Here is a 72089-nt window from a genome sequence, read left to right on the forward strand (position 1 = left end):
AATACTATACTGAGAGCTCGAATTTAAGTGAAATTTTTTCTCGATAATTAAATATAATTTTTAAATAAATAAATATTACCATTTTCTAAATCTTCTCGAAGAGCTAAACACGATTTTGCATTCATTTTTATAAATAGTGTATATTTACCGAGAGCGCGAAGTAGCGTATATTTTAGTCTAAAATTTTTTTTAAAAAGAATTAATACTACCAATTTCTGAATCTAAAAATAGGGTAAATTTACCGACAGCACATAATTTAGTCTAAAAAAATTTTTCAAAAGCCAATTAAGTTAGAAAATATTTTAAAATTTAATATTAACATTTTCTGATCCTTTTAATGAGCTATATAGTTGTTAAAGCTCCTTTTTAAAAGTGGCTAGCTCCTGCTCCTATTTTCTCAAAAAGAGCTAGCTTCCGCTAAAAGTAATGAAGGGCACATCCATACCTGCTCCTTTGAATTTTTTTAAGAAAGTACACTAAACAAAATCATATTCTTTATCAAAAAAGTTTTATTTATATAAAATGATATAGATATATCAAATCATTTATAATCTCTATAGTTGCTTTTAAAAGCAATAAGTTTTCTAAATTTGAATCTAACAAATATCCACGTTCCCCTAAAATCTGTTAAACAGGAACACTAGAGGGAAGCGGGGTATTGTATTTTATAAAAATATTTTCAATTTATCAAAAATACTAATTTTTTCATTATTTAAAAATATTTGTCAATATATTATCTTCCTGATGATCAATTACGTTTGAATCCAAAAAAATATTCCAAATAATTATAGGGTTTCTGGGGTTTTCTTAGAAAATCAATTAATTTGTATTTTAGTTCCATATTTTGTGCATTTTTACCCATTCCCAATTTAATTTGAATGCAGGATGGATAATAGCCGCAATAATATTTTCATTTTTAGAAACATTTGAAAATCTATAGATAATTTATTTTTTATTTCAATTTATTCTTCTATCAGGTCTGGACCCATAATTTCAAAAACTATTTTTTATCATATATCTATAAAATGAATATTAATATGATGTACAAGATTTTCCAATTTTAACTGATTAGATGAAAAGCCAATATAAAACTCGGCTCAACATTTAAAATTGCATAAATTTAAATAAAATTTCATTTTTATAATTTTAATTAACAAATAAAGATTTATTAATATTTTAAAAATAATTTTATTTATACATTAAATTTAAGAGCGGTGATCCCCCAATCCGGCCTTAAAAGGAGCTAGTATCCGCTCGCGATTTTTAAAAGTATGGGCGCTCCAGAAGCGCCGCTCCTTAACAACGCTGGTTATATCTGATTCTGCGTTCATGTAAAAATTTAAATATCATTGTCACCATTTTTTTTTTAAATTAAAAAAAAACATTTTCTAAATCATCTTAATACGTATATTAACATTATTTTACGCTTTGATAGAGGGGTAAGTCATGCCCGGCAAAAACCTCACAAATTACCGAATAAAAGGAAAGATAATTTTTATCAAAAATTTGATAAATCTTTATCGAAACATCTAAAAATAAATTCTGTAATAATTTAAAAAAATAGCTACGTTTTAATTTTTTTTAAAATTTTTTCAAAAAGAAATAAATATGATATATAAATTTTTAAACAATGTTTGGAAATGATGCAAAAAGTTATATTACTGCGCACGCGTATGAAGATCTTTTGTATGAAAGAATTAAGTAACCCAATGATTAAAATTTAAACAAGCAAAAAAAAATATATTTGTGTAAATGCAAATTAGTTTATTATATACATTTTTTGTATTTAAGAGTTCCAATATGGCGTCAGATGAAAGATTTTTTAGATATTATTTGATCGATTTTGTTTCTATTTCTAAAATTTATTGTTACTTGGTGAACATGATGATCAAAAGTTGATTCTTTTACAATAAGAAATTAATTTATAGATTTGATTTGTCTTGAGGTCATAATCTTGATTATCTACAATTGATAAAAGCATTAAAAATAATGCTGTAAATGATTTGTGGATATATCTTTAAAAAATTTAACTCCTTATATTTTGCGCGTAATCAAATTAATCTGTAAAAAAATTAGTTTAATATTTTAAAAAATTAACAAAATAAACTATCATATGAAAAAATGTAAATAAATATAAAAATTTCAAATTTTAGTCAATATTTTTATTTATTTTTTCTATAATTTGTCACGTGATAATATTGAGCCAATCAAAACATTTTACTTTTTATTTATTAATTTTTATACATTATACAAATAAATAAACAAACAATATGCTTATATGCGTAAAAAAGTTTAACAAAAAAATGAAAAATAAAATATTTTTTTAACTTCGTTCCCTCTCAAAATGATAATATTATTATTTATACAGTTTTGATATCAATATTCCGATGATTAGATATGGATGAATTTAATTGATGTTAACTATGGAGATTTATATTATTCAAAATATATTTACTAGATTTTAAAGTCTTCATTCTACTAAGAAATATCATTCTCCCTAAAAAAGTATTATAAATTTATTTTCTGTTTTATTTAAATAAATTGCTTTGCATCTCTAAATATCATTTTATCTTATACTTTCTCATTTTTATACAATATATTTAGTCTTAAACATAAATCGCCATTTTACTAAATATTGTTTATAAACCTTATCAAATTTATTTTTAACAGATTCAATTTATGATTGTTACACATGCAACCATCCTCATTAATTTCTCAGGATGATGAATGTTCGCCAGTGCATAATGATTGTAAAAATTTAGAAAATACAATTATTCAAAATGGTCAAAATTTTCCCATAAATTATTCATTATGTAATGGACACACTCAAAATAATGATGAAGAATCTAATTATAAGCAATATAATCCTGACTGCAATAAAGATATTAAATCTTGTATTGCGGCCATAACACATAATTATATTTTGCTACCTGGTCAAGATTCCCACCAATTACCATTATTTAATTTATCTGATTTTATAGCAAACAAAATCGAAAAATCATTGCTCCAGAATAATCATACAAATGAACAGGTAACATATAATGATAGTAAAAAATTAGCTCTGGAAAACAATTTTGAGAGTTGCAACTTAAAGAATTTAAATAACACAGAATCTCATACTATAAAGAGTAAGTGTAAACCTAAACATTACAATACATTTTTTTTTAAATTAATAGATAGGACAAGAATTGAAGAAATAAATGTAATGAACTCCAAAATTGTTGAGGTTTTACCAATTAAAAGACAATTACTAAATAATACAAATATTAACAACACCAAATTACCCATTGCTAAGTAATATAAATGATATAAATTAGTAACATAAAATAAAATATAGGTCAACTCCTTTAAATATATTTAATCAAAATTTAAGGCCACCTACAAAAGTAATTGCAAAAACTATTTTCCCATCCATATCAAAAAATATAGGAGATGTAATTGAGCATCAGATTCTTAAGACTGAATCATTAGGATCAAATGTCATATCCTCACACTTGGAACATAAAGAAAATCAAATATATAAGACATCATCTCTCAAGTAAATGCCTATTTTTATTATTTTTTTTAAAAAAACTTAAATAGTTTACATTGTTCAGAAAAATTAGATGAATCAATTATTTTGTCAAAAGATAACGAAACAACAAAAAACTTATTGAAATATCAAAACTTATTTTCCCCAATTTCATATCAAAATGAGTGTAAAATTTCAAATAATGATTCTTTTATTAATCACACGAATGATGCAACATCTCAACTATTGTCTCCACAAAGCAACACAATTCACAATAACATGAATAATAGTATTTCTAACAACTTTACTACAGTCCCTATAAATAATTATACCAATAACAAGTTTAATGTTCTCTCTTTTACTCGGAAAAACCTTATGACTTCAACACCAATGCTTCAACCAATATCTCAATTGCAAAATGAACTTAGTCAAAGTTACATGGGTGCAAATTATGTAAATAATGGTGCACGAATACCTTCACCTGGTATCATAGGCTTGAATGCGAAAGAATTTCAACAATTAATACTGCTTAATAGTCACCATCAATTTCAGAGGCACCAACCTGTGCCTCCCACTCATTTTATTAACAATATCATCAACAATAACATTAATAACAATAATTCTACTTCATCGAATATTCATAAAAATAATTTAATAAATTTTGTTAATTTAAATCCTATTCAAACTAACACCATCTCTCCTAACTACTGTCCACTATCACAATTTAGTTCCTTCTTCCCATACAATAATGTTCCTGTTAGCAACAAATGTCAAATAGCCAAAAACAAAACAATAAAAACTACAGCACAATTGAAAAATTTTAACTCAGCGTTTTTAATGCCAGCTGGCAATATAAATATCAATTCTACAAATCGAAACATATCCATGTGGAATACACCCAGCAACACCCAGAATGGGCCTGTTATGATAGGTGCTTCATCAACTATTCTACAACCAAATTTTATATCAAATAAGGCTCAATCTCATATTGAATCATCCCTCACGAATGGTAATAACTGTTCAGTAAAATCAGATGCCAATCACCCATATTTTGACTCCTCAAAATTTTCTTTTATATCAGAGAGTTCAGTACATTCACTGAATAATTCTTCTGGGCAAAATCTACATTTTACTCCTTTAGACAAATGTAAGAAAATTATATATTCTATTATATAAATGTCAGGATTAGGATGATATAGTAAAAATTTAAATTATAATAAAAAATTTCTTACTTAACTATTTTTATCCATTAAATAATTAAAAATATTAACTTTCTTATTCAAAGCCTATTAATTATTGTTGCCATTTTCTTAAAATGGTTTAATTTAGTAAATTTTATATTAAGATTTTTAGCCTAAATAAATATTGCATAATCTCGAGATTTTGCTTATTAATGTCCATATATTTCTGCCATCTATATATAAAATCTCTAGGCTTGTGTAATATTTTTTACTAAAATCTTGGTTACCTTTTTTAAAAAATTGAGCTGTTAATCTTTTATAATTATTTTTTCTTTATTTCCAAAAACTTTGAATGCAGTAAACCCAATTCCATTAATTAAGCCTGTATCCCAAACTTCTACATTATCGTGCATGCATTCATCTCACAAGGCCCTCTCTTTCCACAATAACCAAATGGGGAACAATCCTACAAATTTTGCCTTTTCTCCTTTAGCCCCACGTTTATTACCTTTTGTACCAAATTCTCAAGGATATTCCACTGCTTCTCAAAATTATTCTACTTTACCACATCTCAACTACTCGCATGGCAACAATTTAAATCTGACATCCCATTTGATATTATCTCCCTTGGGGCGGAAAAAGCAACCCAGAAAACAGAATCTAAACTTAGCTGCCTTAAATAAAAGGTCTGGATCTGTTGTCGAAATACATGATTCAGAGGAGAGCCCTCTCATTTTTGACAGGTTTTTTAAAATAAATATATAGTGTACACATATACATTTATATTCTTTTAATAACTAACCGAAGAAGGTTCATCTGTCTTTATTTTTGGGTTAAGGGAGGCACACGCTAAACACTATGAAAAAGAGATTTGTCAACAGGGATTTTTTTTAAAATTTGAAAGTTCAAGGTATCCCCCAAAAAGAAAAAAGATTTAGAAATCCTTGAAATTTAATAATTATTTTCTATAAACTTAGAACCTGAGAGTTGTGTAATTCAATACTGTCATTGTTTTTTGTATTGATTTAAGTATTCTAACAAAGGTTTACAACTGCCCAAGCTGTATCAATAATAGTTTTAACATCATTATTTTACAAGGCATTGTTAACATTAGCAACCTACTGGATAAAACAGAAAATTTTAGAAAATGAATAAACAAAAAATTTTTTTTTAAATAAATCATTATTTTAAAGAATTTTTAAATCTTTTTTTAAATAAATCATAATTATAAAGAATTTAGTACACATATTATCCTATTGAAATAAAGACATTAGATATTTAATAAGTCATATTACTAGTATTAGCTATTTGAAAACAACAACACTGAGACTGTGATCCAAACAAATATGCCTTTCCAATACATAGGTTAAATTGATAGGAAAAAAAGTTATATTTTGTATGAAATATTGATGAAACATAATAATTAAGGACAGCTCTTTACAAATTAATGCACTATATTCTTCTTTTATATGTCAAGTTTTGTGTAATTAACAAAGATTGAATTTTAAACAATTTTTTTTATAAAAAGGACGTTAAATTTGGCAGACATTTTTTTTAGAATTTTTGTAAATATTATATTTAAAAGAGATCAAAATTTTTTATGAAATCTGATTAAAATGTTAGATGTTTGGGAATCTTTTTTAAAAAAATAGCAAATTAACTAAGAATTATTTTTTTTACAATAGACATTTAAAAAAAAACAATTATTGGGAAAAAATTTTGGAAATTTATTTGTCATTTGATTACTGACTATCTCGATTTTGATTTTACTGGTCTGATGTTGCAAAAAATATGAATATCTCTTAATATGTTTAGCTTTTTTAGTGATTAATATTTTTATTCTTCCTCTGAAAGATGACTATTTTGGGTGGGATGCTTCCTCTCCAGGACAAAAACGCGTCCTCTCTTAGGATAGACGTTTCATCGAATTTTCAGTTATACATAAAAGATTCAATTAATACAAATGTATTCTCTCACTTCAATTTTATTTTATATATTTTTTCCCCTCTTGGGAACTTTAGCAACAAAAATTGCTTTGATACCTTATACATTGACGATAACACTGATCACATCGGTAAAAAATCTTTGGCTCGCAACAACTCACAACATAGCGGCAAGTACAATCCGTCTGCTTTCCCCAAAATCGATGATTCGAGGTATAAAAGATTTAAATCTTCTTACGGGGCAGTGAATAGTTCTTTCAACGAGATAACCATGTCCGCAGACTCTAAAGTTATCAAAATGACGGGCAAAAAATATCGTAAAAACTTACTTTCAATGACCTCTTCCGAATCGATCGATAGTTTTAACCTCAAACGTGCCAAGGCCGGTCTTAAATGTTCGGTACATGAAAATATGGATAATTTTATGATGGGCAAAGGAATGAGTGCCCCACCACTAGATTACAAACGCCCCAAGGCCACTAAAAAGATTAAATCGGAATTGTTTAAAATCGAGCCTACATCCCCTGGTATCAAGGCATCGACTCCCGTCGGGAAGGAACGCGTTAAAACAATCAAAAACTCTTATTACAACAGGGTGGTTAAACCCCGTCTGTTGGGAGTAAACGGTAAGGAAAAGGATATGTCAAATGAATCCCCCATCAATCAAAAAAAGAAAAAACGAGGTGAGCTTATCTACCACGAGGGAAAACCACCTCCACCACTAGCTAAAGAAGGTATTTGTTATAAATTATACATTGTGCTTTCCAAATTGGTTAATAATTTTAGTAATATATCTTGGCCACGTAACATTTGATAAAATTAAGTACGAATTCGGCGAGAAGATTGGTTGGTTAAATTTCATTAAGCTAGAGCGAGTCATCACTATAGTATGATTATTTATTACTATATTTTTAGCCGTTTAACTTAATTTTTGGCTGGCTAAAAAATCGGCTAAGCCAAGTTTTTAGCCGAAAACCATCACGTTGGCTTTGGGGTTTTTCTTAAAAAGATAACAGCTCAAATTAATATAAATTAAAATGCCTTAATTTTAACGGATTTTTTCTAGCAACGGCTTTAGATTGAGCCGAATTACTCGACACGTCAATACCTAAATATAGTCATTACATCAAATATCTCTTATGTGAAATAATTGCGAATTTTAATTATTGTTTAATATTATAGAGAAACCTTTGCCCATCCCCGGCATCATGGACTCTTGTTCTTATTACGACAATTATAGATCGGCAAATTTCAACTCTATTCCTTTCAGCCATTATAACAAGAAGGACGATGTACGTTGTAAAGAATCCATCAACGTTAATCTCGGAGCAAATTCAATCGGAACCAATGATATTGCCAACTCGCTTAATGGTCCTGTTAACGTCAGTGACATGAGCGCTCTCGACAAAGCTTTAGTCAACTATTTAGCAACTACAAACAACACATCTTCTGCCTCAATCGGTTTTTTAAAATTTATTTAATCAATTTTATTTTAAATCAAAGCCTCTAACTCCATTAAACAGCTCTATTTAGTCGATTTCAAATTAAGTTTAGCCAAAATAATATTGCACTAAGCTTTTAAATTTCGCTGCTAGATGTCCAAACCTTTTTCTATCTATAATAGAAATCTAGAGACTTGCATAATATTTGTTGGCTAAAATACTTTTAAATCTCGCCGTTTAACTAGCACTAAAAGTATCTAAAATAAAAGATAGTCAATTTTTATAAGAATATTTTTTTTAATACTTTTTTTTGTAAAATTCTTTTTAAAATTAAAATATTTTAGAAAAAAATGAAAAGGAAACTTGTAAAGATGATCCGATTAATTCTCCTTACCCAAATTTCTCATGGAAAATACTGTATCTCGTTTCTCAATTGGACAAAATAGTAAAAACCCATTTTTTTAAAATTTTTTAAAATTAATTTTTCCTAAATTGCAGCTTACCGCCAGCATAAATCATCTCAATTTTTTGAGAACATACAAAGAAGATTTGTACTCCCAAAAAATATCACTCAAAGTATCCTCCTCTTACAACATTTCCAAACCTCGATCAAATTGTACACATAAAAATTCCTCGCCGCTGACTCTAAAAGTCTTCGAAGGAACCAAAAAATGTAATAACGTTTTGAGCGCCAATCAAAGGCTCGATTTTGAATATTTTCAATTTTACATGGATAATCCCTTTGACCCGGACATTCGCTTCTACGAAAAATTACTGGTACACACTTGATTTTTTTTTTAAAAATGGTTAATCGTTTTACCTAATAGGATTGATTGCCTGCAAGCAGGGTTGGGTATGTTTTTTTAAAAATAATACAAATATTAGGCATATACATTTTTTTATAGTATTACCAATACTAACAGAGCTATGTTTGGATCTCATATTTAAAAAAAAATAACTAGGAAATTACAAGGAAAATTAAGTTATAAATATGTAAAATTATATTATACAATAACATTAAAGTAATATTAAGATTTTCTATCTATAATGAGAACACCTATAATATTGAAATGATGTTTCTAACATGTAGAGAATTAGGATTCGAATTTATTATTAGAATATTTATAAATTTATGAGTTGAGACTGATGATAAATTGAAAATTTATTATGTCCTCATCTCCTAACTACAAACTAGAAGAATAAAATAAATAAGGGTATATATATATAACAGTTTTTATATATTATAACCCATCCATCTTATCTAATATAATTACATGGCATCTTAAGAATTTGTAGACTATTCCAGAGACTCCCTAACCCTAACCCTCTATACTCGGTGGAACTTTAATTGATATCTTCTAGTTCTAGACCATCTTCTTTAAAAAAATTTCCTTTTGAATTTCGATTTCAGGTATAAATGCGGCCTTCATTTTAATGAAAATAGGATGTTACAGAAAAAATCATTTAACATCTATAATAAAAAAAATTAATAAAATTTATTATGCATTTATTTTATTATTATTTTTTAAAAATATTTAAAATTCTAATACTTTCTCGATTATTCATATATTTACGATACTGTCCCAACCCTGCCCACAACTTTTTTTTATATTACTATAATTATTTCTTTACCGCAATTCCTTTGTTTATATATGTTAGCTGCAATGTGTTATTTTGAATCATTTTTTGAGCGCTTTTTTAAAAAATTTTTTTTAAAAAAATCTGATTTTTCAGGAAATGTGTTCTAGCATGTTTAGAATACCCTATCATGAATTGTAGATTATTTTGCCGATAACCTTTGATTCATTTTATACTTTATTTAAAATAATATATGGAAAAAGTTAATATTAATTATATTAAGTATAAAAGTTCATAACAAAATTGTCGGAAATTCATAGGATAGTTATTCCAAACATGATGAGATACATTTCCTGTAAAATCAGTCTTTAAAATTTAAAAAAAACACCCTCAAAAAATGATTTATAGTTGTAAAAATAACACATTCGCTAACATATATTTAGTAAGATCCATGACAAATCAACAAAAAAACACGATTTTTAACTCGACCCACTCAGATTTTTTTTATTTTTACAAGAATCTGTATGTTTTATAACTAAGAAAAAAATAATAATTTTAGCCTTCAACTCCAAATAGCGGCGGAGATATGGGGTTCTAAATTTCGAAGAAATGGGGCATTTTGGGTAAAATGCTCTCCCTTTAATTTTAAATATCTTTGTATATAATTGAGCTAGACACGTCATTTAAGTTTCTTTATATATCCTTAGTAGACCTTTAAAGTTATATAATGTTAAATATTGTTAGAAATATTATTATATTAAAAACTGGAAATGATTATAAAATCAAATAGGTATTTTTTTATGAATACTTATAGAATTAATAAATAAATATGCAAAATTAGGTAATACTGTATTTTATAAATTAGTCTATTGAAAATATTCTTAATAAATATTTGATATTAGTCAAATTGTAAATCAAAAGTTATCAAATTATTTGAAGAGGGAAAAGGGGCTATGAGTATTTGATTTAAAATTTTTCTCGTAAAAATATTTACAAAATACAAATCAAGATTTGATTATAATTTTATTTAAGACAAAATATAATTTTATAAAATTTATATATTATAAATTAAATAATTTTCACAATATGAATATAACTTATATTTTATTTTCCATAAAAGATATAAGCACATGAAATTTTTTTGTTCTGGGAATACGTTTAGTCTTTTTTAACCTTGCTTCAAGATATTTTTTCATATTCATGGTCGTTTACTAGCTTGTAATTAATTTCTGTGATATTTTTTTATACAAAAATTAAATAAATCTAAAGTATTTAATATCTGGTTCTCATAAGGATGCTGAAGCTAGCTCTTGTAACCTTTTGGTAACTCCTCCTAAACTCTCGCAAACAATTTTGCCATGGGCTGTTGTGAAAAAATGTCATTCTGCTTTGATTCCGAAATCGAGTTCATGATGGCAAAGATTATGAATTTTTTTTATTTTTATATTGCGCTACTGCGCCTAGGAAATTTTTTTTTTTGATATATTGTGAAATTTTGATTTGAGAAAATTAATCATTTTAGTTTGGAATAAATAAATGGACATGCGTTGTCTTTTAGACATGATGACATCATCACAGATAATATGTTTGTTTCTTATTATTTTTACTATAATACATTATAAAGGGATGGATAGTACTATGGTTTGGAATCTTTGAACGTGATCCTGCACCACAAAAGCATAATTTTCCAAAAATCACATATAATTAAATATATAAACTTGATTAATGTATTGTGAAATTCTGACTGTTGCAAAGATATAAATGAATATGGGATTAACGTATTTAGTTTTTTGAAAAATAAATCCATAAAATTGGATGTCGATTTGCAAAATGTTTCAAGAGTCGTTCGATCAATAGATAACCATTGTTTGAAGTTGTATAATCAATTGCACTATTTATTATCTAATAATATCTTAAACATTTATCTTAGATTGAGGAATTACATTGTCTAAAGTAACAATCAGGAATTACAGGATTAAGAGAGATTGTGCAATACAATCTTGATAATCCGTAATAGGGAATATATCATTATGATTAAATAAATCTTCCTCTTCAACATCAATTAATTTTGATGAATAGTGGATATGCACACGGCATGGGTTTTTGGTCCTCAACTAAGACACAATATTTTGGTTTATTGTCACTTCTCTCCCTTAACCTTTATTGATATAAAATGTTTTTTACCAGGTATTTTACGACTGTTTTCATCGGAATTATAAAGTTTTCAATAGTCCTTGAAAAGCACACTTGAGTAAGTACATTTCTTAGACCTTTATAACGTATATGTTTATCCTAATTGTTCGAATTTTAGGTATGAATTATATATATTACATAAATTTACCATAGTCCCCTGCCCTTATTTAATCTAATCGAATATTTATTGCGAATTTTACATGACTAATGATTAAAAGGCCACATCTCCTAAACCTGAACTCGGCCCAACTTGAAATTGTGCACATTTATATTTTGATCCTCTAGCTATTCATAAATAAATTATCGAAAATAAATACCGATTTGATTTTATGACTTCCGGTTTTTGGAGATTTAAAATTTTTTAACAAAATGATTTATCATTATATGCTTTAAAAATCTACCCTTAGCATTTATAAAGAAATTTAAATGACGCTTCTAGCTCGATTATATCAAAAGATATTTATATTACCCCATATCTCAGCCGTTGTTTGGAGTTAAAATTTGTAGGGGTCAGGTTGAAACTCATGTTAATTTATGGAATTCACAATATATATACACATATTGTATTTATTATATATATATTTTTTTCCTTTAAAAAAAACAGGCTAACCTTCAAAGATCTCAATATTTTGTGAACGAATTACTCGAATCCAAAAAATACCTTATTCATTCCCTAATTACGAGCCACGAAACCTTAGTCAGAGACGGTGTTTCAAATTTATACCATTTCACGAATAATTTTAATAACCTTAACGGTATCACAAAAAATATTTCGTCCCCTACCACTAACCTTCCATCTCCTAATCATTTCTCTTCGCTGATCAAAAAATGGAAAAGATAAAGAAAAATTAAATTTGGAAACGTAGTTTTTAAATGTTCCGTCTTTTCCTTTAAACTCACTCATTGGAATGAGTGGGAATTGTCATGACAGACAGGTTATACATAACATTATTTTAAAAATTAAATAACGTCATCCCATAAAATGAATGGTTATTAATTAGATATTGTTCATGTAAAGGCATATAAAGAAATGTAGTTTTTTTAAAGATATTTTTTTTCTCCCTCTTTTATTCTTATTTATATGTCCCATAATTATTTTTTTAGTATTTTAAAAATGAATTTTTAAAAAACAGAAAGAAAACTCATAATTTATCAGATCTTATTGGAAATACGATGAAAATTATGTAATTTATAAAACATTATAAACCGACTTTATAAAATAATTGTAATTTATTTTAAAAAGTGAGACTACATAATATAAAGTACATACACATTTATACATCTTATAATTCATATATAAATATAATCCTATACAATATTTATAATATTTATTTATATATCATGGTCATTTTTTTTCTATCCAATAAAATTAAAATATTATATAAATAATTTTTGAAGATATTGGAAATTAATTTTTATCACTCCTTATAAAGATATTTAATTTTTTTATTATTATTGAGAGTAAAAGCGTATTGTGCCGCGCTTTTTAAAGTTCTTTCTAGAATTTTTTTATTGGAATAATGTCAGTCATAATCACTCATGTACACCATAAACTAGGATTGTTAAAATGCCTGATTTGGGTCGATTTTTAAAGATGACCCGATTAACTTTGTCCCCAAAATGGATAGGTGGCAAAAAGGTTTGAGGTTTACTTAATATTATTTTGACTAAAATCTTAATTTTAAAAAATAGACCCGAATCGTGTTTTTTAATAACCCTACCATAAACCTATTTTAAGAATATATTCTCATTCAAACCCATTTCAATACCTTAAATTAAAATTAAATAATACATTTGCTTTAATATAATTTTTAACATTTCTTAGCTTTGATTACCAATCTGTACGAAATATATTTTGAATACTATTATGATCAATATCTCATAAATAAGTAATAGTATATATAACCATAGGCCCCACCAGTAATTTGTCTATTCTAAATATTATTTTAAGCTAATAATTTTTGAATTCTAGAAATGGTATTTTTATTTTAAAAAAGTCAATTAAATTTATGGTAGAAAATCTATATACGCCTATGAATAGAATCATCTGATGGACTCTGACCCGTTCGATTTTTCGTCCGTTAAACACAGGATAATTATCCAATAATCTGTAAGGTTTATTTTACTCTAAAATTAACATTAAATAATATATGGATTTGGTGAATATTACCATAAAAATTTTGAAACGCACTAGTTAAATAAAATATAATTTCGTTGGATTAAAGAAAAAACTAGACATGGCTTGATCCACTACGAATTTTTATATTTTCAAAATTTCGGGCCAACAATCATTTTAATTTTTAGCGTCTCTTTTTTAAAAAAGTTTTAGTTAGCATTAACTCATTTTAAAAATACAATAAATAATTTTTTAGATTTTAATGAAAATAATCGTGTCACAAAATAAAATATATCATCAACATAAAATTTATTTATATTTATACAATAGATATCAAAACAAGAAATACGCATAGTGGTGCAATATTGTTCCATTTAATCTGATTTTTAAAAATGGTTAACTCAATATTCTGTAAAGAAAAATATTACGCATGTCTGAAGATTTTGCTCATAGATGGCAAAAAGGTTTGGACATATATTAGAGAAATTACGAGACTTAGGCAATATTTTTCTGGTTAAAAGATTTAGTTAGCCGTTTTTTAAAAAATCCAAATGAAGCGATTTTGCACAACTAGATTCACAAACCATGTAAAAAAACTAATAAATATTTGGCTATAAACAAAAATATATATTCTTCAAGGTGGTTATAAGTTTATGCTCTGCTTAACTAAGTATACCGCCGACATTTTTTCCATGTCTTAATTATATTTGTGATAACAATACCCGAAAATACCAAAAACGCACATTAAAACATCGAACATGAATAGTATTTGAGTAACGGGAGCTTTCAAAATGGAAGGATCGAATATTAATAATTTGAAAGGAGGCGATAAAGCGCTTGCGTTTTGGTGTGTCCATCGAGTTATTAAATCAATGAAATGGCTAGAATTCAATTGATCATGAAGATTTGTTTGATCGCCAATTAAATTCACGCTCCCATTTTCGTTATCGGTCTTTAAATAAATCGACGCATCTGTTGCTGAATTTTTTTTAGAGCATTCTAAAATTAAGTCGATCTCGATACTAAATAACGAATTATTCGTATTCGATTTTTTCAACGAATCCGATGATTCACTATTTGTTTTCGAACGTACGAATATTAAAATATAGTATTGTTATTCGAATATAATTACAGATAGTAAATCATTCATTCCGTTTAAAAGAATCAAATGCGATTGATCTTTGAATAGGCTTACAGCCATCTTTTGAAGATTTACTGATTTATAAAAACAGTATGTGTAATAATTATATTATATTTTAAATAGTATTTCTCACGTGATAATAAGATATAGGTCAAGGATGAACTGATTATCACTGGAACGATGTATTGTATGCATACTATACCAAGGTAGAAATTGATACGATTGACCTTAAAAAAATACAAATTAATTTTTTTGACCTTAAAATTATACAAATTAATTTTTTTCAAACTTTCTATTAATTCCCCCTCCCCTCCTTAAAACTACCCTGCCTCACAAATCGCATATTACAACTAAAATTCCATTTTTGTGTCTAATAATTAAATACAATTTTTTTTTTAATATGTTGTAATTTCATTCGCGATGTAAATAGAATTAGAAAGGATTACTAGTTTAAGTTTAAAAAAAATGAACATTTTTTTTAACTACATATAAAATTTTACGGCATTTTTAACGGATTTGTTAAATGCGAGAGCAGATGTGTTTTCCTTTTTATTTATGGCTTGGACTTTTTCATAAGCCATATAGAGGTAGGCTTGAATATGAGGCCTTAACAAAGCAACACGCAGCACACCAAAAATTATATGCGAATAGAGCCAAATAATGTTTAACTTTACGAATTTCGATGCTAAATCTTGACTGTAAATGAGCATTTAAAGACAAAGGTTAATTATTAATTATGCTTATTTTTGATGAAAATTAACTAATAATTAATTTTCTTTTATCTAAATATGAATACCTATATAAATGAAATTTTTTTAGTACTTTAATAACGGTGTTGTATCATCATAACGATTATATGTAAAAGTTAACAGGAGCGGTTTAAAAAACCAAAATAAAGTTGAAATGCCTGGACCAATAGCATTTAGGAAAAGGAAGAATCTATAAATATTTTAATTATAAATCGAAATCAAATATAAATATTGTTAAAATATATAATTTATAATATATATCTACAAGCAAAATTCGGTTGTCGAATATCCCTCTCATAAATTTTTTTAGGAACCCCAAACAGGACTTCTATTAATTGTTATTCAGGAAACGGAAACAGGACCTCTAAGGTTTTTTTCTCAAGAACCTGAAAAAATGCCCCTTCTATAAGTTTTTTTAGGAACCGGAAACAAGAGTTCTTTTAAATATTTTTTTAGAAAACGGTACCAAAACCCCTTTTAAGAATTCCAGGAATCCAAACTGGTTCCAGCGAATGTATTGTGTGATTTTCAAGGGTTTATTTTAAGCGTTTCAATTTTTTTCCTCGTTGCCTATAACAGAGTTTAGAACCGGAAACTGAATCCTTGAAATTATATCAAATCATAAGAGTACGGTAAACATGATTGTTGATTTTCCTTAATCATCAACGTTATTTGAGTCTTTCACAAGTTAACAATGTATTTCGAATCATTAAAATCAACATATCCCTGAATAACAATTTTAGAATGGTTGGCATTCGGTCAAATATTATCGGTCAATTGGCACTCGACTAATATTTGACCGAATGCCAACTGTGAAAAAATATATTTATAAGAACACTGTAATCTTTCTTTTGATCAATTAGAGAAAAAATAATAACTAACTCATTTGAAAAAAAATATATAATTAAAAAACAGAATATAAAAGTCATATAAACTTTTGATCCAAGCGATTAGAATAGCCGTAAGCGTCTATGAACATCTGCGCCCATCGTAGGCACGGGAAAAATATCATGCTTCCCAGTATAGCGGAGCATAAGGAAAGGACAAAGTGATAGAACAATTTAAATCGTATTTCTCTGAGTTTATTAATATAAAAATATAGGATCTCGAGATATAAAGTAGTTTTGGCTTCTGAGCTAATTCAAATTAGAGATAGCTAGGTTTTCGGCTAGACCTATAATAATCTTTACCCGACCCGTCCTGTAATATATATTATGTACAAGTTGTACGGCCCCGTGCTTCAGACCGGCTATTAGGTTTAATAATTTCTCACTCCGATATATTCAATTAGACAGTTAGCACCCCAATTTATTACCAATATTTGAGGTGCGTTTCCCTTGAGACTTTTTGCCTAAGGAACAACAATTTAATGAATGGCGACAAGCGCCAATGAGTTCCAACATGTGGTAATGAGTGCCAGCAAGTCACAAATAAAAACGTGGATTTATTAACGATTAGTATTCAGCTATTTAAATTAGAGTTTTTGGGGGCATGGCTAATAAATCCGCGGTTTCTAATTAACATTTGGCGCTTTTTGGCACTCAGGTGCTTGTTAGCATTCATTGGCGCTTGTTGGTGCTCATTGGTTCTTGTTAGCATTTATTGATGCTCATAAAGCGAAAGGTTTTTAGGCGAATAGCAAAATAATATATGTAATATAATTCTACAGTTGAAGCGATGGATGTTATGAATATTTCATTTTAAAAATATATAAACGTCAAACAACACTTTATTGAAGTTTCCTAAGACTAGAACAATAATAACCCCTGCCTTGAGATGGTAAGATCTAAAGGTGATATGAAGAAATAACGCGAGTTAATGCTGGATATTAAATGTCTACAAACCGGCAAGTTTGCCGACCCGTGTTGGCCCATACTATTGAGGAGGGGTTTAAAAAAATATTTAAAGCAATAGGTGAGTAGCAGATGAATTTGAATTATTTGATAAGTGAGTCTTATATATATTAAAAATTAATTTTTTTATTTCATAATATTTACATATTTATCAGTTTATGGAAAAAACGAAAATAAGAACTAAACAATCAAATAAAAGGCGAGCGGATTACATAGGTATATTTAAAAACAGGAGGGAATGAGCAGAAACAGGCATATATTTAATAAAACTTATTTTTTATCTATTATAAATATTTGAATATAAAATAATTAAAAAACCAAAAACTAACCATACAAATAATTTTAAAACATTGGGCAGGCCGACAGGCTATACAAAATTTTTAAATAAATGGTCAGGTGGGCAACCATTGCAGACCTCCATTTATGGTAAAATATAGTTGCCAAAAAGATATTACTATAAGCATTGCTTTGAAAGTCATACACGAGGTATAATCTACTAAATCTTGAATTATCCGTATTTTTTTAAAAAATGGCGTAGCGGATCATATAGGGAACGCCATTTTTATTTTAAAAGGCTTCATTTTATTGGAATAAGAGTAAACCACTTTTGAACTACAAACAGTTTCGCAGTGAACCTTTCTAATATTCATTAATTTATATTAGTTATTATATCGCCAGCTGAGTATTGTGTAATGTAATATATCCACTTTTTTGTATAATGCTTTCTTTTTGTACTTCTTTCTTTATTTCTTGCTATATTCTTATGTGTCTACAATAAAAATGTTACAGTCCTTTATTTGCATTATTACATTGTTAATTTCTATTAAATATACAATAAATAATTATTATTTTTTTAAATGCTTTTCTAAACAATTTAAAAAAATGGACATAGAACACTAAAGTACTCATCCGACGATATATCAATTTTTAATATATGCACGTGTACTCGGGCTTAGGGTCAGACCTGCAGGTCTCTGATTACTAATAGTAAATTATTCAAAAGAATCGAATTGTATTCGTTTTTGAATACTACTACCCTACTACGAAAAATAGTTGGGTATTTCTTTTGCAGTTTTCGCCACTTTTTAGCTGTTGACAAAAAAGAGGATAAACCCAGTTTTAGCGGCAGAAATATTATCAAGGCCTATTTTTCCAAATTTATCTGAACTTTGAAGAAAGCGTAAACAAATGAACTTGTCTCGCTTAGCGGAATTTTTTCAAGCAAGATTGAACCCGATGAGGGTTTATAGTGATGGGAAACTATTTATGTTCAAAAAAGGATTATAACTTAAAATTTTTAAGCCATGCCCTTTCTGTGGTTCGATATTGATCCCATCCTTCGTAACTGACGAACTCCTTATTTATTTTTTCGCCAGACTCGCCGGCCGCTGCGTTAACCGTACTATTCCCCGTATCCGATATTCCAGTTATAAAATAATTATGTTTGAAGTCGATATAGAAACTGATGGCCAAACATAAAAGAGCCGAGATTATGCCAGCGATTATTAGCAACGTTTTTTCATGACGTGGATAAGTTATCAGAGGTCGGATTAGAGCAGAGAGGGCAAATCCAAGAGTGCAAATGTTCCATACAAGAGTTAAATCTAAGAGAGGAGGGTGTATTGAAGATGTTTGTAGAGGGGAGGCTTGAATTATCGGGGTAAAATGGATAAAGTTTGGTTAATGAACGATAATAATAAATATTCTAATTAGATAAGTAAAAAGGGTTTCTTTAAAAAAATCAAGTTTAAGGATATAGTTAAAAAATTTTTTTAATTGACTTAGTTTGGGGCTAATAAAAAATGTCTATTTATTAAATAGAAATCATCAAAATTAATAAATATTTAATTGCGTGATGTTGAGTTGACAAAAAAATAAGAAAACTAAATTTTTTAAATGTCCAACATAGTAGTATAATAATAGGCGTTAGTATAGGGATGTAAATTTCCATAAACTATAATTAAGAAAAATTTCCCAGGAAATTTGGGGGAAAAAAAGAGGAAGGGGATAAGATTTCATTTAAAGTTTTTTTTTATCAGATATTGATTTTTTCTCTTCATGTTTTATTGAAAAATAGATCATTAACATTATTTAAAGAAGTATGATATTTTAATTATTTGTTGAATTTTATATACTTTTCGCCTTTGCTAGTAAAATTTGAATTGGCAATATTTTATTTGCTAATTTTTGAAGACAAATTAAGTCCTTGAGTTCCATACCCAATGCATTAAGTAGTTAGACTTTTATCAATTGTTAATGCTTTCTTAAAATTACTTGCATTATCAGTTATAAGGTATTAATTTTTGTGTTTACTATTTCTTCAATTACTTTATAAAATTCATTAGATATATATTCTTGCATATGAATGTCACTATGAGACTTGGGATTGATATGATAAAATTCATAATGCACTTATATTTGTCTACCCATCACTAATGAGGGTCAAATTTTTATTTTGATCTAATCTTCAGTTTCTATATATTAATCCTTATATATTCACTATTTAACAAAATTTTATTGAGTAAATACCTATCCCACATCTCTCTAACATTTAATCCTATTCCTTATTCTTACCTCATTATTACATGATTATAATATTCTGGCACTAATTAAAAAATTTTCTTCAGATGAACAATACTTGAGTTGAGCTATTATTATATTAACAAGAATGAACTTATAGATACAAAAACAAAAACAATTAATATTTATAAACCATGAAGAAAAAATATTTTAGTAAAATATGATAAAAATCGTGATTACTTGATTAATAAACAGATAATATAAATTGGAGAAACTATAGGGAAAATTTGCCTTGAGTTATATCACTTAGCTTTGGATGGGAAATATGTCTGGAGGCTCCAGAACAACATACCTGCCTTATATCATTTGATTCTTAAAAATTGGTACTAAAATGTTCATATTTTATGATACGTCTTAAGGACACATCTAAGGCCAAAAAATTTCAATTTTTTTTATTATGGCCCAGTTTTAAAATTTCTGTTAAGAAGCGAATCATATTTCTAATTCTAGAAACTAGTTCTAAAAGGAGTCATATCCCAAAAAATAAAAAGACCAGACATGATGGACTGATCTTTCCCATTCACTAATAAACATTATACCTATAAACCATCCTATATAAATCCTGTAAACTATGTAAGAAATATTAAAGATTCCAGCAGTTACAAAGCAAAAGTCTAGCAGCCATTCAGCGGTAGGATAAAAAGGTATTGATAATAGGTAGCCAGGAGTCAGTGGGACACGTTTTAAGGAAGTAGAAGGTTTAGATTCAGTGGGTGTGGAAGATGATTCATATCGATATATTCTGTGCAAATAATTTTTTTCATATATATTTATGTTAAATTTTTTTTAAGTAATTCAGTAGAGTTCTAATGTGAAATAAATATTATTTTTGATGCTTGATTTAATATGAAGAATATATAATGATCAGAAACATTAATTTAATTATTAATAAGCTATTTATAATTTTCCTAAAAATTTAAAAAAAAAAAATTTGAGAGATTCTTTAAAAAATATATATAAAGTAGAAAAGAAGCTAATAAGCTATTATTTCTAAAAAGTTAAGATGGGCCATCTCATATCTAATGGCAGCATATATTATATTAATTTTTTAAAAAATATTATTTTTAATTTAACATTACAATCATAGTTTATAATATTATTTTTTTAGATTCAGATTTATCTAATATAAATTGTATGCATTAGAAAACCTAACTTATAAAATATTATGGTTTGAAGTAAAATGTCATAAAATATAAACATATCTTTACAAAATAAAAAATAGATAATATATAGAAATTTACTTATGAGTAAGAATGGCTTGTCCTAGTGAGTAAAATTTATTTATTTTTTGAAAAAAACTTATAAGAGTAATAGAAAAGACTACTTCGAAACCTAAAATGGCCTTTAATGATATATAATTTATACTTGATTATTAAGTATTTTACCATTATAATATTATTAACGTTTTCCAATTTGGTATTCGTATTTTGTTTTTATTTCAATCCACTTTTTCATAATAAAAAACATCTGTTAATTATAAAGAATAGTTAGTTTAACATTCACATAAAAGATTTTTATATAAAATACTGCGAAATGCGAATCTCGTTAGTTTTATATAAAATTTATATTTCGGTATTTTGTCAAAACACTTTCGCATTTCAGTTATAACATATGGGATATAGTTAATTAATGACAAATCTTAATTATGCAGGTACATTGTTGTTTAATATCCAATAAGATAGGAAATAAATGGAAAAACATAAATTCACTAATAAACACCTAGATTTAGCCGAAGATTCAGACTGTTTTCACAAGAATAAAAAACTTAAAATTCAAAAATCACCAAATTTAGCTTCTTTAAACATTATAATGCCTAATAATATTATAAATAGCCCAAATACTATATATTATCAAGGTATATCGAATGATATTTTTAATAAGCAATCAAATTTTTCAAACCTTATAAATTCTAATGGAGTTAAAACATCAATAACAAATAATAAAATTGGAAGTGGGGCAAAGAAACTTATAATTAAAAATCTCAAAGGTTCTCATATGATAAAAAGTAAATTATATATTTATTTTTTTCAGACAAGCCAGATACACATAATAATTACCAACCTGAAATAATGAATAAATTAAAGAATGCAATCATGGCTGTAAATGAAAACCGTGCTGTTAAGTGTACATTGGAAGAATTATACCAAGGTGTTGAAATTTTATGTGCTCAAAATATGGCACCACAGTTATATCAAGAACTAAAAACTATATGTGAAAATTATGTTCTGTCAAATATAGAAAAATACAAGGGATATCCTTTTTTTTAATATCATATAATATTTGATTAAAACCTTTTAAAAATTACATATGTCAAGTTTTAAAGCCTGGTATACCCAAGATTAAAATTTTTTTTTACCCCATTTTCAAACCTGACCCCCTACATTTTAATATTTATATTGGCCCAGCCCTGGCAACTTTATTTTTGAGCCTGCCATAGCAGGAAACTTTTAATTAATCAATTTAAAGCTTGGACTTTTTAAATTTCAACAATTAAATAATTTTTTGTTTTTTTGAATCTTGGTAAAAGCTACCATAAGATTTTAAAATAACAATTAAAAAAAATAACCAAGTCACTAAATTAGAGTTTATTTAATGTGTACCTAAATTGGGGTCCAAGAAACTCCACTTAGTCTTTCATAAAAATTTTTCACTTTTGCTATGAAGGGTTAATTGATAGAACTTTATTTGGCCTAGCCTGAATTTTGTTTAATAAAATCATTTTTAGGCCTGGCCCTGATTTGTAATTTTATTTTTAAGTCTAGCCTGGATTTTTAATATCATACCATTTTACGGCCTGTTCAAGGTGGGGTCTGCAAATTATAGGTATGCAATAAGTGGGGTTTAACCCAAATATCTTCATACCAATTGGTTTAAATTATTTTATAACATATACTCACTTGCCCAATGTTTATAATCTTTTTAAAAAACCCATACACACCCACCCATTCTATTATTAGTCATAAGTGGGTGGAACTCCATTACATCTCTGATAAATATCTTAAATTGTGTTTTTCTAATATAATTTTAAATTATTACATTAAAGAAAAGTAATAGTATATAATAGGTTTAATTGTATTTGTAAGGCCATATTATAACTTCCTTAACTAGTATCTAATTTTACAGAATTTATGGATTATAACAGCTTCTTAAATAATTTGAACACTTTTTGGGGAAAGTTTTGTCAACAGATGGTAGACTCTTTTTTTTGTTATTTATTTTAAATGTTTTACTTAGATAATTATCAGCAACATATTTTTATATCTTGATAGATCATCTTATGTTTTGCAAAACACTATGATACTCAATATATGGTTAGTCAATTAGAATAGAATTACAATGCATTAGCTATTAAATATATATATCTTACTTCTTTAACATGTTTATCATCTATATAACCTTAATTTTTATTATTTTATATATTTAAATATTTATGCTAACAATTAAGGGATTTAGGTCTAGAATTGTTTCACAAACACATAATGTCAGTTACCGATATTTTAAACAGAACCATAGAAAGTATGCTAAAAATTATTGAAAAGGAAAGACATGGTGAAAATGTTGACAGAACACTCCTTAAAAACTTAATAAGAATGTTATTAGATCTACAAGTATAATATATGTTTTTTTAAAAATATATATAGTGAACTTCCATATCAAATTAACCTAGGTTTCAACCTGACTCCTTCAGAATTTTTTTAAATATTGTATATTGGTAGTATATACTATAACTAAGATTAAAAATTAAATTTTATCTCCAAAAACTGCTTATTCGCTAAGAAATGGGCGTTTAAAGAGCAAAAAAAATGATACAATTTTGACAAAATGCACCACCTCATTTATTTTCAAATATTGCCAGAAATAATTATGTTAGAGGAGTAGTTTAAATTTTATTATATAGCCTAATAATAATTCTTTAATTTGACTTATTAATAAATATGGTAGAAATTTGATTATTATCTAAAACCGGATGAATAAAACCCGAAATATTCATAGAAAAATAGTTTTTTTTTCTGGGGATAGATATCACATTGCTTTATATTTGTACAAAGTCCTAGACTGGGCTTAACATGATTCTAGGAGTTATGACCCTTTATATGGCTAAAATTGATCAAATTTAATTAGTGCTGTAAACATTTCTAAAAAAATCGAACGTGTTCAACGTTCATTGACAAAAATCAAACACGTTCAAGTTCATGTTCAAAAAAAAGGAACGCGTTCACGTTCATAAAACCGTTCAAAATTTTATGATAAATTTTTTTTAAATTTAATTTAATATAAATAAACTTATATTTTTTAATACAATATATTTTAGCCATGTTAAAAAATAATATAGTTTTATTTTGATAATATAATATAGCGAATAAAAAGATATTTTTATTTATAAAAAATTTTTCTTATAAAATTTTAATAACAATTGTTTTCAAAATATTTATCTGATAGACAGGAACACTTGGCAGTTAATACGGCATTATCCTAAACGCGCTCTACAGGGGCGGATGAGGGAATTGCGGTATTATACTTAATAAACAGCTCTTTTAACGTGGAGAATTAATTAAAAACATATTGTTTTGTTATTTGCAAAAAATTGAGATAAGTTATCCTCCTCCAATCCGTTCTCTACTCTCGACAAATAAAAAGGATATCTCGAAATTAACAGTTCTCTAGGGTTTTCAAAGCATTTTTTTCAATAACGCTATAAGGTTATTTTTAATAGGTTCGTTCTGTGGAAGTTTTATTCATGCCCATTGAAGTTTGAATGCTGGATTTATAATTGCAGAAAGAACATATTGATCCTTATATATATGTTCAAATCTTTAAAAAAATAAAATATATGTAATAATTGAGAGTGATAGGTTTAATATATTAATCCCATTTTATACGGCGTCTATCAATAGTTGACCATATTTGAGGCCACTAATTTTTTTAATTATGTGGGGTCAAATATCCCAAATGCATTATTTCTTCAAATTTAATGATTTAACTTAGTTAAATCATATAAAATCATAATTAATATTAAAATCAAATGTCGTTTTAAATTGGAACCTGAAGATTTTGACAATACAATACTTTTTGGCCACATTTTACACGCATTGGATTAGTTCCTTCAATATAGGATGTTAATGTAAAACATTTATCATATTTGGCCATAGTAATGATAATTCATCTGATTTTGGATTTTCGGAATCAGATGATGAGGATTAAATAATAATATCCATGCTTATGCTAATCTATTAAATTAAAATATAAACAATAATCAAATTAATAAATTATGTGTTAAAAAAATTGAAATGTGAAAAGGAAATACACAGCCGATTAAAAAATATAAATAATACATTTTTTAAAAAAATTCGGAAATATTAAATTTTTCAAATAAATAAAAATAAAAATATTTTTAAAATTGAACGAACGTTAAATTCGAACGCGTTCGTCATAAAAAAGGAACGCGTTCACGTTTAAAGTTCGTCAAAAATAAAAGGAACGCCGTTCATCATTTTTTCCAAAAAAACGAACTTCATTAACGACGCGACGCGTTCGTTTACAACACTAAATTTAGCATAAATATCTTAAATTTAATGAATATTTTTGTAATTATATTTATTTAAAAATTATATCTAAAGGATTAGCCCTTACCTTTTTTTTTTATCTTTAACAAAATATTTGAGAGGTGGGTGGGATTATATGCCCTATTTAACACTCTGGTTAAAATTTCACTCGATATTATGTTACAAAATAATTCTAACATATTTATGACTTCATTTGGCTCAATTATTGCTATAATTACATATAATACAATCAATAATTTAAAATATTATTAAAATATATCATATATTAAATCACCTTAAGTATTTCATTGAATTTTGACTTTTATTTTATTTTCGCCTAGGGGAATAAAAGTATGAAACTTTTGTGTTCCGGAAAATCGCTTTCCTCTCGAAAATCTGCTTTCAAGGTGATTTTCCATACGAAAATATTCATCATTGCTCGCAAATATATAATTTACCCCATGGATATTATTTCTTGCATAGTTAAATAAATCCATTGTTATCAATATTTTATTTTCATACGGGCGCTGCTGCAAGCTTGCTCGAACTGCTGACCTTTTAGTAACGCCCTTTAAACTGTAGCAAGGACTTTTACCATGAACGGTTGCAAAAAAATGTCACTCACCCTTTATCTTAAAATTATTTTTATGATTGTAGAAATTAATGAAGTTTTTTATTTTTAATCTTGGCCACTCTGCCAGATTTTTCTTTAGAATCAATTTTATTTGAAATAAATTAAATGATGCATTGTGCTCTAAACAATCTGATATAACCACAAAATTTACATGTTTTATAATGTCGTCCTCACGATAATAAATCATAAATGGGTTCATAGTGGCCTGATTATTAGTCCAATGGAATTCTTATGCATGGTTCTTTACTACAAATGCATAATTTTCTGAAAAATTGGCAATAACCCAAAATTCGCCAACATTTAAATTGAATTTTAAAGAATTTTGAAATAAAGATTGCTGAAGCTATAAACGAATGAGGAATTAAATGGTTTAATTTTTCGATTAAATAATCTACAAATTCATTGGCGGATTTTGACAGCGCTTCGAGGGCAGTGCGATCAACTTCAACCATTGTTTAAATGTTATGTAATCTATTGAATTCACGTCAAATAATATATTGTCTTTCTATTTTTGAAGATCCGGGGCAAAATTTATACTTCATTAAATAATATCCTGGCTGGGCTGGATTGCAAAGACTTTGCCCAATACAGTGTTTATGATCGTTGATAGGGAGATAATTATCAATATTGGTTGGTAGTTTTAATTTCACGCCTATTAAAATAAGCTTAAAATTCTGATGAAGTGTGTTATATTGGTGATAAAAGGTTATTTTAAATTTGTTGTATTCGAAGTTATTATATAAAATGAAATGATAAATTAGAAATTTTTTAAATTAAATTATGTTTAATACAAAAGCTACAGATTAGGAGTTACGAAAACTACAATATCTAGGTAAATTTATCGATTAAAAATGATGACATTTATTGAAATTTTAATTTTGGTTGATTATTTTAAAAATAAAATATTTAATATTATTTTGTCAAGTAATTTTGAGAGAAAATGTAACCAAAGTGTTAAATAAAGCAATTTTGTTAAAGATAAAAAAAAAGTAAGGGCCTATCATTTAGACATAATTTTTAAATAACATTATATTACATAGTAACAGGGCTTCGGTACATTGATCATGTTACATTCATGGGAAACTGAAGGATCCTCTAATCCTTGAGATCTGGAAAGGGTCATGATTAACTCGATATTAATTTTTTGTCAAACCACAAAAATAATCTAAAATTAGACCTTTATAAAATACAATTAATTACAACTATAAATATTTCCGAACTCAATATTTTATTAAATCGTAAAAATAATAGACTTTTATAACACGCAATTAATTATATATAAATTTATAACCTAAAATATATGATAATCATGAACATAAAAATCAGTCCCTTTTATAGGGAAAATAAAAAGGCGCAATTATAAATTAAAATAAAATTGGCGCAAAGTGTAAAAAAGAACGTTTTCGCGAAGAGGAGTAGTATTATTTTTATCTTACATAATTGGGGATAAAACCAAACCCCCCCCTCCCCCTATATTTTTAGGAACTCTATAATTATACCTCCGGATTCAGGACGTCCGCGACCTAAATATATAATTTGTAATTAATGAAATGTTGTAGTTTACTGTGGCTGATTCTTTTTTTTATTATGTAACTTTTTCTAGGATTTATTAGAAGATTTTTACATAAATATTTTACTTTCAAATTAAATTTTTAAATTCTTTTTTTTCAAAAATAATAATTATATCGGAAAAAAAATGCAAATATACAATTTTTTTTTTTTTACATATCCTTGACACATAATTATAATAAAACATATAAAAAAATGTTACAATTATGACATCTCACCCCTCCAATGAGGAGGAACCATTATATGCTGACCTCTTCTTCCTCCATTCTTAGAAGCATGTTTTCATATTTTTGTACCTCCATAAACTTCGAATCTGAACTGCTCTACTCTACCCTTTTCGATAGCGTCATCATCCGGTGCATAATTATGGTTGCTCCTCAACGTACACCTCCGGCGAATATTCGGTGTTTTTTATGTGGAGGATTGGGGCACAAGGCTCTGCAATGTATAGCTATCGGATCCATTCCTAACAGAAGAGCGTATAGGATGTCCAAAGCGGGAACACGGGAGCATATTATAGAACCCGTGGAGCATCTGTTTCAACGCCGGTGTCGGGTATAATTCCTAAATATGTACCGATGATGACGTTACCAAAAAGGACTCAGATTCGCTTCGTTTATGGGGGTACAAAAATTTGAAAACGTGCTTCTAGAAATGGAGGAAGAAAAAATCAGCAAAATAACTAATAGCTCCTCCTCATTGGGGGGGGGGGGGTGAGATGTCATAATTGTAACATTTTTTTTTCTTTGAAGGTTTTATTATAATTATGTGTCAAGGATATGTAAAAAAAATAATAATTGTATATTTTAGAAGATTTTTACACATATATTTTATTTTCAAACTTAATTGTTGAATATAATTATTATCATATCAGAAAATCCTAGAAAGTTACCTAATAAATAAAAAATCAGCCACAATAAGAACTACAACGATTTGAACACTTTACTAAGGAATCTAAAAGTATGAGAAACCCCTGATTAACAGAAAACACAAAAACCATATGTTTTTACCTCTATTCTAATTAAATCAAACAAAAAAGGGACTTAAAAAAAACTCTTTTGATTTTATGTATTTGAGGCTAAGCAAAAGAGTGATAAAAAAAGGAACTAATTTAAGATAAAATAAGAGAAATCATCTTAAACAATAACTATTCATTTAATTTAAATATAATGATATTTATGTTAAATTTGATCAATTTTAGCCATATAAAGGGTCATAACTCCTTGACCCATATTCAGCCCAGTCTCGGATTTTGTATAAATATAAAAAAAGTAGATATCTATCTACAGGCAAAAAAATACCTTTTTTTTCTATCGCTATTTTCGATTTTATACATTCGAGATATTAATCAGATTTCTATCATATTTATATATAATATTAAAGAGCTATTTTTAAGCTATAGATTAAAATTTAAATTATTGCTCTTACATAATTATATCTCGAGATATTTGAAAATAAACGAGGTGCATTCCATTTTTCCGCGCTTTAAAGGCCCATAACTTATCTTATAAGTATAGTGTTGGGAGCTAAAATTTCATTTTTTTCTTTTAGTTATAGTATATACTACCAATATATTAAAAAAAATTGAGGGGGTCGGGTTGAGAATGAGAATCGACTTTTTTTTGTTGATTTTATATGAAATTCACCATATATATATATATATATTAGAGATGTGTTATATTATCAGCGTTTCTAAGAATCAATTTATTATATTAAATGCTGTTCCAATCATTCATTTCTATATATAAAAAAACTATTATAAATATAAAATTAACAATAATTAAAAGAAAAAATTAACCAGGTTAGATGAGAAACAAAAATGAGGAATGAAGTAAGCTAAAAAATATTTTTTTTCCTCCACAGGAGCAGGATAGTATTTTGCCGGTTTCTAATTGGAACCAGCAGAAAAATTTGGAACAGTGAATCTCTTAATAAATATTGTTATTATACAAAATTATTTATACATATTTTTTTGTAAAAAAATTAAAACTTATAGATGTATACTTCAAGCTTTCAACCCGCATTTATTAAAGCTACCGACGACTTATACGACAGGGAAGGACGGCAATACATCAATGAGTTGGAAGTATATTTAATTTTAAATTAACGAAAAAAAATATATTATGAACATTTTGTATTATAATAAATTTTAACAAAGATAATATTTTTTATTTGTATTATAAACTTTTATAGTTTATAATTAATAGTATAATTTTTAAAGATTCCAGATTATCTCAACTACGTTAAAAAGAGGTTGAACGAGGAAAATGAGAGAATTATTCATTACTTAGACCATTCCTCCAAGTAATAATGATCGATCATATTATTAAACTGGAATTAATACTTTTTTAAAAAAAATATTTAATATAGATCCTTATTAATACAGACCGTAGAAAGAAGATTGTTGGAAGATCATCTTAACTTAATGTTAACTAAAGGTTAATTTTTATTATTCAAAATAATATGCTTTAGCCTCCCCCTTCCCCTTAAAACCGGGCCTTATGTGAATCGGAGCTATTTAGAAATATAAACGGGATTTTTTTAAAAAAGGGTATAACTAAGGTTTACAGAAACCGAATTTAATCTAATGATCGAAACAGGACGAAATCTAAAAACCGTTACCAGAATGGCTTTTTTAGAGATATAATTTTAATCCTTTATAAAAAATAGGTCTGGACTCAATGCTCAATCAAAATAGGTATTCAGAATTGGCTTTAATGTATCAATTGCTCTCTAAGATTCCGAATGGGCTTAAAGAACTATGCACTCATTTTTCAGCATATATAAAAGTAGTATAAGTTATAAATTTATTAATATATCTTATATTGTTGACAATTTTTTTAAAAAAATTTGAATGAAACTATGGCCTAGCTGTTTTTAATTCCGGATAGAATTCTAAATAGTTTTTTATTTAGAAAAACATTGTTAGGGCATTTTTGTTTGGTTCTGGGGGGGGGGGTGGGTGTATATATATCACATAAAGGGCCAACAAAACAAAAAGTATTTACACCTTATTAATATTACTTTTATCCCTATCTTATAGTTCATAGGTTTTAGCCTATTTTGTTGAATTAAATTTTAAAGGATATCTTGTTTCAAAAAATATGATAATGCATAGTTTCTTAGAAAAATTATTAAGAATTATAAGGCAGTTTATAACAATATTTTGCAGGTTTGTCTAATTTGAACAGTTACCATGTTAGTTTTCTAAGGTTTTGAGCTTTATCTTATAACAATTTTTTTTCTGAATCCAACTTTCTCAAGCATGTAGCTTAGTAAATATGTTAGGGTTAAAGTTTAGGGTAATTTATTTTAAAAATGTAAGTATAAACTTTTATATTAATGGGTTGGCATAGATAGACCTATCCAGAATTTTTGCAGGAGAGGGACTTTAGGTAAGGAATTTTTATAGGAATGTTTCATACACGTTTTTTTGAAGGCTTTTGGCCCAATTACATTTTTTTTAAAATAATTTTAGTTTTACATTTCTTACTTAAAAGTTCCAGATGACTCTTTAAAAGAGAATAACAGACTCAGGCAACCGCCTGAAATCTTATCGACAGAGTAAATTTGTAATTAAAGAATGAAATCATAAAATACTCAAGAAAAACTAGATGTCTTGAAAGTATTTTTCATTGTATATTATAAAACAAAAATATTCAAAAGGTTAAAGGGCGAGAATTAGTCATGGATTCTGATCAGGACGCATCGATGGTTCAGGATTTGTTGGATTTCAAGGAAAGATTAGATGATTTGATCGAGGACTGCTTTGATTATAATGAAAAATTTACCCTCGCCGTCAAAGAATCGTTCGAAAATTTCATCAACCAAAGACCCAATAAACCCGCCGAGCTTATCGGTTCATATTTTCAAATCATCATTAAAGTTGTTAAACGGCTCAATTTTTGAAAACGGCTGGCCTAATATTTTAACTAAAAAAAATATTACGCAAGTCTGTAGATTTTAATCATAGATGATAGAAAGGTTTTTATCGAGGCTTGTATAAAATGTTTGGCTAAAATAGCCGCTTTTAGAAATCGAGCCTTTTAACAACGCTATGTTATTATTTATTTTACGTGTTGTAATTACTTGTATAATGTGTTATTACTGGATATAACATCTTTATTACATCAACTTAAGATGGAACTATTATTTAAAAATAGATAAGGAAGTAAAGAAAAGTTAAAGATAGAAAGAAACTTTAGCTCAATTAATCTCTCTGGTCTCTCTCTTGTCAACATTTAATGAATGAGAATGAGACCAGCTTTGTTTCATGTCACCATAATGATAATATGGTAGTTTTTTTTCCAAATGACATTTTGTATCAAACATTTAATAATACTTTTTTTTTAAAAAATACAGTATTAGATTTATTTATCATCTTTTTGTTTAAACATGCTATCTTAAAAAATTTTGTATTATAAAATATTTTAATTTTTGTTGAAAAAATAATATTTATAGCAAAATATGTCGATCTCAAACTAAGAGCCGGCAATAAGGTAATTATATATATTTTTTTTAAATTTAGGTATTTATAATTTTATGAACCATATGACTAGTATTTTAAAACGGCTCGATTTAGCTTATTTCTAAAAACGGCTAAAGCCTTGAAATTTCGTCAATAGATCCAGATCCTTCTACTCATCTATAAGCGGAATTTCCAAGCTTAGGTAATTTACCTTTTAAGTAAAATTCTGAGTTAGCCCATTTTAACAAATCGGCTAAATTGAACCGTCTAACAGCACTACATAATCAGTAAAAATCGACTTTCTGGGCCAAACCCGGATTTTAAAATTTCTTCTATTCGCTCGGATTTTTAAAATCATGCCGTTTTACAAACCGAATTTCCGAGCAGAACTGGCAGGTCCTTGATAGAAGTTTTTATTTTTGTCAAACAAATAGTGGTGTGATTAAAAAATTTAAAAAAAATATATAGTTGACATTTTGACAATGCGTAGAAAAAAAAGATTGTTCAAGTTTAATTATTATCAAAGTTCCACAATGTTTACCCAACATCATTTTTGTATACACTTATATTTTAATTTTTTTTTCTTCTCCTTATTAAGTCTGTTAACTTTTTTTTAAGCTAAATTTAATACATTGTAAATATAATATTTAATTATTATTATTTTTTAATTAACAAGGAGTCAACTGAAGACGAATTAGAAAAAATTTTGGACAAAATTATGGTAATTTTCCGTTTTATACACGGTATGCACTTATAATATGTATATTCGTTACTATAATGTGTTAATATATTTTAATACGCTGCGATTTTTTTTTTACAATTTTTATAAGATTAATTAATGGGTCCATATATGGTGGCGTATATCCTATCAGCCACATTGATTTGTTTACTTTATACATTTGTTTTATAATGTTGTAAAAACAATTTTTAAAATTTAAAATGAATGTCTTCTCTTTGTTTAGCGGCCCTTTTCCAGGTTCTCCAGGGTATTTCCTCTCTGTCTCGAGTTTTCGCTGTCCTGGCATTACTACTGGTTAAGTCTATCATTTTCATGTTATTATCTACCAGCCTAACTTGTCTTAGGTAACCCTCTAGGTCTTGATTTCTTACTTCCTCTAGATGATATCTATTCCCCCAATCGTCCTTTGTCTTCATGTCCAAATTATCTCTGCCTATTTCTCCCAATCCCTTCTCTCATTTCTTTCCCAGAGATATTTCCATCTAACTATTCTCATCTCACCTTAATTGCCCCTCGCTGCCGTGTATTATACAACTTCTCACACAGCTAGCGAGAAATTCTTATTAGTTGGAATTGGGATCACCTTTCATGCATATCTAATCATGGCCACCTCCGTTCCCCTAAGTAGCATAACTTCCCCACTGTCCAAAGTTGTTCTATTTCTGATATTAAAATTGATATTATCATTATTTTACATCCACTTTCTACAAATAAATATCGCGCTTGCCTTCTGCAGACTTCTCTTTTTGACAGCAAGTACAATGCAAGATCGAAGTAGACCCTGAGAAAGTCAGGCTTGGAGGCTAGTATATGCCTTGATGGTGATGTATGAAGAGGCATAAACTGTGGTTCAATTGTAGAAATTTTTAATCAATGATTGGGTACGTCCGTTTTCAGTTCTAAACTTTCTATTATAGTAATGGAGATAGTAGCTAGAGGAATGCATGAAAGGCTCCCGTGGTAAATATTATATGCCGATGATTTACTGATAGCAAAGAGTGAAACAGAATTCAAGAGTAAATTACTTGGATTAAGAATTGTTATGGAAGGGAAAGGTTTAAAATATATATAAAGGTTATAGTTGGAAGCGAAGGATTAAGAGAAATAAAGTTATAGTGGTGTAAATGGAAGTCTGCGGAAGGCAAGCCTGGCATTTGTTTGTTGAAATTATGCGAGAGGAATGCGAGATGATGATAATAAAATTAATTTTGATATCGGAAATGGGAAAAATTAAAATTGGGCGATTTCGCTACTTATACACTTAGCCCAGGAGACGTTTCGTTGATTCATAGTTGGTGGCAAGGTTAATAAATGCCAAAAAAGTTATGAGTTTATTTTACTTACATTCCCTCCTCTCAAAAATGGTATATATATTTTATAAATTAATCCGTTAGGCAAGGACGTATTTGAAGCATTCTACAAAAAAGATCTGGCAAAGAGACTACTAGTCGGTAAAAGCGCATCGGTCGATGCCGAGAAGTCTATGTTGTCCAAACTCAAACAAGGTAACTACTTATTAGAAAGAAAGAAAATATTAAGATTAATAATAATAACTCTTTGAACACGCTTACTACTAAGCTGGTTTAAAGATTTTTAATAGAAAAATATAATAGCATTGCAAGATGGTGAGCCCTAGTTCATTTTAAAATAAAATGGGCGGGTCCAAAACCTTAACGCGATATTATTTACTAGTTATTTTCTTAAAAAGATTTCAGTTGGGTCAATAAAAGATTTTATATATTCCTTCGCCAGAATTAGAATTTCTGAACATTATTTACTTGAATGAAATGTGATATGAGAGTAGTCATTTATAAAGTGTAATCGGTTAATGAAATAGTCGGTTAGATAAAACTTTTACTATGTTATTATAATTGTATATACGTTCCAATAGAATGCGGTGGTGGATATACCTGCAAGCTAGAAGGAATGTTTAAAGATATGGACCTCTCAAAAGACATTATGATCACCTTTAAACAAGTTTTTTACTTAAAGAATAACATATCAAATTATTTTATATTTCCATTTAAAGCATAATTAATTCACTTACCAAGGAAAGAAGGAAGGAAAGAAAGAATAATAATGCCACATTTTAAAATAAAATGCATTGTTTATTATAAATCATTAATTTTATATACAGTATTTAAAAAATCATCCCTTATCCGAGGACATAGACTTGACAGTAAACATCCTAACTATGGGATATTGGCCCACTTATGCACCAATGGAAGTTGTTATGCCACCTAAGGTATAATAAATGTATTGTGCAATCGGTTTTTATTTTTTGAAACTAATTATTAATTTCAATTCATTTTTAAAATTATAAAAAAATACTGATATTTTATTAACAAATATTTCTAAAAAAATTAGGTTATATATCACTGTAAATTTTCACCTCAAAGGTGTAATGGGGCTCAACGTTGGATCATTTTTTTTTGAAAATTTTGTAAATATTTATATATTCGGCGAAAATAACGTGTATACATACTATATTGTATATAATTTTTTTTCAAAAATCTTACATTAATTTTAGAATATAGTTTATTTATCACTTAAAGCAAATGTATATATATAAATAGATATAGTAAATAGGAAAAATTATATAATATTTAATTCATTTTTTTTCACAATTTACTTTTAATTGCATATTATCAATTGGTATGGAACGAATTTTGTTAAAACAATTTCACGGTCATAGTTGAAAAGGTCCAAGCTCCCAAATTACCCTATACCTTTCTACCTATATTTATGGCCTAGAATCGCATATCATATAATTTGCTATCATGCGAAAAAAATATTTTTCTGTAATATTTATTTTTTTTTCATATAAAAGATGTCTGAATATCAAGAATCTTTCCAAAAATTTTACCTGAATAAACATACGGGCAGAAAGTTAAGATGGCAGTCTACCCTTGGCCATTGCGTATTAAAAGCCAGTTTTGAAAATGTAAAAACAAAAATACCTTTTTATTTTATTTTATGGAGCCATACTTAAATTCGCGCCAGTGATAATAATTAAACTTTTCTTGAATTTTTTTTAATATTTATAAATCGTTACTTTCTAAAAATCCACCTCCATTTTTGTAAAACAGAAAGAATGGTAGGTAGGTAAGAAAGAGAGAGAAGAAAAAATTAAAAAAGAAAGAAAGAAAAATCTCTTTTTAAAAATTGCATCTTATAAAAAATTTTGCATAAAACTTAACTATAACCGTTATGTTATTAATATAATATATCTCAATAAGGGCTCAGTTAAAAAGGAATTGCAAGTTTCTTTATTCCAGGCTTTATCCTTACTTTTCTTGAATTTTTTTAAATATTTATAAATCGTTACTTTCTAAAAATCCACTTCCATTTTTGTAAAACAGAAAGAATGGTAGGTAGGTAAGAAAGAGAGAGAAGAAAAAATTGAAAAAGAGAAAGAAAAATCTCTTTTTAAAAATTGCATCTTATAAAAAATTTTGCATAAAACTTAACTATAACTGTTATGTTATTAATATATTATATCTCAATAAGGGCTCAGTTAAAAAGGAGTTGCAAGTTTCTTTATTCCAGGCTTTATGCTTACTTCTTTTCAATCAACAAGACCAACTAACATTTGACGAAATAAAAATCGCGACCTCAATAGGTTAACGATTATTTTGTTATTTATCCTCGTCGGAATAGAACAATTGGCCATAAATTATTATGAAATTATGACAGTCTTGACATTTCATAGTATTTTTTTAAAGACGGTTCTGACCGGCACGATTAAATTATTTAACGATAATAATCGGTTTACTCATGTATCTAATTGCTACAATTTTTATTTATTTGAAAATATATATTTTTTTTACCAGACCCCGGAACTGATGGAACATGATCTTTAATAACTAATGACATTTATTTTTAAGAAAGAAGTTTTTTTAGATATAAAATGATACTTAAGAGAAGATCAGAAAAAATATCAACTTTTTATATATATTTTCAGTTATAAGCATAATTACAATAAATAAATAAATATATATTTATTTATTTATTTTGATATATAAATTAGCTAAACATTATTAATTACAATTTAATTTTGTTTCGAAGAAATTCAAGAATTAAGACGGACGTTGCAATCTTTGGCTTGTGGTAAAGCCAGGGTTTTGAAAAAGATTCCCCAAGTAAATTTTGCATTAACCTTTTTTTTGTTTTGTTTAATCTAAGCAATTGTCTTAAAGTGTTGTTAGACATTTGTAATTAAAAATAGATTAGAAGCGAAAAGTGACAGGATTTTTTTTAAAAAAATTATAAATTTTGATCATACTTAACTACGTTTAAAATGATAATTTCTTTTATAACCTATATTGATTTTTCAATAGAAACTTAAATAAATTTCCTAAACTGGCAAACTCCTATTGGTTAATTTTTTTTAAAAAATAGCACATTTTAATTAAGTTATCTCATATTTTACATACCTAATTATTTACATATTCGTTTTTTTTGTGTTTTAACAACATTAAAAGAGGTTTTTCGGGTCTTAAATTAGCAGAAAAGATCGACGGGGTCTCCTAGTGCTTTTGCATCTATTGTATTTGAATTTTTTTCTTTCCTTTTTGTAACTTTTGAAAGTCTTAAAACGTAAAAAAAAGGCTCTGTAAATGTCATAAGCTGTTAAATGATTTTTTTTATAGAATCTGCCCACTTGCCACTATTTTGTCTAGTAAGAAAACGAAGTTGCTTACTCCTTATTGATTTATATTAAATCTGATGCCATATATAATTTTTTGATTGATATATTTTAATCGTTTAGAAGAAGAAAAAATTAATCGGTAATTTTTTTTACTACCTTCACTTAAAACTTTTACTCTTTGTTAAGCTCTAATTTATTTTTGATAACTGTCCTTCAAACAACTTTAGGTGCATGAAAAATAAATTTAAAGCTTAATATAAAATTAAAAAAATAAAAGGTAATAATTACTTTTTTTTAAAAAAAATTATAAAGGGAAAAGACGTCGAAGAAACCGACGTGTTCGCTTATAACCCCAAATTTAGCCATAAACTTTTCCGTATCAAAATAAATCAGATTCAGATGAAAGAAACGGTACTAAAATTTGTAATTTATATTTTTGAGAATAAAATATTAGAAAAGGCAGCTATCAAAAAGCGGGATTTTTTAAAAAAGAAAGAAATTAAATTATAGCATTTACCCACGTTAGGTTTCTTCTTTTTTCTTCTCGAAGATTTTTTTTAAAGAATAAAATGTTATTTGTTACCTATTTATGGGTCTGCGCAGAAAGAAGAAAATACGTCGACTCAAGAAAGAGTTTTTCAAGACAGGCAATACCAAATAGACGCGGCGATAGTGAGAACCATGAAAACGCGTAAAACGTTGACGCACGCTTTGCTAATGTCGGAGCTTTATAATCAACTTAAATTTCCTGTCAAGGTTTTTGAAAATTTTAATTATTTATTTAAAATGCATAATGTTGTTTGGTTAATAATTTTTTTCTTCTCGAAATAATGAGAGTTGTAAATTTTATGATAGACATTTTTGGGAGGGTTCTATCCCAGTTATTATTTCAAACAAAAACGGATAATACCTTATTTTTAACATCATTCAATTTCAAGCGGATAAAATATTTTTATATCGAACTATGAGAACTAGAAATTAACAATGACGGATGACTTAGTTGCTTGCAATGACATATATAATACCTAGACTGACGATTCATTCATTAAAAGTGTACATCAATGCAAATCAACTGGAGACGCCATCTTTGTTTCACTAATCATTATTAAAATTTTATAATGAGCCTAATTTATTCCTATATCTGATGCAAACTTTATTAGAGAATTACCGGATCATCGAGATAATAAGGAAGTAAGTTATCAATTTAATTGTAGTTTATAACATGAGAATAATTACATGTGTTACCAAAATGGCGGGTCCAGCTGATTTGCTTTTAACGACGCTTAAAAATGCATTTTAATGAATGAATCGTCAGTTTAGGTATTATATATGTCATTGGTTGCTTGCCCTATATATCTTTTTTTTAAAAAAATAAGATTTCATATAAATAAGAAAAAAATATTATATATATTATTTTACATTTGTAAACTAGCGGTTGCATTTTTAATCTTTACGCCTCATTCATTGTAAACGCATTTTGTTCAAACTAGTAGTATTTAACGCTGCGTTATTTACAATAGCAAGCTAAAAAATAGGTATAATTTATATATCGAAACGATGAAAACGTTATGATAATTTGAAAAACATATGTTACGATATATTTGAAAAATTATTATCGCTGTGAAGAATTATCTGTGATTTAAATAGCGTTAAATACCGATCCGCTTGAACAAAACGCATTTGCTATAAATGAACCTTACCTTAAATTCTATAATTAAGGCATCTATTCCTGTTATTTCACAAGTATAATTATAATGCGTACAAACTGGTTTGCGTTTTGCCATATTTTTTTTAATAATAAAACGTAATGCATCGCTTATTTAAATTGAAATTGATTGATTTTTTTTTAGTATCGTCTAAAATTTTAATTAAGTTATAAAAAAAGAAATGGTTTTTGTAAATTATATTATCGTCTGCCTTTTTTATTTCATTAATTTCTAAATAATCCATTTTAAAAAGATAAGTTAATTTTTTTTTGAATTTTATATCGATGTATAATTTGATTTACATATAATTAAACAATAATATGGGCTTATTTTGCGAAAAATAAACCGAAAAATACTGGTCGGAGAGCAAAGGTTCCAAATGAGATAAATAAAAAGTATTGAAAAATATGTAAATTAGTTTGCGTTTTTTAAAATGGTTTCTAACCTCAAGCGGTATTTTCACCAATCTGCACGTTACTATTTGAAATGCATTATTTGCGTTTAAAACGCTCAACTAGGGTGCATTATTATAGACTATTTAACTATTATCATATGGTAATAATAAATAATGTTTTATGCATATTTAAATTTATGAATTAACATTTTTTTATTATTAGTTATGGGCCATTTAAAATTACTTAATCTTCTAGACAGCGATGTGGATTGATTTTATATAAATTCATAGGTAGAGGGGCTTGGTTCCCATTCCATGCAGTATGACCTGGATCAATATAAAATAAAATATTAAATTAAGTCTGATAATCGCGTAATCTTGTAGGGATTTGACGACTATTATATTTATTACATTTACCAAACCAAGGCCTTCTTACGTTCACCATGGTCCATCTTCTTCGAACCTCTGGCCCCCGTAATTAATTTTCCCACAAGATAATATTAGGCCCCCAGCAATTAATTCTCCCACAAGATAATATTACTCATAATACTACATCTTCATCTACACATTTCCCTCTACCTTATTCCCAAATACAAATAGAATCTTAAATCCTATTAAGAGTGAAATAATAAGTATAATAAAGAAACTAAAAAATCACAAGGCGTGTGGACAAGATAATATTCATAGTGAATATTTAAAAACTGACCCTATATTATCCGCCGAAATTTTCCCAATCATAACGAGAGTATGGAAGGAAGGGGCCTGCCCTAGTGATTGGCTAACGGCTGTCCTAATTAATTTCCCATAAACTAAGCATCCTAAAGCTCTAGAGTATTTGGAGAGGAATTTCACTGAATTCTATAATCTATAAGATTTTCACTAACATTATCCTAAATCGCCTCAAACCTTTTGTGGAACGAGATTATGGGGATTCAATAGTTTCATTTAGGAAGGGACATAATGCTCTTGAAGCTATTCTAAATCTAAAAATACAAACTTACTCTTCTTGACTTGTTTATCTAGAATAAATGACTTCCTTTCCACACAATAGCCTTTCAGGTATATTCTCATCAGTTATTCGTCAAGTGTTCATAGATAAGTCTTAGTACAATTTTGTAAGTTTTCCTATCAGAAGAATAACGTTGTATGAATGCTCAAGATAAAGCTATTTCCGATAATGATCGCTTTAATCTCCCAAACCAACTATTTTTATAGGATATGAAAGGTTTAGCGATGTCTCATCCAAAGGGATAATAAAAAGAGCTTGATAAACTAGGTTGTTTGGCTTGTCTGAGAATATGCCCTAATACTTTTTTTCTATATTCACCCAGTCTATATAGAGGGAGGGTGTCGCATCTGGACCAAAGATTATAGTTCGTAGTATTATAAGGATAGAATGTTTTGGTTATATACCTAAGACATTTGTTAACGAAAGTTTGCATCTTTTTACTTTCTTGTTTAGTATCTTTCCAGGTTTCTATACCATAAAATAGAGGGGAATATTATAATTATAAATGATCGAATCTTTAAAGGAATTGATATTTGATTAGAACTCCATATTTTCATTAAAGATCTATATTTCATTCTGCCTTTATTTAATTTGGCTATTAAGTCTAGTTTAGTATTTCCTTTTCTATCCACATTCCTAGATATTTTAATTGTTGAACTTCTACTATTTTCTCCCTTGTATCGTTAGATTCATATTTGAAGGGGAGTATAATGATGTCATCAACTTAGTTTTATAAACATTTATTTTTAAACCAAAAAAACCAGCAGCTTGGATACCATATCCAGTAGCAATTGAAGGTGTGATACAGAATGTCCCATAATGCAAAGACTACAACATAGTCCAGAGCTTTTTAGCTTAGATTAGGAAGAAAAACTTGCTTTTACTTTTTGGGAGTTAGCCAAAGGTGATTTGACGACATAACAGATGGGGCTGATTGATGAAATTTTAATTAAATGATAACAGATCAAATTTTTGAAACCTTGTAAAAAACGATTATGAGCGAAGATATAAAATATAATCATTTTTAAATACAATTTCATTCCAAATGTATATAATCTTTTATCCAATTTTCTTTAGCCCTCAGATTTAAAGAAAAGGATCGAAAGCTTAATTGAAAGAGACTACATGCATAGAGACAAAGAAAATTCGAACACTTATCATTACGTAGCATAACATAATTAATTCTAAAATTGTCTTGTACCTTTTTTATATATTTTGAAGAGAAAATAAATGTGAATAAAAAGAACTTAAAATTATTTTTTTTGCGCAAATAAAACTATGAATTAGTCGATTTTATTTTTACACCGCGACACGTAAATTATAAATATTTTCTATATTTCTACAATTATCGAAAACATGTTTTGTAAAAAGAAAAAATTTCAGAAATTTGTAGCAAATAATTGATAAATATAATTCCTTTTTTTGTTTATAATATATTTTAATAATAAAATCAATCATTTATTAAATGTATACATTTAATGGCAAAATTGAAGTTAAATATGATTAATTTTACAAAAACGAGTTTTTATAAATTTTTCTTTGGAAAAAAACTTTGATCTTTTTTTAAAAAAAACAAAAGCTTTTTACCACACTCCTCCTTTACAACAGATTCCCTAATTAACTAACGCTAGCTAGGCGGAAGGCGCCTTGGTCACATGAATGATGCAAAGTCGCTCCATATGAGCCGATTTTTAAATATTTTAGCTAGATAAATACAACCTAAGCCACGTGATTTCGCTAATAAATATCCAAACCTTTAAGCCATCTAGTGTTGTTAAACGGCTCGAAACTCAATATTATAGCCAGGAAAATATTGCCTAATTGTCGAGATTTCGCCAATAGATATTCAATCTTATGTGCCATCTATGAGCAAAATCTCTAGGCTTGCATATATTTTTCTGGATAAAAACTTGAACCATAATTGAGGACTACTGCTTTACATCGCAAGACTTTCATTAATCAAAGTGTTCTCTTTACGATTCTTAAAAAATTGTGTATACTCACCAGCACAAGGTTGACTCAATTAGTAGTTAGATTGTTAAAATTAATTTAGACCTGTTGCGCGTTAGACAAATGGCATAACTTCAAATGTAACTAACGATTCTTCATGGTTGCACCTTTTCACTCTAATACTGTTTACTAATTAATCCAAAGATCTCATCCTTTTCCGGACCTCTTTTTAACCACCTGTTCAGAACCTACATTTAGACTTATTGGTTTAATGATTTTTGTGCGTAAATATCCATATTTATATACTCATTCGTGTTAAACTGCTAGATTTGAGCAGATTTTTAAAAGCTGAAGAGTTTGCTTATGGGTGGCACAAAGATTTGGACCTCTAAAAATCTCGAGGCATGGGCAATTATTTTCTGGCTAAAATATTAAATTAGTCGTTTTTAAAAATCTGCCATATCGAGCCATTTAACAACACTACTCATTCATAACTCTTGTAAACTTAAAATTTTTCCCTTATTTTTATTTTGATGGTAGTCCTTGGAATTTTTTTTATTATTGAACATAAGAAAATAATATATATAAACGAAACAACAATTTTTTAAATTAAAGAATGAAGAAAAAAAAATCAACAGGAAATTAGTATATTCTATATATAAATTATGAAAACTATAATTATATAATGAACTATCCTATTTTTCAAAAAATACAAAACCATTTATACATTTTTTGAATTCGCGTTCCTCGGGATCTGGACATTAGATTCTTCGTTTCTTTCGAAATTTCTTACCATTACTTTGTCAAGATCGCTCATTAAGGTGTCCCCGCGATTTTGACTCACATCTAATTCATCGTTAATTTTAGACGACTCCGATACCGCATTTTCATTGACGGGAGGGATATCGCTATAAATGATATCGTCATCTAGAATATCGCTAACGTCCATCTCTTCGCTCTCATCTTTCGAGCCAACGGACACAATGCTTTGATCATCGATCCTTTCTTCCAATTTAGGTTGTTCCCGCGGCCCATTTTTTTTGACCTTACTATACGATGGCATATTTGATGAAACAGGTTCGGATTTTAATGGGGTACTAGTTATTTCGCTTCTCAGGTTACCCTTGTTCTTAAAAGGGTCGGTGCTAACTACGGAATTAAGCGATAGATCAGTTAAATTTGACGAATTGTGGATGTTTTTGTTATTTTTTGGCAGATCGACAGGTTTGGTGTTCAAAAGAAGAGAATTGTTATTCACTTTGCCATCGATGACGCCCCCGATTTTTTTCCTATTTTTTTTATCCGTTTTGGTGTTAAGCGTTGCCTTCCCATTGATATCATCGTTAGAGAAGGAATGATGAAAAAGGGAAGAGATTTGTTTAGGGGATGGTACTTGTAATTTATTATTAGCCTCTTTGTTCAAAGAAGCGTTTTCGCCCGTATTTTTATGGGCAAAATTGAATCGAGCTGAGTTGTGCTTCCTCAAAGCCTCGGGAGAATGAATTTCTAACGGAATTTCTAAAATTATATTGAAAATGGGTTTAAGTAAGAATATGAATTAAACCTTTTTCGTTGCTTTTGAAACAAAATAGTTCAGTTGAAGCTAGTATATGGAGTAGGGTATTCCATCGATGGAAGAGCATGGCTATAAATTGTATTCCCAAAATGATTACAAAGAAGGCTAAAAGTGCTAACGACAAAGGTTCCAATTTTAGATATTTCTTTGACCCACTTATGTACCATTTGACGTGCAGCGATTCTTTATTCATTTGTAGCATGAGAATCACGATAATGAATATTAAATTAGCCAATAGGAAACCAAAGGCTGACTATATGCGCATAAAATTAGAGTTTGGGAAAATAAATATTAAAGATTATGAAATTTAAGATTTTTAAAAAAGAATAAGTGATTTCATCTTGAGGGATTTTTTTTTATGCATAAAAATCACAAAAGATTTATTTATAGATGTTCTTGCCAGAAAAGAAGATTTGGAATTTTAGGTAAGATTTGATCAAAAATCCTGTTAGAGCATTCTCAAAATAATCTTAATAAAATATTAAATTGTTTAAATTATAACCTTACGATAAAATCCTACCCTCCCCACTCTCTTTCAATCAAATATTAACAATATCAGGCTGCCATTCTCAAAAATAGAAGGAGTTATCAGGGTTGCCAGACCTTTCGATTTTGAAAACCTCTCTATTTTTATTCTTGCTTACGCCAAAATATGCCTTCTATTTATTTTCGCTTTCTCCCCATTTTTTAAATAAAATAAATGTTAGCTTTTTCGTGATTTTAATTATAAAATTTTAAAACATAAAATACTTGAAATAATAAGTCAACGAAGATAACTACACTGCAATTTATATTTTAATTCAATCATAAATAAATTTAAAACATGCTTATGGTTAATTTATTTTCCTTTTCTTTTATTCGGAAAAGGAAGAATATAATATTTAGTATAGTTATTATTTCTTATTATGTGTACTAAGTAATTTATATTATTTTTGAAATTCAATTCATATGAAATGATAGTGGATGTTTTAAGTATCTCTGAATTTTTTAATGTTATTTAAAAAATTTGCGGTTTAATACAGTTAACAATTTTTGAGCATTTAAATAAAATTTTTTTCTAGTTTAATATTTCTCTTCGTATTAAACGAGCTTTTGGCTGAAAACTATCGACTCGATTTTAATGTTTTTTAAACCAAAAAAAATTCAGCTGGTTCTCTAAGGATATTATAAGTCAATTTTTTGACACTACTGGTTACGCAGTAGAAAAGACTAATTTGAACATGTTAAGGAATTTATGGATACTTGAACATAGAGCATCACATTATCCCCGATCTCGTCTAAATATAAAAAATTAATTATCAAAACAAATTTAACTTTGTTTCGTAATTGAATGAGACCATCAGCAATTTCCTTTTTCTTTTCCTCACTTAGCTCTATGGGTAGAAGATATTTCTTAAGCAACTCCTCCCAGAATCTAATTTCATCACCAGTCAATGCTCCTATAGGCCCAAGCGGTAATTCTGGATCTTCCATCCAATTCGAATTCCACCAATTATGACTTTCTTTGGTATCTTTATGCGATTATATCAAAAAGTGTTAATTTTTATAAATTTTTAAATATGTTTTTAACTTTTGTTATCTTTAGAGTCATCTTTTTGTATGTTAATCGTAGGTATAACTGTTTGGTTTACTGTTTTGTTTAATTCTTGACCTAGAAGTGATGGGTATTCCGACGTATTAACTGGTATAACTTTGATTTCGGGAAATATTTGACTGTCAGCTTTTGTCAGGCTTTTAGTGTGGTCATTACTCAAATTTGTTGGATCTTTTAAAAGAGTTTGAGTCGCGGGTCTATTTTCCACACTTAAATTAGACTTTGAAACAGCCCTCTTATCTTTAGCCTTTGCCAAGGCACTTGCTTTGTCATCTAATGCAAAGTAGATTTTAAAATTTATTATTCACCTATCCTTTTTATTTATTTACCTATACATGGTATATATTCTTTTAGGCTAATAAAATCTTCCCACAATATCTTAATCCAATTTTTCTTCTTTTGATCAGTTTTTTCCAATTGAACTTTAACTATCTAAATAAATACAAGAGAGAGGTAAGAACAAAAAAATTTAATTCGACAATGAAAAGATTTTTTTTACAATCATACAATAATTTTTAAAACTTTTTTTTTGCATAAAATTTAATTTTTATTTACATTTTTGATGATAATATTTTTAAAATAGGCCCTTTAAAATGTGGGATATATTAACAAATCCTCAATTTTCATTTTCCTTTCTAGACGAGCTTAACTAAAAAGGGATTTTGAGAAATTTTCCTTTAAATTTACATTTCTTTATATATTTAAATTCCAAACCAATAAGCATGAGTTTATTATCAACTCCAAATGAGAACAATTTTATAATATAGTTAATGCAAATAGATTAAAATTACCCCCAACAAAGATATTAACAGAATCGTTGATGATAAATCGTGTTTACTAATAAAAATTGTGTATATTTTTTTTAAATTTATCGTCAGTATTTTTATTGATACCAGAAATGTGTTATAATCAGGTTTGTGCATATGACCGGTCAAATACGTTTCGATCAATTGACCGATATTTGACCGGTCAAATGTGGTTAAATTAACTTTATTTTGAATATAATAGTAAAATGAATCTATAATATTAATGTTTTAAATTCATTGTCATTCAATAACTAACGTGTAGCTATCTGTATAAGAGTCTTGTTCTGATTCATATTCAATATTATCATTTTCTTTAATATTTTTTAATCAATTTCCCTGATGTCTTAGATCTTAAATCGATTTCTATTTTCATAAGAATATTAACCTAAATCGACCTATTTCTTTCTAAAGAAGAAGTAGAACTAGGAATTGTTAGTCTCTTAATGGACAGGGTAGACAAAGTTAAAACTATTAACTTGAGGTCGGAATTGAATGTTTCTGGAAATTTCAACTTTCCACATAATTTGCTATATTAAACATGCTGTTTTTGCTTTTGAAATTAATATCACTTAAAATATTTTGATCATCACTACCTTGTAGCTAATTCTTGAATTATATCACATACTTCATTAATTTCACTACTAGTGAGTTCTCCTCTTGATATTGTGGACCCAAAAAATAAGCAAACATTGTGATCACATGTATTTACATCGTTTTTCCCTTTTTTAAACATATTTTTAATTTATTTTTCCTTTAAATTTTTTAGACTATTTGATCGTATTTGACAGGTCAAATACTCCTCCGATCAATTGACTGAATTTGACTCGTGATTGACTTGCCAACCCTGGTTATAATACCCAAAAATAGATTATTGATAACATCATATTAAACAATTGTTTACTTCTACCACAGGAGACAGGAAGAAGAGGGTCTGACACAATATCATCATTAAAATTAAAATGGAATAATGGGCAGTTAAATTGGGATTAGAGAGTAAGTGGTAATATCGTTATTAACGAGGGGGAGGGGGGTGTATAGTACTGTCTGATTGCAATATTTATAGTTACCTCTCTAGTTCCCCACGAAACAATGTGTAGATTGCAGAGGGAGTATATGATCAAAACAAGATACATGGTTGGAACTACTAATAGATAAAGTAAGCCGTATATGACGTTTTTAAATTCTTCGGGGTGCAAAATTGATGCGGCAAAGATCACGCTCACCAATATGATTATAAATATGGCTGCTGGGCTTTGGATACCTTCATCGTGAATTTGAATCATGGCACGAATGCAGAAGGATAACATAGCTATTCCGTATACACCGGCCAGAATTTTAGCGAATAATAACTAAATTTTATATACATTAAATAAAAAAATATTAGTAATTATTATAATTCTTTAAGTTTAAAGTAAAATATCCTTCTTAATAGTTAATTTATTGTAAAAAGGTACAAGTAGTGTAACAAAAAAAATATATTAAGAGTAAATGATCGTTCAAGAATTAAATTGCTAGATTTAAAAATACATGGGAATTCAGAATCTCTCAATGTTATATCATTTATTATGGGCGCTTTTTAAATTTGGAAAATTTAATTTGACCGGAAATGTATTCCAGCATATATAGAGTGACTACCCCACCTTATAATCTTTCAGATAATTTTTATCATTAAATTTTATGTATCAATAATCAATTTATATGAGTATAGATACATGGGTGATTCAAAGGTTCACAAAATTGTCTAAAATTTAGAGTAATTGTAGAGTACTTTCGTGAGAAAAAACGCCCCTAGTTAATGATTTTAAAATCAGGAGATTCCAAATATCCCGTGGATTTCATATCCCCCAATGCGACATTGTATAATTTCAAATTTTGACCTGAGGCTAACTCGAAATTTATTCATGATTAGATTTTCATTACATTAAAAATAATTATTCTTCATAATAACCATTCTTGTGCTTAAAATAATGACAAAATTATAATGACTAATATCAATTCTAGTGTTGTGTTAATTGGGACGAACATCAATATTCGGCGTAGAAAGATATTACGCAAGCCTGTAAATTTTTTTCATAGATGGGCAGAAAAGTTTGGGCACTTATTAACGCAATTTTGAGGGGATCGCTCAATATTATTTTGGTTAAAAACGTAATTTAAAATAGGCAAAATAAGCCGTTTAAACATAGACATTTTATTAAGAATTAATGTTATTTGTTAAACATACCAAAGCATTTAAATACCGGTTCGTAAAAATAATACTGACACGGGCTTACAAAATAAATGAAAATAATACCAGGACGGTTGAGAAGTAAAAAATAAACGAAAGTATAGGATCCCAAAATTATTGTAAACCGGGTCGATTTGAGCCGATTTTAAAACCGCTAACTCAATAATTTATTCAGAAAAGTTTTGGACATTGCTAAATTCGAGGCTTAAGTAATATTTTTCTGGCTATTGAATTATCCGTTTTTAAAAATAGCCTCAAATTAAGCCCTTTGAACAACACTAGATCCCAATGTATTTATAATATTTAAGTATTTTCCAGAATGAAAAAATTTCTAAAAAAACGCCGTCCGAGAAATTTAGGTTTTCTTAAAAATAATTTGAAAAGAAAATATAATTTTGTTTCCTTCTTTCATTTCATAACTTGATGTTTGATGGTAGTTTTAAAACACATCACAACGAATATAATGATTGGAATAACATTGAGCGCTATAGACCCCCATAGCGTGAGATAAAAGGTTGCACTCATAGATCCAACTAACAATAATATGATAACAGCAGGTCCAATCATTGTACTGACAAACATCATAGCCTTTTAAAAATAATAAAATAGGAATTTATATAAACTAATATTCAGAGTTGTTAAAAGATACTTTTCATATAAATCTAGGTAAGATACATCGTCTAAAAATAGACCAAGATACAAATAGTATATAAATACAGGAATTGATACAGATATCATATTTTGGTATTATGATACTTTAACAACTCTATTAATAATGTTTATTAAGAATATTATTAATAAAAACGATAAAATAATCTCTAAACATTATTTATTAAGACTTTTTTTCTTTTAAATGGACATTAATATCGTATGTGAATTTAAATTTAATTTTATCTTTTTTATTTGCATAAATATGTTTATTTTCAAAATAAATAATATAAATTGTTCAAAAAGGATGTGTCGGCTTCCATAAAAAAACGACGCGATTATGCGAGGGGGGAGGGTCCTTGCAGAATTCACGTAGTTCTTAAATGGCAGGACGTAGACCAACGCAAATAAATGAATGAATAATTTATTCACATTATACTTGGTACAATATATAAGAAAACGTGATTGTTTCGTTTACGGCTACTGTTTTTCTATATGTTCTTAAAAGATCCAATATATTGGCCATAGTCGAAGGTATCCAACGTCTCCTTTGATTAAAAAACTCATCAAAACCTTCTGGCGAATATGTGACAGCGTCAGAAGCCGCACTATATTCTATTCTATAGCCTTGTTGAAGGATTAATGTGCATAACCACCTAAACAAAATTTGATATGTTAAAAATGAGTCTATTAATGATGTATAAGATAGTTTAAAAAATTAATATTTTTCTCAAAAAAAAAACTAATACGAGTGTTGTTAAAAATTAGGTTTAGGAGATTAAAGAATACCGCTAAATCAGGATTTTAGCCAAACAAATTTAATCCAATTGTTGGTATTTTGTCAAAATATGGCAAAAAGTTTGGCCCTTTTTGGCGAAATCTTTAGACTTAGGCTATGATTTAGCCGTTATTTTTAAATGTACTTAATCGAGATTTATAACAACACAATATAATAATATTCACATATTTTTAGTAAATTAAATATACCTATCTTCGCCTTGATCATATTGAACTATTTGCCAAGGCTCTTCTGCCATCTTAGTATAGACTCTAGCCACATTGTCAGCCATAAGTGCTGATCCTCTAAACAAACTGAAACAACCAGGACTGCATAGAACACAACCTATCATATGTTCCGCAGCCTTTTGTAGCCAATGGCCTAGGGCGTATTCAAACTTTTGATACCATACTAAGGGACCAGTACCGGCGGGATGGATTCTTCCGCATGCCGAAGCTACGTTTACATTTTTCTTCATCAAATCAACCAGTCTTTAATATTTAGATAAAATAAATTTAATTTAAAAAAAATTATTATCATAAACTGATATTAATTAATATAACCTCATTATTAAAAAAAAGAAGTTAGCTATTATATATTTAAAGTAGAGTATTAACAATACATTTAAAATTTATTAAGATAGATAAAAATTCTGAAAAAAGATATTATATCGTTAATAATCCTCTATAGCGCGAAACTTTATCAAGACAGCACTTTATCATGACGACACTAAAAAATGACGAGATTTTTCCACTCAAATGCTTGATCACCTGACCTGATGCTACACTTAATCAGTTATAAAAATTATTTCATTTATAAAAATTTTTGTTTCTCTTTCCTCAAAATTAAATTTTAAGAGGGTTAAAGCTTTTCTAAGATACGTGTGGCCATATTAAGATTTTAGCAATATATTAAGTAAGCCTGAGATTCTATTCATAGGTGGCAGAAAGGTTTGGACCTCTACCAAATCTCGAGGCTTAAATAATATTATTTTAGCTAAAATCTTAATCAGGCCGTTTTTTAAAAATCGACCCAGGATTATATTTTCACAACACGCTGATTGTAATTCCAAATAAGTCAGCGATTAGAATGTTGCAACGACATCCCTAATTCATTTTTTTTAATCGCAAACTATAATAACTGCAACCAATTCCTAGATTTCACATACCCCGAACGTTATGAGTAACATGCTAAGATTCGATTCCGGGTCTGAAAATGAAGGAATTATTATGTTAAGCACCAAGGAGCTCTTTGAGGGTCTCTCAAGACAGTTTTAATACATCGACGCCAGTTTATCCACAAATATACTTTTAGATAAGTTTCTGGTGATAATATTTTTTTAAAGTTCCTAATTTAGATTACATCCATCCAAATATTAAAAAACAAGTTTCCCTTCTGGTGATTTGAAAATGAATAGTGTAGAAGAAACATAGTCAAGTAAACCAATTAAATGGTCCTATCGTATAGCCAAATATCTAATCTTGACAGATTCACAAGGAGTTCATCGATGCTCAATAAAGTAATTCTTACATTCCCAGGCCCTGAATCAAATTTGATGATGTTCTTATAACGTTTAGAGTATGAGAAAATGAGAAGGTTGCGTCATCACCTAAATATAATAAAAGGTTAGGTATAGGTTGATTAAGAAAATATTAAATTATATAGCATCATTTTGGTAATTCCGGTTTAATTAGACATTGTATGATTAAAAAAAAATACCATGCTATAAAATACCTAATAACGGAAATAGGTTGAAAATCAACGTCTCCATCTAAAGCCAAGATAAATGTATTGTCCGCCACCTCTTTACCTAGGGCTATATCGGCCCCGCATTTTGATATGCGTTTATTATGTCGATACCCTAGAAGGTAGTACATGTACATAACCTTTATAATCATTACAATTTTTAAAAAATTAGTAATATAAGAATCTTATATTAATTTTGAAAAAAATTTATTATCTTATCATTTGAAGAATCAAATGTTGGATATTGATGAATGCATGAATGCCATTTATTGTAATGTAAAGGAGCTTATATTCCTCGTATTACCTAGAATCCGACCAAGTATATTATTCAGCTCATCGTGGGATTTTTAAAATGGGTCTGATCTGATATCTTTTAATACTATTTATTTGATTCCAAAAATCGCAATATATTTAAATTATCAGAGTTATTAAAATATTTTTGTACAAATATGTTGTATCTGTAACTAGATACGTTTCTAGACAATATCTATACCATTTTCAGATTCTGTAACTGTAAATAGATCCATTTGAAAAGTATCTTTTAGCAACTCTGAAAATTATTATTTTATACTTACCCAGATATTGATAAATTTTTCTCTAAAATTCTCATTTTTTAATGCTTTCATCTAAATATCTCCTGATTTTTTAATTTGTTCTTCAAAATTAATATGGATTTAGTTTCTATCAGGCGCCTAACAAAGAGAGGGGGTGCATCGCAAGTTTGTATATTTTCATAAATATCACCTTAAGCTAATAAAACACCCCCCCCCCCTTCCCCCCCCCTCCCCCATGTATAAAATATATTACTATAAAGAAGAATTTGAAGGAAAAATTAGTAAAAGTAAATAAATTTTTAAAATAAAGTTATTTTCATAAAAATATAATATTGTCAAAGGCCTACAATAAGTGCAATAAGTGGGCCTAAATTTTTCCAATAAAGGTTATGGCGAAAACCCCATCTAATAGTGCCCCTCCCCATACAAAAATTCTGAATACGCCTATGCTTTATATTGTATTTAGTCATTCAAAACGATATTAATAGCTAAAACACACTCAATTATATTACAGAAAATAGATATATCAGTCAATCCATCTTTAGTTTGAACTCCTTCAATCAAATGATTGACTTGGTAGTCATGAATGGTTTTATGACTAGGTTGTGACATCGTACATCCTCATGCTTGTATCAAATTCAAATCACCATAGATTTGAAGGTAGGCATGGCCTTAATATATTTTGTGGGCGACACCAACGCAACACAGCAATAAACCTTATAATAAATCTAGGTTTAAGAGCCAACTACATTCCGAACTATTCTGAACCCACAAATTTACAAGATAAGTTAAAACTTGATGGTATGACAACCATACCTTGGGCCTTCAGTAAATCTAATATAGGACTAGACCTTTGTCTCTTTATTCCACTCATACTTAAATATTAGCCCACTAATATAGGCACAAACTAAAAAGAATAACAAGTATAAAAATTTTAACAACTTCATATTCATTCCAATAGTGACTATTGCAAAGCCATTTTTCGCCAAAGTTTTTAAAAAATCTAGGCAATAAAATATGAATTTTTACAAAGGAAGCTAGAGAATTTTTATATATGCACCAAAAAATTCAAATTGAAGACATAATTATGGTTTTTGAAACTCATTTATAAAATTGTATTTTTGATATAGTTTTTTTAATTTTTATTTTATTGTTAATTGTAATCATTTTTAAATCAAAATAAAACATCATTTAAAAAAAAAATATATATATCAGAGACCTTCAGGCCCAGCCCTAAACCCGGCCTGGCCCGGATAATTTTTTTAAATTTACCCGGGCCGAGCCTGAAAATTTTTTAAAAAAGATATCCGAGCCAGGCCGTATATTTTAAAACTTAATATTTGAAATCGCCATTTTTAGATGTAAAAATCAAAAATAAAAAAAAATATATTTAAAAAAATCTGGGCCGGGCCTAAAATTTCTTTTTAAAAAAAAACCTGGGCCGGGTTGGGAAATTTTTTTTAAAAAAAAATCCGGGCAGTACAAATGGTACCTCTGCAGATCTCTGATATATATATATATATGTAATATACTTGGCTCCATCTTTTTTTGGGCCTAATCAATTTTTTGTTCTTCAAATGCACGACTATTTTATTTCTCCCAGGTAATTTCCATACTAATCGACCTCCGTATGGGGTGAGAACCTTCATTGGCGGATTCAGTGTAACACTTGTATCATACGTACATTCAGAGGCGTCTTTCATGGCTCGAAATAGCAATTTTACGAATTGATTTGTTCTCACTACGGTGATCTAAATAATATATGATGAATGCTTATCTAACAAATTTACAAAAATTGATGGGGGAAAATGACTTACTTTTTCTTCTTTAACAGAAATTCTAAGAGTGTCGTTGGTTAGATTAAATGAGCCTTCTTTCAAAATGCTGGGTATGGAAGATTCAATTGTGGTGACCATGGAATCATCGAATAGGATATTAGCTTCAAACTCATAATAATCAGAGTCCTCAACCTTCATGTAATTTCGTCGCATTCTGCGATTGTTTTGATCTATGTCCATTCTAATAGTATAACATATATAGTTAATATGTTGAGTTGAAAACGAATAAGATGTATCTATTGAATTAATAATATATAATTTCTATCTTATAATTTATCAATATTTAACCATAGTATATCATATTATTATTTTTTTAAGCCTTACTTTACTTCAACAAAATAATAATTAATTAAGGGATTCAACCTGCAGATCGACTTCATCAATTGGGTTATTTCGGTCAAATTTTCGTGCCACATTGTAGCGCAAAAATAGATTCTTGGGATTACATTGCTATTGGGAGTCGCCTGATCCGTTTCGGATGGATTCGAATCTAAGTCATTAATAGAATCCTCAATATGTATGTGATTTTTTGCCTGTACGCATAAAAAAAAGAAAAGAGAAGAGGTTAAATATTAAATAAAAATGTATTTAGAATACTTCTCCCTCCGTCGTTTCTCTTGCCCGACTTAGCAATAAACTGATAGCCGTAAAGACGGGACAATACATTGGTTGCGTGAACAGTTTGTTAGTTTGTTCTAATCTGTCACCCTTGGGGTACCAGATGTGGGAGGTAATCCAACACATGGATAACATCCATACCATCCATAAATACCCTGTCACTCCCATCGAATCCGCCCGCGTGTTTTCATATTTTAAGATAGAATTTTTATTTTGAAAAGCATTTAAAACAGTCGTAAGTTTTGCGTTAGGATTGTATTCTACGACATTCCAGAATAGGTGGCTCGGAATAACGCTCGCCAAAAAGCAGGGATCATTTATTCTCATTTCTGTCAAAAACATCATAAGGTAAACTAAAATGGGCCCGGAGGCTAAAATGGGAAAGGCGAAACTAAATTTTTGCAAAACGGTCTTGCAAGAAAAAATGCTAACGAAATATAAAAGCAGCGAAGAGCAAGTTTGTATGACTAAGGCCAATAAATAGTCTTTGTATCGTATTAGATGCACATTTTTTCCTGTATCTGGAATATTTGAGTCATCCCAATTTATGGGTGATAAGGTTTCTCGAATATTCCTATTCAATACTAAATTTTCATCTCGTTTTACTATATTTTTCAATGTTGTCGATATTGATGATAATGTTGAAATCGAAGCGGGATGCTCAGTGATGCCCTTTAAGGTAGTTGAAATGGTTTTTGTTGCAACCGTGATAATGTTTGTAGTCTAAAATTATCAATTAAATATAAAAACAAATTTAAATGATATTTTATAATAAACCATGTCGGAGGTAATACCATTGAGCTGCTCATCTATTATATTGTCTGCAGGGAAATCCTTTATTTCAGGTGTTAGCAACTCTGCCTCATACCAAAAAATGCTCTTAAAGTCAAACATATCTTTCAAACTATAATAATTAGTGGAAAACATGATCATTATAGCGAAATACAATAAAATGTTCCAACAACTTAATATTAGGTGTATAGCTGGTCGGGTCCTCCTTAACGTATCCTTATAACGGCTTAATTTAGACAAAAATGGGATTGATATAGTTTTTTCAATGTAATTATCCCACCACAAAAAGGATATAAGACACAAGGCTAATGTTATCATCCATTGATCGTTTTTGCCGTAGAGTTTATAATGCGGATTTGAAGATTTGATGATCCAATATACGATCGCACTGATTTGTCCACACAAGGCAACGATATCCAATAATATCTTTATAACGTAATATTTGCAACCAGTCGGCCTTGAGAGCGGTTGCAGTAATGCGGGTATCAAGCATATGGAAGGGCCAAGCATACAACAAACTACCGCATCTATGTTGGGAAGAACAGAAAATACAAATATTCCGATAGCGATTGTGTGGGAAGTTTCTGCCAAAAATGTCTGTATTAATTATGGATAATTTAAAATAGCGTTTCAAGAGTATATGTTAAACGCAATGTGTTTTTTCCGGTAATGTGTTATTTTTTAAACTTTTAATAATTTTTCGAGTGCGTTTTTTTTTAAATGTAAAAATTGGATTTTACCGAAATATATTCCAACATGTTTGGAATCTTACGAATTGTAGACAATCTTGCCGTTAGCCTTTGAGTCAATTATAATAAAAAAATCTACTAATAATATTAATTATATTGAGTTCAAAAGATCATAGTATAATTGCCTGAAATTAATAGGATATGTGTTTCAAATATGATGGAATACATTTTCGGTAAAATCAGATTTTTAAATTTTAAAATACCCGCTCAAATAATGATTAAAAATTGAAAAAATAACATATTGTCGGAAAAAAACACATTGAGGCTAACATATGTGTACTCCATTTAAATTTATTTATTTTCTAATGTATTTTATATGTATTTACATAATTTACCATGATAAATAATATAGGTGTTGGTTTAACTCTTTTCCTTAACAATATTTTTTTGAAGCTTTTGATTAATGTAAATATCTGAGGTAAACAGACGCTAAAGAACACAACCCATAACCATCTAGGGCCCGGTTCAGCAAACCACTCTAGCGGTAAACGAGTGATATTTGTATTGTAACACAGCTGCTCTTCGTAGAAGCGAGGTAGTACCATTCTATGGATTGATTTATTGCTAGGTGAGGCTTCCCTCATACTAGTCCAATTATTCGAGACTTTCAATATTCCATTTGATCCTGTAGATCCTATTTTGTTGTACATCTAATTTTTTTTTTCAAATGTTAAATTAGTTTTAATTAAATCCAGTTCCATCAAAAATTATATAAGATTTGATTTAAATTATTTAATTATAAAAAAGGAACTTAACTTTTATATTTGAGGTCATAAATATGAAGGTCGCGAAACTAATGAGAGAAGCTCCGAACACCAAAACGAAGCTCACAGCGTAAGCTACCAATAAAAGAAGTTGTTGAATGCATTTCATCATAGCGTGCGATTCTTGGAATCGCATTTCGGCGTTCGTCATTTTAAATATATCCCATGCCTGTCGCTCGTCTTTCCAACTTTAAAAATAGAATAATTTGTTATATTTTATATCACATCCATAATGTCAAATTAACCCCTTTTCATCCATTGGTTTATCAGTAGAGTATATATCCCCGAACGATGAGGCTTGGGTGTGTATTGATTCTCTATCGACATCTAGCTTGTTGATCATCTTGACGGATATATATATACTCCTTTTATTACAAAATATAGCAATATAATTAATCTATGTTTGCTTATAAGTAATGGAGGATGCTTTAATTCCTTATTTTCATTTTTAAAATCAAATAGATTAAAATATACTAAAATTGAGTTACTAAACGACTATTGATTTGAATAGGCATATAGATCTCAAATAAATATTTTTAAAAAATAAATGGAAACACATGCGCAATTAATTATAACAGCTTAAAAGCCGACTACCTAAAATGAGTGCTCTGTATATCTGATTATCTAAAATATATGTTGTTGTATAATTAAATAATATAAAATATTAGTTTTTAACTTGGCCCTTAAATTTTCAAAATGGAATCAAAATTTTTTAAATTTTTTTTTACCTATAATCTTAAAAAATGATAGCATAGGGGGCGGGGCTTAGGGTGCTATTGATATAAATGACTATTGGGATATTAAATGAAAATCTTAAATCTCATGGTACTTTTTAATTTTTTACCTTTCGGCTCTAATAATCGGATCGATGTTTGTGTTAGAGGAAAATTGGGAGATACAAGTGAAGTCCTAAATAAGGGGTTTTCCTATAAACCAAGGAATTTTTATGAGCCCATCGGTCTTTTTCTATCAGACAGGGATTAAGAAACAAATTCCAGGAGGTTTGGGTAGTTGGCAAACCCTAATGTTCGAGATCATAAAGTTAATAGCTCTATGACGATTGAACCGTCATTTCGAATATAAACAGGTTTCGTTTTCCCCATGTATTTAAGAATTGGAGTGTTTCCAAAGTGGTGTTAGACCCCAAAGTTAGCAAGAAGAGGCTAGATAAAAGGCATAAATTTTCTTCCCTAAGTCACAGTCAGTTTCAAATAGACTATCTCTACCACTCACAAACTTACTTATTCCTTCCATTGAAGACTAGAAAAAAGGTAAGTTGACAAAGAAACTTAAATAAAAGGGAGAAACCACAAACCAGTTTAATTGTGGAAGTTGGACAATCGCTCATATAAACTCAGAAAAATGAACGTTTAAGATAATCTCAAGGAAGTTTTTAATTTGCAGGTCTAGGGCGGAAAGGTAGGAAATTAAAATTGAGGCCCTAAGATGATATAAAATTATAGGAAGCCATAGCCATTTCTTTATTAATATAGATTGATGGGCAGGAATATTACGCAATATTGCTTCTAATTTGATTAAGAAGACTTTTTTCTCTTGTTTTTATGGGTATAGCACTATTATAAGGGATTCTGGAAGATTTGCTCTCGATCAATAACCTTAAACCAATTAAAAATATCTGATGGGGCATCTATTTAAAAAACTAATTTCTGTTTTATCCATATTTAAAACAAGAGATATAGCTTTGTATTATTAATATAAGAAACTAATGGTCTTCAACACATTGACCTTAGGACCAGATAGTTCCGTCGTCCAGGCCAAATATTAAAGTCAAAATTGGATTTCAACTTCTTATTAAAAACGATGTCATGAATACCTAGGCAAAGAGAGGTCCCAAAGGATCCCCTTGTTGAATATCCTCCTCAAAAAATAAGTCATTTATTATATTAACATCTTTTGCTATATCGTCGAAAAATTGATAGATACAATTTTATTATTAAATTTTTTTTTATAAAAATGGCAGGTCAATTGCCACAGATCCAATTAATTTTGTAATCCCGAATAAATTAGGATTGGCTGACATTCCAAATCTACCACGAAACCTGTTCACTTATCCCTGTCTTGGAAAAGATCTGGCCTTAATCTCTATTAGTTTAGAGTAAAACATCTTATTAGATATTTCACCTGTGTCTCCCAGCTCTCCGCTAACCCAAACATTGACCCGATTATAACAACCGAAAGGTAAAAAATTAGAAGGAGTACCACGACATAAGTTGTTTTAAGATTTTAGGATAAATACCTTTCTCAGATCAATGGGAATCGTGGATCCTTTTAAAATTTTATGATTAACCCAAATTGCAATATTCCGAAGCAACAATGACGGCCACTATCTTAGTTCAATCTATGAGGGCCTTTTTTTTCTTATATGTTTATTTCTTTTTATGGTCTTATAGGATTTTAATTTTAATTTTTTTTAAAAAAATTGATGCCTTTATTTATGGAAAAGAGAATATTATTACATATAAAATACCTCTGCTTTGAGAATTTAGATCTTTTTCCCTTTTTGATAGACGAATTTTATTTGCTTGTAATGAAATTTAACACATTAAATTTTAAATTTTAAATTTTAAATTTTAAATTTGTTTACACTTTTTAAAAATATCGCCTTAAAGCTCAATGATGATAACACTGTTGTTTTTCTTTTCTAATTTAATATAAACAATGGCTATAACGATTATATACCTTAAATAAAGTTAATGTCACAAAGATCAAGAGAAATAAATAACATATAATATATGGTCTTTGGCGATATGAACAGGTGCGTCATTAAACCTTTCAATTTGCCGGGGCAAAGGGTGCTCAAAATTTTAGCAGGGCTGGAGCCCCCAATATCACTCCCTAATGACTTCATTGTAATCTATAGATAATCGCAATAATATAATATGTATATTTAATTTTATAATTTTTTAATGGTATTATTTGCCACACATTGATTTGCTGAGTTAAGGAACATCATTGGTATTTTCATATTTACACTTTTTTCCCCTCATTAAATATAACATTGATCCAAATATATTTTACTTTTTTAACGGTATTACATAGGGAAAGACTAGGACACGTCCAACTCCATTTGGAAAAATAATTAATTAAATCTAATGTCTGATATTGAATCCTCTGAGAGATAATTATATTATATTCATAATTATTTCCAACCTGTTAAACTAGCCATAATTTTGTACTAATAAAATAGGATTCGGTTACAGTTTTAGAAAAATTATCAGTTTTTTTCTGGTTTTAAAATTTTTTCGAATGTTATATCAAATATTTTTTTAAAAAATAAAAATTTAGAAATGACACACAACTTGATTATAATATTTGATAAGAGTATGAATATGCAAAGATTTATAAATTTACCAAGGTTATTGTGATTAAAACCTTCTAGAGGTTGAGACCTTATCAAATTAAATGGTTAATTTTATATTTCATTTTCTAATATAAAATATAAATGCTAAAAAAAATTAAGAAAAAATGTAATATCAAATTAAAGATTTAAATCCCAATTATTTCTCCAATGTAAAATTGATTATTATAATAAAATAAATTTTTCACATTATCCTATAGGTCCTAACATACCCTTGAGCTACTTTGTCTATAGACCTGATCTTAAACTTGAAAATGGAATTTCTTTCTTTCTTTTGTTTGAGATATTAATCAACATTTTTCTTTAATTTTTACAATTTATATAAGGGTTTGATATCTTTATTTTGCAAAATCCGGCTCAATCTCCTAAACATGATATTGAAATTCGAAGTTATAAATGGCACAGTTTATATGACGTATTTGGATATATTGAATATATGGAGATTCGAAATATCTCAATTTGGAATCATTAGAGCAATTTATTTGAAGAACATTTTATTTAACCGGAAATGTATTCCAGCATGTATAGAGTACCCCAAACGCGAATTTCAGACAATTTTTGCTATCAATCGAAATTCTCTTTGATTTATTATCAATTTTTATACATACTACTAGATTAGCAATGCATTAATTAAAAATGCGCTGTAGTGCCATTTTGTGGTTTGTATTTCTACCAATTGTTTTTATTTATCATTAAATGAATGCTCATTAATGTCCTTTAACAGACATGCAAACCACAAAATGGCGTTGCATCTGACTCATATGTATGGACACTTTTAGAAGCTTTTAATGAATGAATCTTCAATCTAGTTGTAGAAATTTTTAATGTAAATTTTAAAGAGTACAAAAAAAGTTCAAGGCGAAAATTGTGTAACGGGTATTGGCTATATTATATTTTTATAAAAATAATCTTGTGTCGCTTCTTTTATTTTTTATAAAAATACCATTTTTCTCAAATTTTTAACTATAGTCCTTATTTTAAAAGTTATTAACTCTTCTAATCTATCTTTCAAATTCTTCCTTATAGTGATATATTGTATACATTATTTTGGAGAGAAGGGATTGGGGTGTTCAAGATGGAAATGTTTATTTTCTAATTTAAAAAGGCTTTTTTCGTGATTTTCGAAGAAGTTCTGAAGATTTTGGAATTAATTTTATGTCTTCAGCCACGGCCTTACCCTGCAACACAGAGAGCGCGAATTCGCGGCGAAAGCCTTCCTCCTTTCTCAACTGAGCTTAGGACTGATTTTGAAGTACGGAACAACAAACTAAAGGCAGGCCAAAACTGTTTTGGATCGCAAATCTGCAGGGATATATTGGGTACGAAAATTGTTCTTAATATATCCCGCAGCAGATCATATGGAAGGATAGGACGAGTTTTAAAGATCCCAATTAGTTATGGGATTATCATCATGAAAAAGATATTTTTTTATTTGTGTAGAATTATGAAAATAAATTTTTTTGGCAAAATCAGAAATTAAAATTTTTAAATCGATTTCAAATAAATGACTGTCTTTTTCCAATTAATTTAGAAGTTTTTTTCTAAAAATTTTTTTTAACACTTATGATATTACACATGTTGCCTAATTTGCGCCAATAGCCTTTAACATGTTACAAAAAAAAAATTGTGATTTAATAATATATACTGGGAGGAAAAAATTAATAAATAGGGTGATCGAGTATTAAGGATGTTGGGATAGATTGTTTTAAACTGCAAAAATAATTGTCAAATTTTACCCTGCATTAAGAGATAGTGTGAATTAGTGGCTAAGTATACATGAATACACAAAAATACATACTTTTAGCAGCGAATTCGTGCTAAATATGAATGCAGGATAACTCGTTCACTACAAAAATACACCATATTTTTTATAATTAGCCGCTAATTTGCGATAACTATAAATAAAAGTTAGGCAGTTTTTTTATTTAAAAAAGTTATCCATCCTCCTCTTCCCACACCCACCCCTTTTTAAATCTATTCGCGCCACTATCCTTGATGACAGATACTTTTTTAGGCCATAGGGGAGACCGGGGTAAAGCGATTGACGGGGTAACAATGTTAACGCTAATAACTTTTTAACCATTGAGTATAAAGACCTTTAATTTGGTGTGAAGATGTATTTTTATATCTAATTTCTTACTTATGTTCATCTTTTTAAAAACTTACCTGGTTTTATATATTTTGTCAAAAAACTGTTTTTTACCCAAAAAATATAAAAATCATTCTCTAGTATATTTTGCTTTTAGTAAAATTTACATATCCTCAGAATTCAAAATTTGGCACACATGTTCCTTAATGTATTAGCTATAAAATAAAATTTATCTGACATCTTTAGCTATATTAGAAGTCACGCAATAACGATATTTATAATATATGTCACCTAGGGGTAAAGCTGTTATGGGTAAAACTGTTAAAATATAAAATTATTCACATTAATTTTTCATTAATTCATTTATTATAATTTTTATTGTATCAATCAAATAATGAGAAATTATAAAAGAAAAACCATATACAGAGATGTAAATATAATAAATGAAGCCATAAAATATAAAATAACAAATAATACTTCATTAAATTTGTCTGCTAAAAAATTTAACATACCTTATACAACGTTGAGAAGGAGTTGTAAAATTGGTATTAAAAGTTCAGATCATCATAAACAAATATTTACAAATGAAGAAGAATCTAGATTGTGTGACTACATATTAGAAGCAAGTAGGTCATTTATGGGATTAACGCCTAAACAAGTAATTAAATTATATTGTTTGTATTATATTGTATTTCATAATTTTAATAACTCAATTTAAATATCAATATTAATTTGGTAACTTTAATAAAAATGCTCAATTGAAATTATATTGTATTTCATAATTTTAATAATGCTCAATCTAAATATCAATATTAATTTGGTAACTTTAATAAAAATGCTCAATTGAAATTATATTGTATTTCATAATTTTAATAATGCTCAATCTAAATATTATTAATTTGCTTTAATAAAAATGCTCAATTGAAATTATATTGTATTTCATAATTTTAATAATGCTCAATCTAAAAATCATGTGGGGCAACAATTTCAGATTTATGATATTCCAGGAGTGTTAAAAAATGAAATACCAAGGGCAGTGACATCAAATAATATATTAAATGGATTCTTAGCATGTGGCATATTTCCTTTAAACCCAAATATATTTACAGAACAAGATTATATCTGCTGTAATAATTCAAATGCTAACTCAAATATTGAATTTGAAAATAATGATGAAAATATTACAGTGACTCAAAATCTTACAGTGACTCAAAATAATGATAGTGATTTATCTATATTATTGAACGAAAATCTTCCAGATGATATTGATGAACCTTATCATGATATGTTACCATCATGCTCAAAAAATTATAATAAAGTATTCAATCCTTCATCTATAATACCTATTCCAAAATTATTCAATATTTCATCGGATAAAATATCTAAAAAAAAGAATTCAGAAATATTAACATCTACACCTTATAAAAAAAAATTATTAATTCAGAGAAAAAAAAGATATCAAAAAATAATTGTTTATGTGTTATTTGTAATAAAAACTATAAAAATAGTCGCGAGGGCGATGAATGGCTAAAATGTACAATGTGCCTTGAATGGGCACAGTCTAAATGTGCTAATTATGATAATTATTTTACATGTCCTTATTGTATCGATTAGTTTTTAAATAAAAATCATAAATAAATCTTAAATTTGTAATATTTGTTAAATAAAACAATAAATATGTGTCAAATATATTTTAACCACTTTAACCTAGTGCTTATCCATTTTACCCTGTACCCAGGGTAAAATGGCGAAAATGAGTAGTTTTACATAACTAATCATAGCTCCTAGAATATTATAGGTAGAGGGCTACACTTTTTTTTATCTTGTAGAAGAGAGATGGGGCTACACATTGATCTATAATTTGTTGTGTTTGACTCTTGTTTAAAATTTTTATGGTAAATATTCAAAATGCCTATCGTTTTACCCCGGTCTCCCCTATATCTGTATATGTATACAGCTTGATACATTTTAAAGTATCTTTTAATAACTCTAGTAGTTATTTATGAAGACACTATCGTCATTTGAAAAAATTTAGAAAGGAGGAGGTAGGGGTAATTTTTATTAAAATTTCCCATTGTTGATCATTTTGATTTGGTAATGGGGGGATGAGGTTTTAGAGGGGGCAATGTCATTGCTAAGGGAGTGTAAAAATCCCGGTGTTAATGGCCTATGAAATTTAAATAAATTAACAATTTTTTTTTAAACGAGCTATAAAACTATAATAATGATATAAACATTTTTTTTTAATTTTTATTTATTTCATACGCTAAACGTTATTTTTTATTATTAGGATATAAGAGGAATCATGACACAAGATCACATCTCTAATTTGAGGAGGGGAGGGGATAAGATGCAATTGCATCATCAAAATTTTAGTGAGTTAACTCAAGAGATACTCTTTTAGCCAATAAATATAGCCAGTATCCATTCATAATCGAATTTTTTAGAATTTGGGGGTGGGGAGAGGTACGTACAGAGATCTCTTTATTTATAAGACTCTTTTATAAACAAGGTGATTATCTATAGAAAATAATTTTAGATATTTAAATTTAGTTGGATATTAATCAAAAATATTTTAAAACTATGACTAAATTTTAATAATCAAAAATTTTTGGAGACTAGGACTTAAGCGCTGCTTACAAGTATTCTACATTAATATGCGCTTGCGTTGCAATTCGACCCTAGCCAGAGAAAATTAACTCATCATTAGTAGAGAATAAAAATAATAATTTTTTAAACACTACAAAAATACTAATGAGGGATTCTCAAAGATCGAAAATTAATTCACGTGGAAACATTTTGCCATTAGCAAGGAACCAGGTAAATTTATCATATTTATAAAGGAATCTGCATTATATCTGTTATTGGAAAAAAAATTTTAACTTAGGAAAAAAATAATAAAACTTTTGTAATCAGACATTGAAATCGAAATTAAACCATTGAACATTAAAACACAGAAATGATTTGCCATGAATCAATATTATCGTAATCAAACATATTTTCCTATTTTCGATTCTCATTCATTGATAAATTCATATGTTAAATGTATTTGATTTCGATGCATTTCCTATACAACTTTTTTTAAGCACTGGAATTTATTTTCTTTGATTATTAACAAAATATATATATGCTATATATATATATTAACACATATTACAGTATAAATTATTTACAAAATAACATTAATAATAAATATTTTTATTTGTTTTGAGAATGTATATATAAATTTAGCATATTAATACTGAATAGGAGTTCTACTCTCTAGAAAAAACTATTTTTTATTATAAATAATTTTAACATTCGGAAAATTATTAAAGCAGCTCATTTCTTTTGCCAATTGTCAAGGTTTTGTTTTGCATGTAGATTTAAAACTTTAAATTTTAACATAGGCTATAACAAAAAAAGACGATATTTCTTAAAAATTCAAATTAAATATGCAATAAATTGTCAAAAATTATTTTATAAAATAATTTAGATTAAGTGATTAGTATTTATTAAAATATAACAATTATATAATTAATATTTTATTAATTAAAGAAGTGAAATTTATTAATTTGGAAATTAAATATTTTATTATTTTTGGAAATTAAATATTTGTTTATATTTATGAATTTATATTAAGATTTAAACTTTGATAGTAAGATAAAAACTTATTGATTTTCTATACCAAGAAAGTAAAAAAAAAAGATCGTGATTATTAAAAACTTTTATTTAAACTTTTAACTTATTTATTTTATATTATTTATTTAAAAATATTTTATTTATTAACTTTCTTCATTTATTTAGATTTTTAACTTTAGACCTTTTTAATATTCTATCTTTTGCTCTTTTAACAGGTTCTTAAAAAATTTTTAACACAAAGTCATTACAAAAAAAGACTACCGATATATTTTTTTAACAACTTTGATTTAGAAAAAAGAACAAGTGTAATATAATTTTTTCTTCAATTAATAAAAATAAGTAAAGTAATACCATAATAAAACATATTATATATAAAAATAAGAATATAACAATAAAATAATTAAAATACACGACAGTGATATGGCTATGATACATCAAAAAGTCAGTATCTTAGTTACAATTCGATACAAAAAACATATAACCATATTGCCGACTAACTGATAAGAGTTTAATAATGTATGATAATAAAATATTTTTTAATATATACCTTGTATAATATAAATATTTAATAAAAATTAAACTCAAAGCTTAGAAAGATCATTTTATTGAAACCACCAAAATATCAGCAAATATCTTTGAATTATTCCAGTTTATAAACAAATTATATAATATTTATATCTGAAACAAGAGTTAATCAAATATCATATTGAGTTTTTTTAAATTTTTCAATGTTAAAATTTTAAAAAGATAAAATATATGTTTTTAAAACTAGAAAATTATTATGATCAATACAGATTTAATAAGATTGAGTGCAATCAATGCAGTGTTTCCCTTTATCTAATCTTATAATTTCTATTATTCCTGGCAGTAGGGAGCTTCTACATGACAGTTTCTCAAACACCCCTCAAAAACCTATGCTTACCCTAAAAAAATTTCGCCTTCCCATTAATAATTACCCCTTTTTAATTATACTGGTACCCCTTTCATAAATTTTAAAAAGAATAACTTAAATTATTTTAGCTCTACTACCTACTATCAAAATATTATGAATATTAAAGAGTTATTTATTAGATCATGAATTCAATTAAAAAAGACCCCTCATTTACAATGAATGCATTATTATAGCATATTGTTTGGTAGAAATATGAGTTTGATGAGAATGTCTAACCCTTTTAAATTGCAATTTAAAAGGATAGCAGAAAGTTTTATTTGGAAAATGTCTATAGTTGTTTGTAATATATAAATTTGGTAGATGATCAGCAATATCATTATATTATAATAGGTCTATAATTTTTACAGCAATATATTTTGCCATTTAATAGATAACCCCCAATAAATTTATCCTACCTTCCTTAAAAGTGCCTGCCCCCTATCCCTTCAAATAAAATTGGATGCAAACTATTCCTAACCATCCCCCCGTTCATGTAGACACTGGCTGGGGGGTAGTGTTGTTCAGCGTCTACATGAGCGGGAGGGGTAGGAATTTGCATCCTATTTTTTGAGGGGGTAGGCCGTTTTAATGGGGGTAGGATAAATTTTTGGGGGGATTATCTATTAAATTTTGAGATAAAATAGGACAAAATTTATTGATGTAAAAATTAATACTTTTATTATAGAACTATTATAATACAATTCATCGATTAAATCTATATATTGCAAACAATTATACATATTGTTTTCCAATTAAAATTTCTGCTATCCTTTTAAATTACACTTAAAAGGTTTAGATATTTCAGCAAGCTCATAAAGTTATAATAATTAATTCATTGTAAATAATGGAGGATTTAATTGAATTTATTATTTAAAAAATAAACCCTTTAAAAAATTTTTTAGGGGGGTAGGCAAAGGTTTTTGAGGGGGTTTGCATCCAGTGAAAATCCTGTCATGTAGACGCTGGTGTTGTTAAACAGTTCGATTTTAAAAAATGGCCAACCCAATATTTTAGGCCAAAAATATAATGCAAGCCTCAAGATTTCATTAATAGATATCCAAATCTTTCAGCAGTCTTAAAATTTTCCAAGCTTATGTAATATTTTTTGCCTAAAATATTGGGTTAAAGCCTTCTAATAACAATAGCTTGTGGTAGTGGCATCCATATTGACACAGCTATATTTTTAGAATGTATAAATTTATTTTATTTATATGTATAGAAATGAAACTTTTTACTATAACAAAAAGAAATAATTATCAACACGTTTTTTTCGAACAGGATAAAGTTAAAAACTTTTACTACCCCCACCCTTCAGAAATAAATTTGGCCAAGTGGTAATTTTTCACAATGCTTAATTTTTGAAAAAGTTATTGCAAGGCGTTGAGAGGATTGCCAGATTTGTCTTCCTTGAATATGTGTTTTTACTAAAATTTGACCATTTTTATGCCCTTTACGTTATTTTGTCAATTTTTAAAATCTTTTATAATATATTAGTAAATATTATCATCCATCGTTATATAATAATTACAAACAATACACTGCTTATGATGCATATTATTATTTCATTATAAAAGTTATCAAATAATCAAAATATTAAATATACCATATGATTGTATTATTATACCACTAGGTAAGTTTAAAAAATCAAGACCCTAAATGCAAAACTATGATTGAATAAAAAAATTCTTTTCCTGCAATGGTAATCATTATGAATGAAGATTATTCGTCGGAATCAAACGAAAAGGGAAATGAATTAGTTAAATTGCCTCTAATTAAAGGTAAAATTACTTGATTAATATTTATAAGATATGATAATATAAAGAATTGAGTGATTCACAAGAAATTGAGAAATTATTTTTGCAGAAGCTTGATCAATGTTGTGCTTTGTTTGATTTTACCTATGATCCATTAAGTGATATCAAGAGTAAAGAGATAAAAAGGATGGCACTTAATGAATTAGTTGAATATGTTGTAGACAACAATGATTCTATAACTGAAATAATTTACCCAAAACTTATTGACATGGTATGATTATTATTAATATATAATTATTTGAGAATTTTTTTTACAACAGTTTAAAATAAATGCTTTTCGAACATTACCTCCTTCATCAAACCCACATGGGGCTGAATTTGATCCAGATGAAGATGAACCAGCTTTAGAACCTTCTTGGCCTCATCTACAAGTTTATAAACATACGTTTATTAGATATAACATTGTTGATAGATTGTTTATGAATTGTTACTGAGATTTTTGGAATATAATGATTTTCAGATAAACATTGCAAAGCATTATTTGGACCAGCCCTTCATACTCAAAGTAATGAATGGTATATAAAATAATATTTTATTATCGATCTTAAGCATAAATATATTTATTGAATCAGTACATATAATATATAAATAATTTCTTGCTTTTTTTACAATAAAATGGAGTAATTTTTAGGAATATCACATAATGTATTAGTTTTCTTTAAAAAAATTGCATTATAACCTCTTTAATTTAAAATAAATTTGATAACTTTCCAATAAATAGTAAAAAAAAAGAAGTTTTTTGAAAGTGCATTTATTTTAATATTTTGTAATACAGTACAGTTATATCGAAACATTTTTGTTCTATCTCCATAATCATATTTTAAAAAATTTACTTAAGAAACTATAATAAAATTAGCCTTCCAAAGTTGCCAGATGTTGCATTTATTTTATGCAAATTATAACCCCCCCCCCCCCCCCCCTTCTATTTAAAGTTTGCTTATGTAAAATTTTTTATTATAAAAAAACATTTATTCCATATTTTATTTAGATTTAAGAAATAAGCCCAGAAATTTATATTATAATCTTATCATAGTTTGGCTTTCTTCATTTTCAAAGAATATTATTTTCTTATCTATATTTACTTATAATGATTTCTTGAAATATATTATGTTTCATTAACATATAAATTTAGTCAAAATTTTGCCTATATATAACCTTATTAAAAAGTATTATATCACTGAATCGTATATATTATATTATAATTCATTATTTATTCTTGTTACATATCGATTTCTAATAGTCGATAATATCATTTTTATCCCGCGAAAGTGAGACGGAATATTGGGTCATGAGCGGATTAAAAAATAATAGGGGATACTTTTTATATATCCACGATTAAGTACCGTAAATAGTTTTTTTAGATTTGTTTTTATGAAGCGCATGGAGAGTGACGGTAGGCTTTAACGTGATTGGTGTTAATTTATGGAAATATTGTTTTTCTATCAGTAATTGATTGATCGAAATTTCGTGTGGGGACATTTTCTTACAAAAAAAATATATATTATATTTAACATAATGAACTCAGTTTAATTTGTGTATAATTGTTATTCGAAAAATTATTAAAATTTATAAAAAATGACAGATATAAAAATTTATACCATTAGCTTTTCTTTTATACCCTTTTTAAAAGATAATCTATTCACTAGTTCATGAAGTTCTTTATATTAGTAATATTCTTAACCAAGAGTTTGGTTTTTCTGAAAAATTTTGGTAAAACTGAGGATGTGTTTTGGTAAACAGCTCTATTTCAGCTGATTTTTTAAAAAAAATGGCTAACTCAATATTTTATAAATATATTATGCAATCTTGAAGATTTTGCTCATCGATGGCGTAAAGGTTTGTGCATCTATTAGCGAAATCTAGAGATTTAGGCAAATATTTTTATGGCTAAAATATAGCGTTAGCCGTTTAACGACACTTTAAGTATAATCGTCTTGTCAACCGCTGTTAGATTAATACCATTATAAACCCTTGTTTTTTTTTGAACGTTAGTTAAATATTTTAAACAATAAAGGCGGATTATTAATTTAAACAATAAACGCGAATTCTTCTGGAATCTAATAAATAATACATAAAAAGATCCGCGGGGCCTGATGACGCCTTCGCACCTTGAGGACCTTTATAGTGCGTAAATGGTTCGTTTAAAAAGTAGCCCTTGAAGAAATTTATATTTTTTGGCATATTTTTTTCTTATTATAATAAGAGATATGTTATTATGTGATTTTAAAAGAACCTTTTTTTATTTTTGAAAATAAATTTTAAAAAGTTGCTTTTGATAATAAATTATATAATGTATTTATTATAATAAAATATTTTTCAAAAGATAACTTACATTTACATTTTTTATATTTTTAGGCATAAAAACCCTTAGAGCTTAATAGTACTTTAAAGCGAAATCAGGGCTCACTATAACCCCATATTTATTATAACACAAATCTATATACCCGGGTTTGGTAAAATAAAATTTTAAACCTATAAAAATTCAAATTTGATGATTTTTTTAAAGTTTCCTTCGTGAAATATTTAAAACTCGTACATATAGGATCGGGCTGAGCCGAGTTAATCTCTGATCTATATCATCTTTATAAAAAATCGGTGAGATCGGTTATTTGTCG

The 72089-nt window shown here is 27.7% G+C and overlaps 5 protein-coding genes across 8 annotated transcripts in view; 3 read left to right on the top strand and 2 right to left on the bottom strand.

The window, feature by feature from the left end:
• Positions 1-2377: 2377 nt before the first annotated feature.
• On the top strand, positions 2378-13053 carry LOC135922824 (probable cyclin-dependent serine/threonine-protein kinase DDB_G0292550). 2 transcript variants are annotated; one of them, XM_065457307.1, is made up of 11 exons: positions 2378-2505; positions 2671-3128; positions 3177-3294; positions 3338-3538; positions 3583-4658; positions 5051-5435; positions 6714-7369; positions 7818-8096; positions 8422-8522; positions 8576-8854; positions 12453-13053. In XM_065457307.1, the coding sequence occupies exons 2-11, from the start codon at positions 2693-2695 to the stop codon at positions 12687-12689; spliced, it is 3768 nt and encodes a 1255-aa protein (XP_065313379.1). In that variant the 5' UTR covers positions 2378-2505; positions 2671-2692; the 3' UTR covers positions 12690-13053. The 2 variants fall into 2 exon arrangements, with proteins under 2 accessions (XP_065313379.1, XP_065313380.1); XM_065457308.1 differs by having other exon boundaries at positions 3374-3538.
• Positions 13054-14248: 1195 nt separating this feature from the next.
• LOC135930997 (transmembrane protein 161B-like) lies at positions 14249-21769 on the bottom strand. 3 transcript variants are annotated; one of them, XM_065467835.1, is made up of 9 exons: positions 21673-21761; positions 21529-21629; positions 20827-21029; positions 18996-19353; positions 16790-16930; positions 15928-16044; positions 15606-15801; positions 15239-15332; positions 14249-14942 (listed from the first exon to the last, which is right to left on the bottom strand). In XM_065467835.1, the coding sequence occupies exons 1-9, from the start codon at positions 21673-21675 to the stop codon at positions 14662-14664; spliced, it is 1494 nt and encodes a 497-aa protein (XP_065323907.1). In that variant the 5' UTR covers positions 21676-21761; the 3' UTR covers positions 14249-14661. The 3 variants fall into 3 exon arrangements, with proteins under 3 accessions (XP_065323907.1, XP_065323908.1, XP_065323910.1); XM_065467836.1 differs by having other exon boundaries at positions 20891-21029; positions 21529-21619; positions 21673-21696; XM_065467838.1 differs by lacking the exon at positions 21529-21629 and having other exon boundaries at positions 20891-21029; positions 21673-21769.
• Positions 21770-21902: 133 nt separating this feature from the next.
• LOC135922321 (cullin-4A-like) lies at positions 21903-42322 on the top strand. The gene is made up of 21 exons (XM_065456707.1): positions 21903-22274; positions 22319-22538; positions 23409-23478; positions 23522-23598; positions 23733-23895; positions 30030-30119; positions 30255-30337; positions 30404-30471; positions 30704-30822; positions 31700-31892; positions 32495-32532; positions 33178-33244; positions 34635-34745; positions 35132-35217; positions 35378-35485; positions 36071-36184; positions 36751-36862; positions 37309-37382; positions 38204-38302; positions 38495-38647; positions 42078-42322. The coding sequence occupies exons 1-21, from the start codon at positions 21977-21979 to the stop codon at positions 42171-42173; spliced, it is 2439 nt and encodes an 812-aa protein (XP_065312779.1). The 5' UTR covers positions 21903-21976; the 3' UTR covers positions 42174-42322.
• Positions 42323-43671: 1349 nt separating this feature from the next.
• On the bottom strand, positions 43672-57983 carry LOC135930823 (chitin synthase chs-2-like). The gene is made up of 18 exons (XM_065467612.1): positions 57886-57983; positions 57633-57828; positions 57320-57526; positions 56113-56724; positions 55315-56058; positions 55081-55250; positions 54697-54898; positions 54412-54630; positions 52314-52465; positions 50789-51070; positions 50241-50457; positions 49574-49741; positions 47994-48275; positions 46450-46552; positions 46097-46393; positions 45841-46037; positions 44515-44779; positions 43672-44468 (listed from the first exon to the last, which is right to left on the bottom strand). The coding sequence occupies exons 1-18, from the start codon at positions 57981-57983 to the stop codon at positions 43672-43674; spliced, it is 5208 nt and encodes a 1735-aa protein (XP_065323684.1).
• An 11303-nt stretch (positions 57984-69286) lies between these two features.
• The window catches only part of LOC135922133 (serine/threonine-protein phosphatase 2A 56 kDa regulatory subunit gamma isoform-like), an 18301-nt gene continuing 15498 nt past the window's right edge, over positions 69287-72089 (top strand). Inside the window, exons 1-4 of the mRNA XM_065456550.1 lie at positions 69287-69438; positions 69483-69685; positions 69735-69845; positions 69887-69979. Of these exons, the coding sequence (XP_065312622.1) occupies positions 69357-69438; positions 69483-69685; positions 69735-69845; positions 69887-69979 (489 nt within the window). The 5' untranslated portion in view covers positions 69287-69356. The remainder of the gene's footprint in view (positions 69439-69482; positions 69686-69734; positions 69846-69886; positions 69980-72089) is intronic.

The sequence above is a fragment of the Gordionus sp. m RMFG-2023 genome, chromosome 1 (assembly GCF_954871325.1).
Source record: "Gordionus sp. m RMFG-2023 chromosome 1, tfGorSpeb1-WG-v2, whole genome shotgun sequence".
NCBI classification, from domain to species: domain Eukaryota; kingdom Metazoa; phylum Nematomorpha; class Gordioida; order Chordodea; family Parachordodidae; genus Gordionus; species Gordionus sp. m RMFG-2023.

Bases quoted from the DNA above. Each gene is read 5' to 3' on its own strand.
- LOC135922321 (XM_065456707.1), top strand. From the start codon at position 21,977: ATGGAAAAACATAAATTCACTAATAAACACCTAGATTTAGCCGAAGAT. The intron at 30,120-30,254 runs GTATATTTAATT...TAATTTTTAAAG, and splicing joins AATACATCAATGAGTTGGAA to ATTCCAGATTATCTCAACTA. The intron at 32,533-33,177 runs GTAATTATATAT...TTAATTAACAAG, and splicing joins AACTAAGAGCCGGCAATAAG to GAGTCAACTGAAGACGAATT.
- LOC135930997 (XM_065467835.1), bottom strand. The intron at 16,931-18,995 runs GTTATAATCCTT...TAATAAACTCAG, and splicing joins GCATGGCTTAAAAATTTTAA to AGAAATACGATTTAAATTGT. The intron at 15,333-15,605 runs GTAAAATTTTAT...TATTTTTTTAAG, and splicing joins ACAAATCCGTTAAAAATGCC to GTCAATCGTATCAATTTCTA.
- LOC135922824 (XM_065457307.1), top strand. From the start codon at position 2,693: ATGCAACCATCCTCATTAATTTCTCAGGATGATGAATGTTCGCCAGTG. The intron at 5,436-6,713 runs GTTTTTTAAAAT...TGGGAACTTTAG, and splicing joins AGCCCTCTCATTTTTGACAG to CAACAAAAATTGCTTTGATA. The intron at 8,855-12,452 runs GTACACACTTGA...TAAAAAAAACAG, and splicing joins GCTTCTACGAAAAATTACTG to GCTAACCTTCAAAGATCTCA.
- LOC135930823 (XM_065467612.1), bottom strand. From the start codon at position 57,983: ATGATCAACAAGCTAGATGTCGATAGAGAATCAATACACACCCAAGCC. The intron at 56,059-56,112 runs GTTTATTATAAA...TGATAATTTTAG, and splicing joins ATGGTATTACCTCCGACATG to ACTACAAACATTATCACGGT. The intron at 54,631-54,696 runs GTAAGTCATTTT...TATATTATTTAG, and splicing joins TTTCTGTTAAAGAAGAAAAA to ATCACCGTAGTGAGAACAAA.